Source organism: Diadema antillarum, unplaced genomic scaffold (genome assembly GCF_040938485.1).
Source record: "Diadema antillarum isolate AM-2024a unplaced genomic scaffold, OU_Dant_1.0 seq00000746_RagTag, whole genome shotgun sequence".
In the NCBI taxonomy this organism is placed as follows: domain Eukaryota; kingdom Metazoa; phylum Echinodermata; class Echinoidea; order Diadematoida; family Diadematidae; genus Diadema; species Diadema antillarum.
The window spans coordinates 714617-786705 of NW_027271643.1; the positions used below are offsets into that span (position 1 = coordinate 714617).

General features: G+C 39.3%; 4 protein-coding genes across 4 annotated transcripts in view; 2 read left to right on the forward strand and 2 right to left on the reverse strand.

Annotated features, from left to right (window-relative positions):
* Positions 1–17497: 17497 nt before the first annotated feature.
* LOC139738497 (uncharacterized) lies at positions 17498–24066 on the reverse strand. Its single transcript, XM_071649123.1, has 8 exons — positions 24008–24066; positions 22198–22272; positions 21575–21673; positions 20652–20843; positions 19511–19795; positions 19153–19203; positions 18403–18537; positions 17498–17701 (listed from the first exon to the last, which is right to left on the reverse strand). The coding sequence occupies exons 1-8, from the start codon at positions 24047–24049 to the stop codon at positions 17498–17500; spliced, it is 1083 nt and encodes a 360-aa protein (XP_071505224.1). The 5' UTR covers positions 24050–24066.
* A 934-nt stretch (positions 24067–25000) lies between these two features.
* On the forward strand, positions 25001–47247 carry LOC139738505 (stomatin-like protein 2, mitochondrial). Its single transcript, XM_071649130.1, has 9 exons — positions 25001–25122; positions 36358–36495; positions 37535–37634; positions 38326–38384; positions 38980–39112; positions 42467–42619; positions 43209–43387; positions 44515–44643; positions 46084–47247. The coding sequence occupies exons 1-9, from the start codon at positions 25066–25068 to the stop codon at positions 46285–46287; spliced, it is 1152 nt and encodes a 383-aa protein (XP_071505231.1). The 5' UTR covers positions 25001–25065; the 3' UTR covers positions 46288–47247.
* Positions 47248–54514: 7267 nt separating this feature from the next.
* LOC139738498 (FAST kinase domain-containing protein 5, mitochondrial-like) lies at positions 54515–62635 on the reverse strand. The gene is made up of 6 exons (XM_071649124.1): positions 61290–62635; positions 60275–60378; positions 56843–57008; positions 56293–56662; positions 55599–55713; positions 54515–54616 (listed from the first exon to the last, which is right to left on the reverse strand). The coding sequence occupies exons 1-6, from the start codon at positions 62566–62568 to the stop codon at positions 54515–54517; spliced, it is 2136 nt and encodes a 711-aa protein (XP_071505225.1). The 5' UTR covers positions 62569–62635.
* Positions 62636–65759: 3124 nt separating this feature from the next.
* Positions 65760–72089, forward strand: part of LOC139738506 (vesicle transport protein USE1-like) — a 9144-nt gene continuing 2814 nt past the window's right edge. The window contains exons 1-5 of the mRNA XM_071649132.1: positions 65760–65891; positions 67702–67751; positions 68764–68842; positions 69980–70141; positions 71908–71948. Of these exons, the coding sequence (XP_071505233.1) occupies positions 65793–65891; positions 67702–67751; positions 68764–68842; positions 69980–70141; positions 71908–71948 (431 nt within the window). The 5' untranslated portion in view covers positions 65760–65792. The remainder of the gene's footprint in view (positions 65892–67701; positions 67752–68763; positions 68843–69979; positions 70142–71907; positions 71949–72089) is intronic.

Genomic DNA, 72089 nt, shown 5'->3' on the forward strand with positions numbered 1-72089 from the left:
CTACACATTGATGTTAGCAATATGTATAAGCTTGTCATTATTATACGTTATAATATAATTCGTTGCACTAAAAAAAACATGCAAGCTATTCCTCGTCTCGTTTGTTCGTTTGTTTTCTTACTTCATGTCAAATACGGAACTTTACTCAAGAGTGGTAGTTGAAAGGCCAGAAGACTTGCTAAGCCATGATAGCACCAACGCTTCTCATAGTTGCATACTATATTTTGTATCAGATGTCCGATATTGACAACGGCTCTGTTGAGTGTTACACGCAACTCAAACATTAGAATTGCACTTAAGCAAAGAAGCATTTTTTTCCCTCCTGATCTCTTACTTTTTTATTACTGGACATAAGAAAAAGGGGAAAGATAACCTGGACGGGAGATATCATTCTTAAACCACTGTTAACACTGGTAAAGATGTTGTCGACCTATATACCCCTTTCGAGCTTGTATTTTGATATGAAAGAGGAGTGACGCAAGTATCGAAGAGGGATTGCCGACACACCATGACAGTCGTATATGGAGAGTTTCTTTTTACATACTTGTTCTACGAGCATTTAAAATTTGCTTTGGACCTATGAGTACGTTGTAACGACAGGTTACGACGCACAATATGCATTGGCGTCCGCTTTTTCCCACGATGCGTCAACCGTATAATGTGTGCATCTTTCATATTCGGCATCAGTGTGTATACTTTGAGGGTCGAACACCATCAGGCAGTACACGTTTCACAATACTAGTACGCAGAACAGAGTATAGCACACATTCAGCAGGGATACTGCGGCACGCTGTACTTTTACAGCAGAAAAGACAAAACGACCCCGACAGACTTCACTGTTCTCTCGGAGCCATTTTATTATTTGATTATAGACTATTTCATTCAATCTAGGAGACGCGTTAATTCAATTTATATCAAGTATTCCTTATAGGAGGTGTTTTGACTGACAGGTTTGTAGGCCTATAATATCATCAGTTTTAGTTCTACCATCCTGAAAACAAGTAGTCAAAAATCTCGATACGATAATGTCTCTTTCACTCCCGGAACACTTCTACGCCAGCCGTATACTCCACCATCCTTTTTGTCGCTTTCAGTGATTGTCGCATACGAAAAACAAAAAACAAAAAACAAAACAAAACAAAACAAAACAAAACAACCAAATAAAACAAAAACCGACGTATATAGCGAGGAGCCAGCTAAGGAACGGCGATGGTAAGATGTCGGGATTTCTTCCTTCTTCCTATATCCTTTCTCCCTTTCTTCCATCCCTTTCCTTTATTTCTGTCTTCCTTTAAACTACCAATTTGCGACGTGATCCAGACGGTTGTTTGATCGATCAATATCTCTCCGAAGGCACGCTGTCTTGGCTGGAATTGAAACTGCTATGTTTAAACGACAGTTCCTTCGCCAGTCGTTTGGAATGCAAATACACATATTCGGTCTTCGTTCATAGATTCCAACACGCCGATTGCTCCATCTTATCAGACATTTTACCACTGAAAACAAGAAAAAACATAAAAAACGGCTGCAACTCTTCCGAGACATGTTTACCACGACTTCGGAGGATGCGTACCCATTGATCGTCTTTGATATTCTCTTTCATGATGGGCAAACCACCACACATCGTAATTTTCCGTTGGTTTCGTGTAGCGTAGCGAAAAATACACCACGCATTAAAAAAAAATGTTTACCGTAAATATCAGCCCTGACAACTGTCAATCAACTATCAATATGTTTCGATGCTAAAAAGATAATCGATGAAGTGTACAAATGCAAAGGATATATAGAGTCAATGCTGTGGATAACAGGAAAACTACCGTGAGTGACACATTGGAGTTTGTTTAGAAAAGTTTATTTTCAAACTTCGATAAGTGTGAACATCACTTATCTTTCTACTTGTTTGACGCTGTCAAAATAATACATTTCGTTGAAATGGTCACGGCGACTGTTTTATGACTCGAAATCAAAGTATTTTATTTGTGTACATGTGTTTTGATCCTTAAATTAAAAAATAAGAGAGAATTATAAGGTACCATATCGCCGAGAGACCGTTACCTGCTTATCGCATAGGGACATTATCACTTTGTGTTATGCGCTATATAAGCACTGCCAATTATCATTATTATCATAATTATCGATAACGGTCTCCTCCACCTGTATACATACCTTGAAGGCATATTTTGCTATTTGCAGATGAAACGAAAACCCAATATTCGTGCTTTAGAATAGTTCTTGAATGTGAGTTAGGGTTAGAAACAACCACTGTAAAAATTTTAATCCCTATTATCGATGTTAAGTATTGTTAAATGCTCAAAACGTGAACAATATAGTTATAATAAAAAGTTTCCAGACTAAACTATCTACAGCTATGGTTTATTTAGAAAAATACTGATATCTCCTTATATTTTAGTCTTCATTGCAAAAAAAAAGAAAGATTAAATCAATAATGGTAGGATGTTTAGTGATACAACAGACCTACACATATGCCTCAAATGTGATATCTTGAAAATTTTCTAAATCACTGCTCCTGAAGGTAAACTGGACCTTTAAGGTATATACGTGTATCATACATGCAATTTCATCTCTTTTGAGTACTCTTGTTTACACTTTGATAAAAATTATTGATCTTTTCAAAATTATTTCATTTTTACAAGTGGAAATATACAACGAACTAAAACTAAAACTGTCTCTTTATAGGAGGACTGCAATACATACAATGCAACAATACATGCAACATGTAAGAATCTCCTACCTGGAACAAAGTGTGAACGAGAGCATTAAAAAAAAAAATCTGTCATGGAAGTATGGGTTAAAAACACCAACAATCTACTCTCCTAACATATAAATATATCTTCGTAACTATCAATAAATTTCAGAATTGTAATTATCATTGATTTCAGCATGATAATAAAATCATCACTTAATCTGATATTGTTGAAGCTATTTCTTGTTATTTTTTTAATGCTCCTGTGTGAAAGTGATTCTCTTCAATCTCTTTCAGCAATGGTAGTGGTACTATAAAGTAATAGTGGTAGTAGTAATAGTTAAGTGTAGTTGTATAGCACTATTGGCAGTTTTTGTTCAAGATGAATAAAAATATCAAAAAAATGATAGCAGAAATGACGAATCTAAATGCAAGAGGTAATGATGGAGGCCATAGCAGAGAAATAGTACAAGTAGTAGTAGTGCTAGAAATGAAATTAATAGTTTTGAAAAGACACATCAGTTAATAGTAGTGTAGTAGGGGATCGGTCTTGAGCAGTATAATAGAAGTATAGTTGAGTAGTATAGGTAAAGATGGCCTAGTTGGAAACAGTAGCAGAAGCCGTTGATCTTTATAGGTAGTAGTGGTGGTATATAATGAACTGTATATAGTGCAGTAGTCAAGAGTATAATCAGCAGTCATAATGGTCATGATATAATAATCGCAAAAATAGTGTAAGAACTAGTAGTCACTGTAGCAGGAGTAGTAATGTAGTAGTAGTAGTAGTAGTATTAGTAGTATAAGAAGTAGAGGTAGGTCAAGTAGTAGTAGTAGTAGCATTAGTAGTAGTACTAGTAGTAGTAGTAGCAGTAAAGTAGTGGGTTTATATAGTAGTAGTAGTAGTAGTATAGTAGTAGTAGTAGTAGTAGTAATAGTAGTAGTAGTAGTAATAGCAGTAAAGTAGTGGGTTTATATAGTAGTAGTAATAGTAGCAGTAGTGGTAGTATAGTATAGTATGCAGTAGCAGTAGAAGTGCTAGGTGACATTTGCTCTTGCGACTATCTGACAATTGTTCTAGTCTTATCTAATTTCTCCAAGAACCTATAGAGTTAGGGTTATATAGCGTTGTAATAGGGTTTTAGGTTCAGTTTGTTATGAGGATTAGGATTAGAGTTACGGCTACGTTTGAGGGTAGAACTTATGTTTGGCAGATATTTCATGGGAGCAGTAATTGTCGCAGGAACAAATGTCACGGAACCGCAGTGCTAAAATAGTGTTATTTAAAGTAATAATTAAAAGTTGGTGTGGAAGTGTTTGTAGATATCTTATGACCACTCTGTGCGGCAGTTTGTAAGTTACATCTTGTGCGAAACTCACTGCATATACATGTGCAAATAGCGAGTAAACCAACGGGGAATAAGAAACTGAAATGTCGATTAGACATGCATTATCACTTGCTGTGTTGGCTACATTATATAGTGAAAATGATTATCATCGATATAATACATAAGCGAAGCGATAAATAAAACTTCATTTTCTGTGATTCATAATCGAGGATCAGTAGAATTAGCTAAGATTATAGCATTACGCATGTTATGAGGGCAAGTTTGCTTAATCAGTTAGCCTTTCCACCCTATTCCACTCCAATGATCTGGCAACTTAGATTGGAAACAAATGAGCAAAATATTTTGAATCCATTGAAAATGACAAATTTGTATAAGATATCTGCTAATGTATACTTTCCTAAATTCACTGCGTTGTAAAGATGACAAATGAGATTGCCTCGCAACGAATCAATGCGTTCAGTCCAAGCGCACAGAAATAGACAAAAATTACCGCAAATGAAGAATCGAATATAATACAGTGATCGGCACTTTTCAATGGTGGCACTTCGTTCATATAGGAGGAAAATTGCATTGAATGTGCATGTACGTACATGAAATAGATTTTACAACTTGCTCAGAAATCTTGACATTATACAGATATGAAATCAAAGACAAGCAAACAAACAGATATTTTTTTCAACTTCTCCAATGATTCTTCTCTGCCATCATGGAGATATAACACTGCATTTAACAGTGGCGGATCCAGACGGGGAGCACCGGGCGCGCACCCCTTTAAGCTTTGTTAAAACAAAAGAAATGAAAAGAAAAAAAAAATGGAGGAGGGGGGAGGCGTGCGCCCCTTTAATTTTGTAAAGGTGCCCCCCCCCTTTATGGAATTCCTGGATCCGCTCCTGCTGAAACATGAATTCAATTTAATTTTTCGAAAGGATATTCATTTTCTCTTTCACCCATTGTCTGCGAATAAGGATTTACAATGCGTCCCTTAATCCAAATGCAGATAGAAATATTATTTGAATACAGAAGAGATATATTGCATGATTGCCAAACCAATCTACCTCAAGTTGAGGATAAATTTGATATTGCTGTACCTCAACTCTATTGTGACAGAGTTATGCAGAATTTGGAAGAGTCACATGCTTTTTCCTCCAATAGTCATTAAAATCGCACTCAATATTTCCGTCGCCATCTGATTGGTTTTCTTTGTACCAGTAATCTCTTTTTTTTTCTTCCCGTCTGAATAATTGTACCACTGAAAATGATCACTTCTCTAGTTATTGAAACTAGATATGATTTTTTTTTTCTTTTTTTCAGGTAGAGATAATTGACCACTTTTTTTCAGCTGACACTTTTGGGCCTCTTGCTGTGTGACTGCACTGTGTGACATGCAGAGACTTAAAGCAAAACAGAGATGCTCACAATTTGAAGTAGCTTGAAAGTTCTTGCGACGTTACGGATTGAAGATTAATTGTGCCTGAGCTGACGTCGACAAACCCCCACTTGCACTGTACACACCTCCCGGTCAACTGATGTCGGAATTCGATTATATTTTTCACCCCGGAGACACCTTGGTATTACGCACCCTTAAGGTTTTTGCCCCACTCCAGACAACAACTCTGACGTACAGATTGAACTTTGCAGTTCGTAAATATCAGTAGAAGGCCCACAGTATCGTACATTTTCACCTGAGTGAAGAGGTCTTTCTTAGGCCGGGGATAGCTGCTCATAGGTTTTCACAAGAAGCGCTTTTATCTTTAATTTCGTTGAAAATCCTGGTTTATAACTGACGATCAGCTGCGTATGTATAGAATTTAAAATGCTAATCTGTAATAGTGAGACTTACAATCATCGAAATAGCTACGTCTCAGTCTCCTGCAAGACAACTACAGCTGCTGATTGAGAAGAGCTATTTAGCTCTGTGAGAGGGAGAGGGTTAACACAACCATTGGTCGTCGTCTGCACGTTCCCTTCCGACGATCCGGATCGATACACCGATCCTCGTCCTAACAAAACAGTTTGGGAATCTTTCTTAAGAGAGCTACTGTTGCTCAGCGATCGGTCCTGGTCGGTCGTCTGCGCGCAACACAATAAATTTCTCGTTCTAAGAAAGCGCTTGAACTCATCGTGGAAACATGCAAAGAGCACAGGGTTGATCAGTGAGTTAACAGCGCCCATTATATTTGCGATGACCATAAACGAGAACCCGTTGTTCCTGAAGAATCCAAAATAGATGTAGTAGAGATTTATATAAAAGTAGATGGAGTAACAACAACAATACGAGACGACTGAGCAACCCATGATCCTTAGAACGTTGCGTGACGCCCGACGAGACGGTCTGCGGCGGATACCATGTGAAGGTTCCTTTTTCAGGTAAATGGAAAATATTCTGTCGTCAGTCGATTTGGTGAAGGGTATGGTACGTCGAAGTGAAACCACGATTTTTACGTAGAGACCCAGTGTGGTGAGAAGAATAGAGAGGTAGAAAATGACAAAGACTGTGGCCGTGTACACATGGGTGGTCACCGGATCCTCACTCGGCTTACTGCTCAGGCAGAAATGCATATCGAAGTATTTCGCGGCGTTGTCGGTCATCAGATACGACTCGCTCCGAACCTCGTGAAAGAGAAAGACGTTTCCGAACTGGGGGATGATGGCCACGGACCAAACGAGTATGAGAATGAAGCCGGCTCGGGTTTTGCTCGGCCTCGCCAGGGCCCTGGTCGTTAGGGGATGAATTATCATGCAGTATCTGTCGATGTTGAGGGCTAGCTGGGTCATGATGGACGCAGTCCCGAAGAAGCAGCTGAAGAAAAAGGTCGTGATACACACCCACGAGTTGCTCTTATTAAACAAGGCTTCTGACACTCTTCCAGGGAGGAGGAATTGAATGTAAACGGGAGGACATTCCAGGATGACTACCATTAGATCGGAGAAGGCAAGACTCGCAACGTAAACGTTGTGTGACGACCTCCGAACCAGGTTCGATTTGGCCATGACCACCAGCACCAGAATGTTCATGACGACCGCAGAGAGGATGACGAACCCGAATGCGATCATGAAGAAAGTGGCGACGTGGGGAATGAAGAGAGGATCGCGACAAACCTGCCTCTCCGCGGGGAAACCGGGCCGACAAGACCAATGTTCTGATGGCAGGGTTGTGCTGGCTTCAATTAACGTTCTGTCTGCTGTTACACATATTGACGAATTGTTGCTACAGTCACTCGAGTCGTCAGAATAATTGCCAGGGCGAGTTTTGATCTGCAACCAAGGGCTGGTGTTAATGTCTGTAACGTTAATAACGATATCTGTCACAATTTCAGTGATCACCGTAACAACATGTGCCCGCTCTTCAGTGCGAAACTGATCCATATTAGCTGTCAGTCACATATATTATGACAGCGTACAAAACATTCCGATCGACCGCGGAAAAATGGTCATGCGTCAGTTCCTGCATCTTTGCGAAATGAACATCGCGCGAGAGGAAAAAGTAAAGTATCATAGTAAGATGTTGAGCAAGGCTGAAAACTTGTGAAACGATCCGTTTGCTTTCAGTACCTGCTCATGCCTTTCAGATCGTTGTGGTGAATTAGAAGAAAGACGAAATCCTCCTCTCCGCCCTCATGTTCCTCTCTATCTAGCACCCAAGTCATCACTCACGCCACACGACCGCTCACGATGATTCCCATTCATCAGTACCACTTTGTTGATCTGGCAAACCGACGTCTAAAAGCAATAGGCGGGGAGGGAGGGAAAGAGGTAGGGAGGGAGGGCTAGGGAGGGGGAGGGGAGGGGGTTGTCTGGGCGCGCATGCGTAGACGCTGATAAGCGATGCTCCGCACTTTCCCAACAAAATTGCTATCGTCACACATAAATCCTAAAAGAAGTATCAAACTGATCTACACCCTTCGTGATAGTTCTTGAAATCGTGTAATAATAAATAGTCACCCGGTATCGCAGACAACTAGCGACTGTTTGCAGTCGCCTGTGATTGATTACGCGCCAATTTCGTTCGGTAGCAACGGAACACCGCGCTCGATGTTTGTATAATCGCCAGCTCTTATTGAGTACCCGCTTTGATGGACATAAATAAATGTGTGTTCTTGATTATTAATTATCCTCGCATCATCCGATGGTACATGTCAATGAATATACGCTTGACTACTATGCGTACGGAACTAAAATGCAACTTATGAAACTTTCGAACACATCAGAGCTATATAAACGTCGGAATCTTTTCTTTAAAAACAAAACAAACAATGAAAAACAACAGCAAACGAGTGAAAATTTTCAAAGTGGTTCAAATATTGTTATTCTGATTTGTAATTTTCAGACATGTTGCCAGTTAACCAACTGCGCAGTGGAACTTTGTTGGTCATATAGGTACCTACATGAGAATTTCATAATCTTGTCGGAACGTGGTAAATAATCTTATTAAAGTTGATCAATGCATGGTAAACATATTTTGTTTTAAATCTGAAAATAGTTCACTGTGTAGATGAGATGATGACTGCGATAATAATCATTCATGTCATGATACTCTTTGCTTGTTCGCTTTTGAATACTTCATTTTTTTTTTCGTAATTGTTATTCTCCGTTACATTCTTTTTTTCACCTGTCTATACCTTTCGTTATTTCTCAATTTCTGTTTCTTAGTAGAGTACCGAACTTTTCTTTCTTCACCATGATTATGCAAATTTCATCAATTTGATTTATACAAAATGTTTTTACTGTGCGAGAATAATGATGCTGCAAAATTTGTGTCCGCTACCATTTTTACGTTCATGATACAACTACTTTTAAAATGTAATATGCTGAATAAAACTGGATGAAACCATATCAGGAATTTATATCAAAACATGAACGTCAATTCATCCAAAAGGGTAGTTTAACAGTGATGTAATTAAAACTGTTTTCAAAATGATCATGACTATTACATTACTATACAAACATCAGCGGGTGTGTGAATAGAAAAGTTAATCGTTTGCTCTCGAAACGTACATGAGGCAATGATCTATCCCCCTTACTTTTCATATCTTGCGCCACAATGACAAATGTTTATGTACTATGCCACTCGCGACCTGACGACGACATTTGTAGGTATTTGACCCACGTTACCTACTTCCCATTCACAACTGTCACAGTTTTGTATTCAACGAATTGTTGGGTGGGGTAAAAGTTTAAGTATGTACACTGTATACTTACATGTCCCATGCCACTTGAGACACTACACCAGTGTACCCCCCTCTCCTATTCCCTTCTCTATCTCGGCTTCTCTTGCATAGATGATATTATTGGCAAAATGAATGAGTGAAATGCGTTTGAGAGCAGGTCTGTATTTCCCTTCTCCTTGCTGTTTCTTTATTTTTAAAAAAATGTGATAAGAGTATCCCATTTCTAGTCAAAAGTCTGAGTTTTTAAGACCCCTTTAGTTTCTTGTTCTTCGATGTCACAATTTGCAGTACTCGTACGAAAAAAAAAATGATGTGGTTAAATACATTTTCTCTTGGGCAGGAAAGGTATAAAGAGAAGTTGTAAAATTATGCAAAACATCGTTAGAGAATAAAGAAGGGAGAGGATTAGGGTGGGGTCACACACTCCGTCGGCACGGATATCGTACATTTACAGGCAGTAAGTGCGTTGTAAGTATCAATGCAAACACCGCATAATTCGAAAACTGCAATAAATGGGAGAGCCTGCCAGTGTTTACCTCGCAGCGAGATATCATGACGACCATAATTTGCCGCTAGCTCGCAGGCGATTCCACAGAGAGAGCGCATGAACGTGCATTTCTGGGCGAGTTTATCGGCTTTTATGAGATCAACTAACCCTCTTTCCGACAGCGAATTCTTTATTGTTATATGGCGAACCCGCACGTGTCACACACATCACGTGCAAAAGCTTTGGGATGAGGGCCCCCTGTGTTTACTAACGTAAACACGCAGTCTCATTATAAAATCAAGACAAGCTTACATTTTGCTCCGTTACATGCACGTCATTTAAAAAACCACCATACGACAGTACATGCATTTATAAGTCGACATCTCGATCTTTTGGCACGTGATTGGAAATGTTTTACACTACACCCAAATTATAACGATTACGGTTATAACAAAATTCTCTTTAAAACGAAAAAAAAAATCCGGTCCCAAAATATACCATCTTCATAATCATATCTATGTACTTTTCTGTTCTAAGGACTTCGTTATAACGGGAGTGCACTGTAGCTCTGTGATTCGGCCAAATTTGGCACTGATGAATTTCATCTGGAAATCCCCTCCCCCCCCCCCCCCCCCCCCTCCCCCTTCGAGCAGGAGCTACATATGTATGGCATTTTGAGTGTCGGCTCATGAATGTTCATCAGAACATCACACATGCTTGAAAATATACTAACCATCAAGGATGCCCATGACGGAGACGATATGCATAATCTACTGTTGCTATGAAGAAGTAGAAGAGGAAGTAGACAGAACTAGAAATGTCGCTATGGCGACTGATGCCTCCGCCATAATGCATGACTCTCCCAATAGGTGTATAGTACAATGTCTTCACAATGTGTGATGACAGTTTCACATAACTGGCAAAATAGTGAAATGACAGGTTTGTCAGAAATATCTTGAATGTTCACTTTCCTTGAACTAGGTTTTGCTATAATTGTCTAAGAGTGCAGGTACAAGTATTTGGGGAATTGAGGATTTTTACTTGACTCCTGACCGACCCTTGAGTAATTTTCAAGGTACGAAGAAAGAGTGTAATTACAGTATGAAATAGATTTTTTTTTGGTTGCATTTAAACCTGGCCTTTCACCCTTAACATATGACCTTTGACCTTCTGACTAAAAATTTCAAAGAGAATCTCCATTAGGTAATACATGTATATATTAAGTTTTAAAAATAATAATGCAAGCATTGCATCTATATACATTGTACTAGTATATGAGGGAAAAAGTAAAATTTTGAGGAGCTGACCTTGAACTTTGACCCCTGACTATTGACTCATGACCCCTAAATTCCCTAGATAATCCCTGCCAGTCAGTACATGCGTATCGTATGTAGCAAGTTCCATGAAGATACATTGAACCATATGCGAGAAAAGTGAAATTGTAACATTTTCACCTGACCTTTGACCTTTTGACCTTTGACCTTATGACATGGAACTCTCTCTGGAGAATCTCTAGGCGGTAGTACATGTCTACACTAAGTTTCAAGAAAATATCTTCTGGCATTGCATGAATATGAGGAAATAGCAACATTTTTAGCATTTGACCTTGACCTTTTGACCTTTGACCTCTGACCAATGTCACTAAAATCTACTCAACTAATTGTCCCATCATACATCATCCTTGGACCAAGTATGGTGAAAGCTACTTCATCCAGTTTTGAGTTATCACATAAACAGATAAATTTTAGGATTTGACCTTGAGCTTTGACCTTTGACCTCTGTCCGATTTTACTAAAAAATTAATCAAGTAATTGTCCCATCATACATCATCCTCGGACAAAGTTTGGTGAAATATGATTGATCCAGTCTTGACTTATCGCGTAAACGGATACAATTTCATGATTTGACCTTGACCTATGACCTTTGACCTTTGGCCGTTTCACCCAAAATCTAATCATACTTTAATCATACCCCATCATACTTTATACTTGGACCAAGTTTGGTAAAATTCCAATCAATATTACTCAAGTTATCGCGTAAACGAATGCGGACGGACGTACGGACGTACGGACGGACGGACAACATGAAAACATAATGCCTCCGGCACCACTTCGTGGCGGAGGCATAAAAATCAGTCTGTCCGGGGGAGTCTTTTATCATTTTTTTTTAAACTTTATCGGCTCTCCTCCGTAGAGGGGATCCGTGAAGCCAGACGCAGTCTCCGCGGAACATATCCCCAAACGACCCAGATACAGACCGATCTTTCGGTCAAAAGAGGAAGAATTAAAGAGGAAGAAGTAGAATAAGGAGAAAAGAAGACAAGCATGAAGAAAGAGAATAAAAGATAGGAAACAAAGAAAAGGAAATGATTAAAGCAAAATGAAGAACTTAGAACTTGACTGCAAAAGGATCTGGGTTAAAGAGTGTTAACCTTTTGAAATTTGCCTTGATGAAAGATCAATTATGCTTACACAGCATGATGAAAACCACTTCCAAAAGAAGGTAAAAAGGTAAAAGGTTTGAGAGAAAATCACGTTTAGAACTGGCCAATCTATTTGCTTATCATATGAAGTTGTTTTTTTTTTTTTACTGTTCGAGTAGGACTGTAAAGTCTAAAGATTTTGCATCACCTTTCATTATCACTTTTTATCTTTTATATTCAAATCACACGCACACACACACACACACACACACATACACACACACACACACACACACACACACACACACACACACACACACACACACACATACAAACAACCCATCACCATCACCACCACACCACCACCACCACCACCAACATGACTATCACCAGAAACAGAGCATAAAAGAACCGCCGGTATTCTTGAAGATTCGGCATTATTGGTAACTGCTTCTCTGCGTCTGAGTGTAACGTACATATTGTTTGTTTGTGTGTGTGTGTTAACATCGAATGAACACATTCTGCTTTTTGAGATATGACACTTTCTTATATAATTATTGTAAAGAATCAAAACCTGCGATTTGAAGTCACAAAAGCACAATTTTGTTTGATATCGGAAAGGACAATAACGGATTTGTATGTAACTACAGAGTTTTGAACCACAGAAAACATTCGGTACCAATGTCTGTCACGGCTGTCGAGCCCCGTTTACTCCAGTAGTCCGACTTTGTTTATAGTACCGTATATGTATCGCAATTTTCATATCACAACGAAATTCTAATCTTGAGAATAGCTTGCTTTCATCAATCTATTCTGATTCAGTGATTATGAATTCCATATAATTACGCCAAACAAAATCATGCTGTTTTAAAATAATCTGTAAGTCAATATTTTGAAAAGCGAGAAACGGACATCGCTTTGTTAAAAAAAATACAATATATTTCACAACATGAGGTTCCTGACAATGACCAGTTTTGGTCTCTGATCTTACACGGTACATCATACAATTCAAAGATACAGACACTGATCTGTCTCTGTCTTACGAAACAAGTTACCATGTAAACTTTAATCAATCTCACATTTTGCATTGAGATTTGAGCGAGTCGATGTCAAATGTAAGAGCACAATGAATCAAATACGCGGCCTCTGTACTTCAAAAAAACGAAAACGACATTGCATTGCATTAACAATTCAAAATGCTGCGATGAAAATCTATTTCGTCTCTCTATGATGTGGATACACATGCATCTCAATGTCAAAACAAAACAAAAACAAAACAAAACACGTTCGTTTTGAAACATTACGCTTCACAAGATGATCATAACAGTAAAACCATACTTTGATCGGCATTTTATCCAACTTTTGGCGGTTTCATATTTCAGTGTATCGCTATAAGCTAGCCAAAAACGGAGTGAAAGATAGACACACGGAAAGGCAAGAAGAAAAAGACAAAGAAACAACAGGGAAAATGCTGTCTGTGTGAACCTCGCTGATTGCAACATAATTTATTCACTCCTGCCTCTAATAATTTCTTGAAGTCACTGAAAAATACACATCCAGGAAGATATTATCCTAGGGAAATATTCGTAATTTATGTGTATTTTGCAATACCTCCATTTCTCCTCATAAAGAATGAATTACATAATTAAACATTGTCGCATAAATTCTTTGGCGATGAAATAAAACCTCTGTCCTCTTTTTACAAGACAGTAAAGACAGCATCCATCAGTGAAATATGACAGCAATTCGTTTTAACAGGGAAGAGAAATCTGCGACAACATAACAAATAGCACACTGGTAGATGACTTAAAATGTCATAATTGAAATGAGTTGACTTAAAGAGAGAAATTCTAGATATTTAAAGTAAATGCATTGTTAATGGAATTGTGAATCCATCACACTGGCAACCACGACAACAATTTGACTTGATGAACACTCTGTAATAATCTAGGCAGAGAGCTTATCTAATTAGACGTATTCTACCATTTACTCGGCCTGTATCACTCAAACTAAATGTTAATAGGCCTACTATAAAAGAGTTTGAGCTGAACATCTGAGCGAACTTCTTTGAGGCCCCCTTTCAAAAAGACATTTGCAAACGTCAAATTGTAGCATAGGTGAACATAATTGTGATCGTTGGCATAGCAACAACTTTCAGGGCTTTCAGCTGAATGAAACTCGCCTAGCTGCCGCCACAGTAATGGCTCTTTTTGTGCTTTTGTGCTTCACGAAATGGTTCAACACTCATGTTTTCAATCCATCAATCAAAAACCATTTTCATAATTTAAAGAACATATCCATGCACCAAAATACATTAATTTATCACGCGTGACGAACGGTAGCACAAGAGTCTTTCATGCAACAGAGCGCAAACACCGACGAGATCGCATTTTCGGAGGGGGTTGGAAAACGCGCCTCATCATCACCACCGAACAATGCTGAGTGACGCGTGACAACATTAATCATTAGAAATCCTGGGCACAGAGGCGCCAGGTGCTACACTTCCCACACACCTAGCTAGCTTTAATATGAATTCATAGGGCTGCAGCGTCACGTGTCTCTCTAGAGCAAGCTACAACATTTGGGAGCGCGTGACTGGTCGCTACATTCCCCGCATAAAATTTCTACAGCGGAATAGGAAATGTGAAGGTGATTTGGATGAAGAAGTGGTAAACTTTTATTTATATACAAATGTAGTTTCTTCGGAAATCGTGTTTTAATTGCTCAAATGTACAAAATTTCCAGGCTTCAACATTTGAAAATTTGATATCTCATTTTTTTTTTTTGGGGGGGGGGGGTACATTGTAGTATGTTGTAGTCATAAGTCTGAAGTTTTGCTCAAAAATTGAACCAACTGAGATTACAAGTTAACTGTTGAATGAAGTCTCTAAGCTACCCAAATGTTTCAATTTTTTAACTTTTTGTGAGATACATGTACCAAGAAAACACTTGAAATAGTACAGAGCATACCATTTGAAGTGGAATTCAAGGTTTATTTGATGAAAATCGGATTTGGAATGACTGAAACATCCAAAAACAAAGTAAAACAAAGCAATTGTAATAAAATGTGGGTCCCACAATTTATTAGAATCGCTGTTTTGGATATCTCAGCCATTTCAAAACCAATTTTCATCAAATAAACGTTGAATTCCTCATGGAATTACATGCTCTTTCATATTTCATAAAAGGTTTCTCATTATCTCACCAAAAATGTTAGAAACCTGAAATTAGGTCTCAACCAAAACTATACCATACCTTTAACAGGTACATTGTATTTACATAGATGTTAAGTTTAGAAGTGTAAAATTAGTACAGTTACCTATTTTACAATTGTTTCTTTTTTAAAACCCATATATACCTCCTTGTCTCAAGTTGGTTTTCTCCATTTTCCTGAAATGAACCATGCAGAAAGAACGATTGAAAACCCTTCAGAAATTCTAAACTCACTGAAAGAGTGATACTTTGGCATATTTGGTGACAGAGTGTTGTCACGTTACAAAGGTCAATCTGGTACATCCTAATCCATTCATGGTGGTTGCCTCTGTACGATTTCACCATGTTATTGTTCCAAACACAGTGAACGGTGAGTTATTGTATCTGTTTGTTTGTTTGTTTGGTTTGATTTATTTCTGCATTCAAGCAAATAAAGTTCAAACTCAATTTCCAAAAATATAAACACCGACAAATGCAATGATTGAAATTTGAACAAAAGTATTTCACAATTATCAATTTATTTGAATAAATCCTTATTCATTATCATCAATGTATTCATTTTGATACAGACAACCTTGCCTAAGTCGAATCTATTTGGACTAAAGAAATAGTCTCAACTCAGAGAAAATTCAACTTATAAGGAATTAAAAACAACAGAATATAAAGATGACTTGAAAAGATCTTTAACTTATGCGTTATTCAACTTTGGCAAATTTGATTGTATACCCATAACTTCATAGCCCTAGTTTTCAGAGGGATCGAGTCTTCTGCCTGGACTTTTTATAATTCAATTGAGCAAGTTTGGAACAATAACTTTTGATCATTCATGTATCATATCAAAGCTGAGAATCTCCTCATTTGGATTTTTTCTTATATCTAAAATTCCTGACGCTTTGGATGGTTTTGCAATACAAGGGCACACAAAGTTATACACAGCTTTTGATGTTGCCGGATCCAGATAGCCGTGAAACCGTCGTTGCAACATAAGGCAGGTAAAAATATAAACAATTTGTGACACATGCATAGACAGTGTTAAGGTGATATGAGAACATTCATGCAGCTAAAACACATTGATTTCCAACTCTCACGTGCCCTCCCAGTGCATGTGTGCCAGACATGTAGTATCTGTCACACACACTGAAGATGCTACGTACTGGGATGAAGGCCTAAAATGGAAATTCCACACCACTTTAAAGTTAGTCTGTAAAGAAAAGGTAAAATTTCATAAGCACACCAGTGAAAATTTGATCCAAATTGGATAAAAATTAGGGAAGTTACAAAACTGTGAAGTTCCACTAATTTTTGCACAACAGCTCTCAAACAGTTGATATGAATATGCATATGAGTAAGCTAAAGATGTCATCACCTCACAATTTGCCATTGAATACACACAAGAAATTGACTAAAACTATATTTTTCTGCTATTATACTCTAAAACATTACTTCTAGCTGAAATACTTCGGAATAATGATCAGTTAGATATATTAGGATAGGAGACTGAGACATAAATGCATTTGAACAAAAAAATAGGCATTTCCAGATTTTGTGCACAAACTATATGGCAAGTTGTGAGGGGATGACATCATCAGCTCACTCATTTTGTATATCTATGACTCTTCAAGAAGTGATTGCTGAAAATAAGGAAAACTTCTCAATTTCATCAAATTTGATCAAATTTTCACTATTATAAAGTTTTACTCTATCTTATCAGACAAACTTTTAACAGGTCTGAAATTCACTCTCAACAAGGTTCAAATGGTTGATGGCTAGATTTAAGTACAACTGTACAGGCCTTGTGTCACCTATTTAGTGTATGTATATATATACATGTACCCACAGTACAGTGATATCACTGACCCTGTTTAAACTTGATGCTATTCTTCTTTCTTCAGAAAATACAAAATAACAACTTTCCATGACACAGAAAATGGAGATGTTCATTCTTCAGACAGACTGTCTAGGCAAGCACAAAATGTCAACAGAAGAAAACATGTTAAGCAACAACAACAAATAAATAAATGAGACAGCATTCTCCCTGATGTATTTCAATATTTCATGGCTGCATGTATTTGCTATTTTTTGTTTCTCTTATTCCGAAAAACTTGTAGAAAAATAAAGATAAAAAAGATAAGTCCAGGACCATCAGGGTATTGTCCTTTAACTGTCTGTTTCCGTATCTTCCCCATCAGCCGGAGTACTTTCACAAGTTCTTGACTTGTTCTCTTCAGTGTCGGGAGGTTTGCCTCTCTCTTCCTCTGGTTTTGTCTGGCCCTTCTTCTCCCTGCTCTGGGCTGGTGTTGGCACGGTGCTGGCGTCCGGTCTTGGCGATGACTTGTTGCTGGACTTTGCACTCTTCAGACCCTGCACGGAGGTCAGTCAGAGGACAGCTTATTAGGACTTTTGAGCACTGGACAAAAACAAATATCTTAGTAACTTCCATTAGTCTGTGAAAGTTGCACGTCAAGTGCAGGGCCCTATTCAATCATTTTGTAACACTCTGTACTGTGTACAGAAACAGACTTGCTTACACACTACATACTTCCATGTTTTGAATCTCAAATCACGATCCTGATTTTGATCAAGTCCCTATAAAAGAAACCCTCAAAGTTTATACATGGTCTTATCACAGATGTGCGAGCACTCTCCATAAATTATACAGGCACCTTACTCCTCTCCTGCGGCGATAGTGCCATCGGCGGCCGAGATCTGAAGGGGGGGGGGGGGGGTCAATTTGACCCCCCCCCCCCCTTCAGATCTCAAATAGCCCAGTTAGAACAGGGTTAAGTTATGTAGGTGTACTCCCACATATCAGACATTTAGCTCAGTCTAATCTCTCTAGACATACATGTACTGCCTTTACCCTCAATCAACTACTGGGTTCGTCATAATGTTCTCCATGGTACCAAGATATCAGAAGATAGACAGAGAGCATAACCATGTACATACTCGTGTATAAAGCAGAGAAAACTGAAGGCAACTACAATTTTCCACCACAGACAGTGAGAAAAAAAATGGAAGAAAAAAAGAGGCATGATAATGGCCACAAACACTAGCAGACATACCTGGTAGAAGCCAGTGTGGTAGCCACTCATATACCAAGCCATCAGCATAGAATGGAGTGCCTCTTTGTCCATACTGTCCACATCTTCAGGTAGGGGTGGATGTGGGGGTTCATCAGGGGGGAGTGGAGGTACCCGCTACTCCAGCGCAAGCACAAAGATGAGATAATACAAGGCAGGGTTCGAAATTGGCGATGGTCCGCTGGCCATTGGCCACCCAAAATCATGTCGGACTCGCTAAAAATCATAAAATTCTGAAGTAACTGGTCCGTCTGGCTAGCCAAAATATTGCTTCAGTGTCAAAATTGATTCTAAGTAGTCCGTCTGGCTAGTTAAAAAAAAAGTTAAGTGCGACCCCTGCAAGGCACCATGCTTACTCCACAATAATAATGATCTCATGATGCTAATTTTACACTATCTCTCACAATATAAAGTGGCATATCTAGGTAATGATAAGAATGCATTTTGTGTCACCTCATTGCAAAATTGCCTTTATATTTTATTGGAAAAATAGAAAAAAAAAAGCTAAAACATCAGGAATACAAACTTGATGGAATGGACCAACAACAACAAGAAAAACACAAAAGCTTTTATTTGCTTTACACACTTCCAATTTTCATTAAACTTGCGTGCATGTCCACACTTGCATTCTGGTCAAAACAACTTTTTCTGTGGTTTCTCAGCTGTTGACCAAAGTGAGGTTAGCAAAAGATTTGTAAAGGTGAGAGTAAATATATAGAAGTTACTACTTACAGGTTGTGTCTGTCCTGGTGTTGTTGGTGTGCCTCCCCATGTTGGAATCATCTGAAAATGTGATGTTAATTGTGAATGAAAACTGCATAAACCCATCAAAACCCATCACGTTCAAAACTTGGCTATTGCAAGTCTCATTTTGTGGATAATCAAGAAATAGTGCTATGAGTTGGATCATACATGACTCCTGACTTTGAGAAGCTGGCTACTGGTCTTGCATACTAGATATCTCTGCATATTCTCATGTAAGACTGGCATACTAGCAGCAGGAGACAAATGATAACCGCACAACTTCACAATCAACACAATTTGGCAATGCCCCTTCTACAAGAAAGAACAATGAAAAATCAGAACTCACATGAGGATTTGGTGATCCCCAGGGAGCAAACGGCAGAGGTGTCATGACGGATGACATCAGTGGTGGTGGTGGTGGTGTTGGAGGGGGAGGATACCATGACCCATAAGGCATGGCTCCCGGTATGTGTGGGTGGGGAGGTGGTCCCGGAGGGGGCGGATGTGGGGCATAGGGGTGGGCGTGACGAGGAGGCAGGGGATGATGAGTGCGCTTCCGGGGGCCCACGCCACTGGCAGGGTGCATGGGGCTCTGACTGTGGTCGGTCCACTCCATGGAATCAAAACCATTCTGTCAGGAAGTAAGCCAACAAAACATTTATAAGATAAGAAATATAAAAGCTGACTTTTTGTACTGGAGTGACCTATGACCTGCAGAATGCTATTTTTACACAGTAGGTAGTAGGTGTATACAATTTTTTTTTCTTTCTTTTTTTACATGGGGGCCTACAGCAATTGATGTAAAATCAATGCTAGGTATTATATACACACACACACACACACACACACACACACACACACACACAAGTTTTCATTCTATTTTCTCACATGTACATGAATATGAATTATCTTCAAAACAGCATATCAAAATATGATTTGTTAATTCTTTCTTTGTGTGTAAAATAGGTAATTGTAAAGAGCATGTGGAACATTAATTGGTTATCTACATTCTAGGTTTGTATTGTCATTATTTTTAAGAGAGACAACTAAAACAACACTGATTCTTCATTTTTTCAATTCTCTTAGTACAATATCCTTTTTAAAGCAAGCATGCAATGATGGTTTTGAAAACGGAAAGTATTCAAAGTTTAAGTTTTTGCCTTGACAAACTGTCTCAAGGCTTTTTTTCTGATGGACTAAAACACACACAAACAAAAGACAACAGCTGAAAACTATGTTGACCTTTCATAAAAGAATTTGATTACCTTCCTACAATAAATATAAAAAAACAAAAAGCCAAAATCTAACAAATATTTTTTCCAATGTAAGGATGAGTGCTATTGTACATGCCAGTACATACTGATCTCTGTCTACGAATCTAGACTGGCAGCTGGTACCCACAACACATTTTCAGTACTCAGACAGTGCACAAGACCACTGATACTCTTTCCCTCCTCCCCAATCTGAAATAACCCCAGAAACTTCACCTCAAGGTCAGCACTGGCCTCCACCTCTGATTCACTGAAGATCTCTGACAGTCTCTTGTCCTCCTCATTGCCATAACCGACATACCGAATGCGGCATGAATGCCCCTTCGAGTTAATGTTCCGGATGACAGCGCTGTAGATCTGGTCATCCTCGGTGAAGACTGCCCGGCAGCGGTCGCCGACTCTCCATTTCTATCCCAGGACAGGGAAACATGAACGATTATTTACTGTATATGCCATACATTTCGCGAGTCTACATTTTCGCGAATCGGGAATTCCTGACGATTCCACAAGTGGTTAAATTCGCGATCGTGGAGTCCTATACTGAACAGAGAAATGTACACGCATACGTAACATTCACATCGGGGATCAGAGTCAATATTTTCACGTGTCTTTAATTTCATGAATAGCACCCGACTCGCAAAATTCACGAAAATAAAAACCTCACGAAATATTCGGCGTATACAGTATCTAGAATTGTCATTTTCTAGAAGTGAATACCCTATAAAAGCCATACTTTTGTCATACTTTAGACAAGGCCACTATTGCAACGAACAGAAATCATTACATGCCTATTATCTCTTATGAATTGTGACACTCATAAGAATGTTTTTGTTGTCCATAGCAAAGGTTGTAGTTCACACAACAAAGGTTTCATATACATGAGGTTCATATTTTTAAAATATCATACCGTGTAACATCAAGATGTCTTAAATTGAATAAATTTTCAATAACTGTGCTGGATTCCTATACTACCTTGTCCTAGGGCACTTTCAGATAATCTACTGCCAACTCCACTCAAGTTGATCTTAATGGGACTGAGGGAAATGCAATGAATTAGGCAATATTTGACTTCTGGGTTTACAGAGAAATAACACATCCATTTCATGACTAAGTCATCACAATTCACTACCCATACTTACGGACTGCGTTGGAGTCTTCTTGTTCTTTTTCTTTCCACCTCTCTTGGTCTTCTTAGGCTGTTTGTTCTGCTTTTCTCCATTGCTGTTTTTGGTCATATTCTGTAGTGTACAGTAGGTCAGAAATTTGTAGGAGTAAACTGCAATGTCCTGTAAGGTGCTTATGTGAAGTATACATGCCAAATCTCAAAAGCATATCAAAAATAATTTCAGTTCAATACAGAAGGTATCAAGCAAAGTATCAGCACCACAGTTATACTCTCATTTACAATCAATATTTGTAATAATGGTAAGTCCCATTATTTAGCTGCCATTATCACAACATGTACAACCTACAAATAATCATCATCATCATCATTGGAGACAGAAGATAAAAACTAAAGAGGATAAGAAGATAAAACAAAGCAAGTGGCATTATCTTATTGATAAAGTAGTATCATCACATTATTGATAAAGTAGTATCATCACATTATTGATTTAAAAGTAGTATCATCACATTATTGACAAAGTAGTATCATCACATTATTGATAAAGTACAAAATGTATGTCACTACAAATCTTATGATGAGACTGGTAAGCCTACACATAATAGTACATGTATCTATAGGGCAAAGGAAAAATCTCACCTTCACTGAGCTGATGGCTTTGTCATAAGCCTTGATGAGGGCTGAATCATCCCAGATGTCTGAGTCATTATCACTCTGTGTGAATGAACAATGCAATGCATTACTTATCTCACAGCACCCCCCATTTATTAGAGATACAAAATGTAGGGAATAATATGGCTATTGTTCACTATCATTGGTGTGAGTGAGCTTCTCTGCATTGTTGAATGCTACATGGTCTGATTTTTCAAAAGCTATTAATCGAAGCACAGTTGTATCACAAATGAGACTTGACTAGCAAATGTGACCTGCTACAACACAAGGATCCGAAAGTCGGGAGGATGATTTTCTGAAAATGACATGACATTATTCCCCTATTCTTCCGCTTTATTTTCATATTTAACATGACTCATAAAATTACTCAGTTGTGGAGATGTTGGTGATTTTATGAGACCATGTCGAGTGGTCTAAGAAATCAACGTTTCAAGAAAAACGCGTTCAAAGTTTTCTTTCCGACGCAATCATGATCAAGGAAAGGTAAGACAGTTTTCATCTCTTGACAACAGAAGGTCTGCTCATACATGTACAGTAGTACCCTCTGCGATGTTCATTCAAGCTTAGTGCCAGCGGTCTACGCACAACCAATCAGTAACCAGGATGCCACGCACTGACCAATAAAGATCACTCCCCGTTGCTAGGGGCGGAGTCAATCTGCGGCGCTAAATCCATATCTTAGGACATGTTTCTGTTCCACTGAAAGTCAGAAAATAGTGGCCCAGAAAATCGCTAATTTCTTGCCTTTCCTGTGATCATCTAGCTTCGAAATTTTGGTAGATGACAGATGATGTACATTAGACTACAACATTATGCCCCCCCCCCCAAAAAAAATGATTGTTTTGACCAATTTTGATGATTTGACTTCACGCTCAATTTTCTCAGCTCAGCCATCAGTGACGTAAGGATCCTTTTGTTGTGGTGGGTCACAAATAGTGGCCAAAGCAAGCAGCCCATAATTCAACCATAACGCCGTCCAAGATTCGATGACCGGCTACATGTAGAAACCATAGTCCATACGTTAACTGCAACCAGCCCCAATGCGAAGTGTTGATATTTAACTGTGTTAAGGAGCGCCCCGGGGTTATCCATACATATGCTTTTGCATGTGACAGGGCCGTGTACTATAGTTAAATTCTTCTGGTACCTAAAAATATTTAAAAACCTGCAGCAGCAGGGTCAACCTCCTATGCCAAAATTTACATGTACACCTGGCCTGGCACTAGCACTAGGAGCTACTCGAAATGTTACAGTTCACAATATAGCAGGCGGTCAAAGTTTGGACTATAACTATGGTAAAATTTAAATTTAACTAAGATTATCTATGGGCAGCTTGCTTATCTAATTACTAAATTAGAGACTAGAACCGTCTAACAAACATTAGAGAGTCATTTGAATTTGAACTTTGGATTTTTAAAGGTCAAAAATGTGTTGGCCCCCTACCGCTACCCAAATCCCTGCCTTGTATTTGGATAGCCTAAAGATCTCCACTAGTAACTGTTAGACCCAGTCTCGTAAAGGACCTGGCAGGAGGTGATTCACTGTAATAAAGAGCACGCAGTGCAGTGCAGTGTAGTGCATGCAGTGCTGGTAAACTGTGCATGCTTTATGGTATCACTAGACACCACACAATATCGGACGGGGGGGGGGGGGGAGGCCTCCTTTCACAGTATGAGTATTATATCATTCTTCATGACAAAGAGAAATTTGGCATCATCATCACCACCTACAGAATGTAGGTTAAATGTAGGGAATGTAAATCTACTATACAATTTACCTGATCGACTCGAAAGACAACATCTCCAACATGTTCACTCATCGTATTGTTGTTCTTCTCCTGTATACTGTACAGTGGTGGTCAGTGGCAGCGTTGCCAGGTCCCAACCGAGCAAAATCACCAAAAGGCTTGTAAAAAATCACCAAAAGCCATCAAAAATCACCAAATTTGGAAAAGCGTAGGTAAAGCTTCAATTTCAAGACAAAATTATATCAATAAACCTTTATCAAACACTGCGCCAGTCTCGGTGCAATTTTCGGCGCACCGTAGTCACACACACTAAGTGCAAAATGTGTACGATGTGTATGGATATTTGACTATGAGTGTTTGTGTGTGTCGCTGTGACCAAAAAAAAAAAAGGGGGGGGGGGGGGGGGGGGGCACATGTTATGTTTCTGCAGGAAATAAGGGGAAAACTTTGGGCAAAATGCATTTTCCTTTTCAATTAGTGTGATTATTTTTCATGGGTCTAAAAATCACCAAAAAGTTACCAAAAATCACCAAATTTTGATTTGGTTACCAGGCTAAAATTTTGTCACCAAACAACTTCAAAAATCACCAAATTTCACCCTTTTTGGTTCCCGAAATCACCATCTGGCAACACTGGTCAGTGGCACCAGTCCAAGGAAACTAGCCGATCTCCTGAACAAGGATTTCAGTGGTACACATGGTAGATAATAATGATTTCGAAATCATAACTTAATTCAAAACACAATTTCTACATTGTTTGAAATCAAGTTAGATAAATAATTTTTTACTGACAAATCAATATATATATATTTTTAATTTGACCTCTTAAAGATAGTTATTGTTTATTTTAAAATTGTGCAATCTTATCAGCAACTACAGTGCACACATTATTCTCGGCTAACTTCTACATAATCCGCCTACCGCACACATGGGGATACGCTGAAGAATCGTATTACGTCGCATATCGAGGGCATTTCATAAGCCGTGTATCATGTATGATATCCATAATCATCGGTACCGGTAACTTGCGACTCCCAGCACAGTCGGAACGTTAGAAAATTGTGTCTGTATAGTATTCGACAATCCAGTATGTTGCCTAGCATCATCCGAAGAACAAGATCTCTGCCTCTTCAGGGCTACACTCAGGTAATTATTGGCACCACTTTGCAGCCAAACCCATGCCCAGTGCGTGGAGTGAAAGACCTTGCGCGTGGATGGATGGTAGTCCAGGCTAGAAGGCACCTAACCTTGTTTTTTGATATATACAATGTTTTTTGATGGTTTCTTGTCAATTCGAGGGTGCTGATTCCAAATCCGATTGATGCCACTCGCGTAACCTTGAGCATTTTCGGCAAAATGCAAAAATCCAAAATGGCCGCCAAATATGCTAATTTGGCCGTGATAATCACAATCATGTGCATTCTGTGACCAATTATTCTACCAAACTTTGTACATTTCTGTTCCTAGAGTTACTCCATGTGCATTTGCAAGAAAATTTTCATTTCATATAGTTTCATTTGGTATTTAAAGATCATTTTCAATTCAAAATGGACGCCATTCCTACGCTCATGTACAATATGAATGGCAAAAAGTATGCATGGAAATATATACCAAAATTACTGTATTTTCAGTTCCGTACCTATGCTGTTATAAAATGTTGCATGTGCAATACTAATATGATGGGTGCCACTTACAATATAGGGGGCCGACATACATTTTTATTCTTCTACATGCAAAAATTCAAAATGGTCGCCACTCTTATTCTCCTGTACAATATGAATGGCAAAAATATACGTGGAAATAGAAAACTAATTTGCTGTTTTTTTCTGACATGCAGCTACATAGTTTGTTAAGATTTAGTGCTGATCATTATCTGAAGGATGTTCTTAACAGAAAGTTTTTCTTTTGTGATGCAAAAGTCTCAATTTACCACATAAATTAGGATTTTCACTAGGAATTACGGATGGAGTTTCGAGCATTTAACAATCATAAACCTTGCGATGTTTAACACAATTTCAAATCTTTTATTTTGTTTCAACAAAGAATAATATATACTAAGTGCACCAAACACCACGCAAAAAACCAATAATGTACCATCATATTCTACAAGCAGCTTGAATATAAAAGTGTAATACTAACAAAACATAATTATTAAGAAGCATATCATTTATCAAGTGTTGAAAAAGCAAAGCTTCTATGCTTTCCCCTAAAACCATTATCAATAAGGTACAGAAAAATCATATACAGTACTGTAGAAATACATGATTGCGGACAAAAACATTAATGACAAAACTAACAACCCTTTACAATGTAGCTTTTTTTTCAGTTAGAAGTTGGGGGAGGGGGAGTCCTGAGGCAAGTTTTAAATGGATCATAACCTCCATCGCTTTGTTATGATATGATTTAGGAGTAACGCCTTGATATTATCGAGCAAACTTGATTTTCTTCATATTTACTGTCTTTAAAGATCTCTTTAATTGGATATTTGGCAGCAGGTGACATCAGCCCCAAATTTGCAAGATTCTCATGCTAAAGATACATATCAGTCCTGCAATTGCCTTAATTGCAACCACATCTGATTATGTTCAGTACTTCCTCATAGGGGTCAGAGGGTGATTTTTTTTTTGCCATAGAAACAGGATGAAGACATCAAAGACTTGCTTCACACCCTGTGAAGCCCTTTGGCTTTGTCGCCAGGCAAGAGACAGTGTTGTAGGTACACGTAACTTGGGAGGTATCAGAGATGACATCAGCCCAGCACCCTGTTTTGTATGGGGTCAAAGCTTTGAAGCGAAGGAGAGAAATCTATAATTTGGCTTGTGGGATTTCAAACGCATTGATGGTACAGTACGCGCAATAAGAAACGCCTCCGTCAATTTCGTTTTCCAACGAAAGTTCGTTATCGATCGAGTAGCAACGAAATTTGGACGAAATTTGGACGAAATTTCGTTATCGATCCAGTAGCAACGATTCTGACGCTTTGTGGACGCATTTCACGCACGACCGCCCGCTCAATTTCGTTCGGCAAATGCGTTGCTCGTTCGGAAAATGCGTGTTCGGAGCTCGGCAGTTTCGTCCAAATTTCGTTAAAAGCGTCCGTGATCCAAGGCGCACATGGAATACAGTACACACGTGTGTGGGTAGTGGCCACATCCACAGCCGCTAGCCGGCAAGAATCACTGCAAGATTAGACTCAACAAGTATATACTAGTAGTAGCACAGCGGTCGGGAATGAGAACAGTAGACAGGCGTGGAATTCACCTGATTCACATAATACTATTAAGAATGGTAACATGTATACATACATCGATGCCGTTTTCATTGAAGCAATTTGTAAAAGTTTTAGTTTCCCGTACCCTAGCTGTAATTACGGCCAAGGAGGTACCAGGCAAGCACCGTTAGCAGATTATTCACTGCATTTGTAAGTCACCTGATACATCACATGTTGGTATGCGGGCTGCATGTAACCAGGGAATGTGCACGTGTGGGAAAGGCGAGTGCGCCGTATGTGCGTCGCAATTGCCATGGCATGGCTCGCTCGGCTGAACGAAACAGAGATGTACGATACATGACAAGACCCAGTATAAGGCCTACTAATTGTTCACGTGTTGTTGTTTTTTTTTACAAGCAGAAAATAAACAACTGTTGATCATGAAATAGACTAAATTACCAATCAGAGATCATTCGGGTTCATAGTATTTAAGAGAAATCACGCAATTTTGGCGAGGGTGAACCCACAGGAACCCACAGGAACCTTATCGTAGAATGCCGACCAAAAAGAAAATGGTTTCACTAAAATTGCGTGTACGTAAAATCCATTTGAGTATAGAAAGAAAATTAACCCCCAAAAAGAGGAAAAAAGAAATTAGAAGGATTTGTTCGCCGTTATTAGGTCATTAAATATATTTTCTTTCTTCAGCAATTGCGCGTTACATTGCCCGTTTTTTTATTGAATCAGGGCCCTGTTGCATAAAACCCTTACCGCTGGACTTACCGCTCCTTTCTATGCGGTAAGTCTTAAATCAGCGGTAAATTTTATAATCATTGATGCTGACGGTAGTTACTATTGAAATTCAATGGTAAGTTTTATGCAACGGGCCCCAGAAAAGTAAAAAAAAAAAAATAATATTCAAAACAAGACAATTAATTCTTAGTTTGATATCGTTTATTTCTTTATTGGACAGAGAGATAATTCAAACGGTACGTGGAATTTTCAAAGCGACTAATTCAGACTGATTCTTAGTTTGACTTGGCTCTTTCTTTCTTTCTTTTTTTATTTTATTTTTTTTTTTGGGGGGGGGGGGGGGGGTTTGAGGTTCATGTTCGTTGTACCCATGCACCCATAAGGTTCATTAGGACGAAAATGAAACATTCAGATACACGCGACTTCCCTACACGAAAAATAGATGTTCGTAAATGTGATAGTCAAATTATGATTCATAATTCGAAAATGCACGAATGTTTGTGATTGGATAGGTGCGTTATTGTCGGATTAGCAAACCTTCGGAGTACTGTAGTATCGAGCCTGTTGTATTCAAGGATAAACGAACTTTTGAAATAATGAATTTTATATTCAGAGTAAGACAATAAGTTTAATTCTTATATACCTGTAGTTTGACATCGTTTATTTCCTGGTTGTGAAGCGGGAAGCGAGAGATAATTCTGAAAAGAAGTATATATACAGTCATGCAGACGGAACGTGAAATATTCAAAGCAGCTATGAGATTAAATCTTAAGTTGTTTATTTGTTTGTTTGATTGCTTGTTTGTTGTTATGCTCAAGCGTTGGTGTAATTATATATACATTTTTTTTTGGGGGGAGAGGCATTTTTGTAGTACCCAATGCACGTAAAGTTCGCTGATGCGAAAGTGATAAAATGTTCCGTAACACGCAAATTCCCTACACCTTGTAGATGTTCGTACCTAGTGTGAAAATAAAATGTATTACTATTATTTTGTTTCCCCCATTGTTCGATGGGTATAGCAAACCTTCGGAGTGTCAATCCTTTCGTTTTCGGATAAACGAACTTCCTTAACTCACAACACCATGTTTCAGAGTAACAAACTAGTCATTATTTTATTCGGGCATTGGGAATAGTTCAGGAATAAAATATAGAAGGGAGGAAAATCTTTAAGGCAAGAATTACGATGGATTCTTAGTTTGAAATCATTTATTCATTTCCGTGGTGTTCATTATTCCGAAAAAAAGAAAACGGGTGCGCTATTCCGATGGTTACGGCGTTATTTCGAATCCGAAACACGCATATTCCTTGTGCCTATCCATGTTTGTTGATTCGAAAATGTAATCATGCTGCGGGTAACTGCTATAGGGGGCCATATATTGTTTTATTTCTGTCTATTGTTATATTATTATTATCATTATTATTATTATTATTATTATTATTATCATTATTTTTATTATTATTATTATTATCGTCTTTAACATTATTAACCAATGTTTTGATTAACGAGCATTTTGTGGGCTGTTTTTTTTTTTTTTTTTTTTGGGGGGGGGGGGGGGGGGCATTGCCCGATTAGCAAACCTTCGGAGTGTCAATCCTTTTGTTTTCGGACGAACGAACTTCCTTACCTCAGAAGAAGAAATCAGTGTAACAAACTAGTCATTATTTTATTCGGGCATTGGGAATAGTTCAGGAAAGAAATATAGAAGGGAGGAATCCGAAACACGCATATTCCGTGTGCTTATACGTCATGTTTATTGATATGCTGCGGCTAAGGGCCTATTGGAGGTCGTTATACCTTTCGTTTGGTGTACGATTTCTTTCGTTTCATATCACTTTATTTGTTCCTTTCATATTCTGAAATATTTAAAGGTAATCTTTCAATTGCCTCGCACTGTGTATATATACATGCATTTTCGTAACGGCGATTTCGCGCTTTGCTGCAGTATTTCGAAGGGTATTTGATGCCAGCCGCTTCGGTGTGCTCTGTGGTAATGTTTATGTGGTTGTCAGGGAGGTTGTTGATACTTTGTCTGTTGACATTTATTTTCGTACAGGCATGGGCGGATCCAGGAATTCTGTACAGGAGGGGGGAGGGGCGCAACTAATATTTCTGGTGCCACTTCCGGGTTTCACTTCTATTTTTTTTTTTTCCACGATAAATAAAGGGGGCGTGCGCCTCATGCGCCCCCTCTGGATCTGCCACTGTTACGTGTTTATCTCGAGTGATGGTGATCGTGTTTCTAAATGTTTATAAAAAAAAGGACAAAATTATCCGAGTGATGCCTGATGATAGTGCAAGTGATGATAATCAACGATGCTGATGTAAAAGACGGCTTGCTGTGGATGCTGAGCGTACGTGCCCTTCGTGTATTTAAATAAGTTTTCCCTCTTTTACTCTTCTTTCCCCTCCCAAGAATGATAAAAAAAGAAAATACCTACACCTCACAACAAAAGGAACCACGTGTGAACAACCATCGTTAAGTTCAATCGAAATGTTCATTATTAGCAAAGAATAAGGGGAAAACACGAGTGACGGAAAATGATAGAAGCGACGAGATTGTCTTCTTGTGTATAATGCGGTCTCTTGGGATTGGAAAAACCCCACCCTCTCCCTTTGTGGAAATTTCCACAAAACCAGGTGCGTGCCAGACCCCAGGTGCCAGACGAAAGAATGCGCGCATTTGGTGTAGTATATCGATCGAAGAACTCGCGGGTGAGTTGAGTTAAAGGAATCATTGCAAAGATGTTCTGATGTTCTGGTTCCCGAACTGTAAAAAGGAATTGATTAATCACTCAAAAATGCAATCACAGATTTATATGAAAAGTCTCATATGCCTAGACAAATTCACTGAGATGTCCTATGTGATGCAGCCACCACCCGATTAAACGGCAAAATCATGACAATAAAATTTCACGCTCATCAAAACTGCCTATTACTTTTCATATGAATTTTGGTTATCAACACTCGTTCGTGGATTTGTTTGTTTGCATGTTTTGTGTGTATTATTCCTCGATCCTGAAAGACGTAATAATTATTCGCATCGAACGTAAACTGTTTACCGTAACTAAGCCTATGGCGCATTCGATCCATTCAACTTGCAGTAACCTTTAAGGCAGTACAACTGTAAGTAGCACATGGTGCATTCTTTTGAACCACGTGTTTCGCATATCGGCACATCCAAACACATTAGCGATCGTCCTTATGGCAAACTTTCCGATTACAGTCAGGGGAGAAGAAATCGTAATACTGTACATGTACTTACGAAAGTGATTATGCTTAAGATCAAATAAAATGAAGAAGTTTGAAAACAACTTGGCAACACTCAATCAAGTTTTGCATTCTCTCACACAAAAGCTCTCTTGAGAAAATGAAAGCATTCCCTCTCCCCTGCTAGATAATGGAAGTTTTCATTACTAGCCCAGCAAGTTTTGGGAGTGTACATGAATGTTTTTAGGATAGAGTCAAAAGGGACCTAAGTTTTCGATCATAGCAGAATCTTCGTCAGAAGCAAAATGGCAAATAGGCAGAAAAAGCAACCACACACATGTAAAGCGACTTCACACAACAAGAACAGTCAGGAACAGGCAAGGGACAAGGAACAAAGAAAACAAAAGGAGAGGGTAGGATGTCATGGGCAAGGAGCCCAACAGGTAAAGGGAGGGGGATTAGAGCAGGAGGATGGACAGACAAAAGGCAGGGGAAGGTTAGTAATGGTCGTGAGGGCCAGGGGGCAACCATTGAAGGAAAAGGATGAATATGGAGGCAACATCAAACAAGATAAGGAACAACAGAGAGACAAAGAAAGGTAAAGAGTGAAATAGCAACAGCAAAGGGGGGGGGGGGGTGAGCAAACAGCAAGCCCTAGGTAGGATCTGTACAAGTACCAAGAGGAGGCAACAAAATGAAAGTTAGAGTCAATCAACAAATGCAATTAACCATATCAAAGTATGGTAATATTAATACAGCAATAATGATGATATTGACAAAACAAATTAGAATAATCATTAAAGCACATAAAAAAGGGGGGGGGGGGACACAAAGTCCATGGGAGAGAAAATGTATACTTGCAAAGCAAGTATCAATAGGCAAATTAAATACGTTTCAAAGAGCTGAAATCACCTTTGATTTCAGCTGAAATCACCTTTGATTTATGATTTTACAAACAAGAATTTTCATCGCTTACTTATTTCTTTTATTACTTTAGTAATGTCATGATATTTCATGATGGTATGTGTTCTGTCTTTACATGGCAAGATAGGGTTTTTTTTTCCATCCAGGGTCAAAAGAAGAAAGTGATAGAAAGATAACTGAAAGGATAGAATGGAACACCTACTCAGCAGGCAACACTAAAACAGCCCCCAGGGCCAGGCCATGTCGTCAGTGTCACTCTCGTCTTAGATCATTACAGGCCTACATTGTACATGTATAGGCTACTCGTTTCGTACTCGTCATCGCCAACGTCATGATGGTCGGTCACACGAAATAAATTGCATCATCATAAGAGCTCTTATATCAACACCACTAGATAGTGTAGATTCATTATCATTATCACTATCATTCCAGTCGATCTCATCCACCGTGAAACCCTCAAAATCCTCAAAATCATCGTGGTTAATACTCTCACAAAACACATCTGTAAACGATTCAGACATCGCAGACCTAGCTACACATCTTGCACACAAAAATGAAATGGAGGTGGAAAACTACGATGAATACACAAAAAATATCGACGATGGCATTTTACCGTAGCAGAAAATACACAGAGTATCTTGCACCGGAAAAAAAAAATGGATGTGGAAAACTACGATGAGGAAAACTAGGGTGAAAACCCGATGCGTGAAGACGAACGATGAAGACACTTTACCGTAAAAATACTTACACGGAAACAAACGAGTGGGTACGATATTCTCGCACACACGAAGATAATCGACACATCGTTCAATCGAAAAACTCAACAAACACTCGAACAAAAACTCACCCCAAATTGTGGCAAACACGGTAATCACTTAATAAAAATGAGAAAAAATACTCTCTAAAGTATGATTGTACTCTGAAAAGAAAGGGATACAATGATACGAAAGCAAAAGAGAGAAAATGAGAGAAATGGACGGGAAACCTAGAGAACTTCGACGAAAGAAGAGCTAGCAATTCGCGATTAGAGCTAACTTTCCTGTGTGTGTGTGATCGCGTGTAAAGGGTTGAAAGCGTTGAAAGCGCTGAAAGCGTTGAATGCGTCCACAGCTTCGGAAAAGCGTTCGGGGATTTCGTTGAATTCGTTGAATTCGTCCAAAATCCGTCCATGAAGTCTGGACGCAAAAAGCGTTGAAAACGTCCCCGACGAAATCAACAACGAAAAAAGCGTTGGGACGAAATTTGGACGCACTTTCGTCGGGCGTTTTCTATTGCGCGTACTGTAGGTTGTTCGGGGGGGGGGCATGCCATGAAGCGTTTTGTCAGTTTTTTTTTAAAGCTGTTATAAGCTACTAAAGTCCTTGTATCTGATTGGCTGAGAGCAAATTTGTCAGACAAACTTGTCAGACAAAAGTTTCCCCTTGTAAGGCAATTGCAGGATTGCAGGGGTCGCGGAACCGAGGGTTGGGCAGCAACAGAGGTGGGGGCAAGCATGTGTAAAACAAGCCCCTTGACTGAAATGGACCCATTACACGTATATTCATCATGAATCTTCTGCGTTATATTAACATTGGTGAATATTCCATGATTCCACAACTCATCATTGAAGGAAAGGTGTGAGCAAAGTACTCATCTCCAGACAGAAAATGAGTCCCTTTTACAGTGGCAGCATCATATGCATCAATTCCATTACAATCTTAAGTGATTGCATTCCTAGAGAAAATACAAAATCATTCTTGGATATTTCAAAATTGGACTACTGTGGTGTGATGGACTTTCTGTTTACTATAATAAAATATAACAAATATAGTGGTACCACTAGCAATACTTTACCAAACTCTTTGTAATCCTCCAAACACACTTGTCCGTGCTGTTACATTTTAACCAGCCTTGGGCAAGTTGGGAAAATCATGCAAGCACAGAACCAGTGGTAAATCTTATCTACGATATACAGATAAGACAGAAGGTCATTTGTCATTTGTGTTTTCAAGCAAATCATATTTTGGGTTAACTTGGCAAAATGTGAGGCTTTTTTTTATTTCAGAGATTTGACGAAAGGAAGTGAGGTGGTCCCTTTGTTCCACTTTCCCCTGCCTCATGTTCTTTCTCGGATGAGGGGGTTGAAAAGTTTGTGTAATATCGCTTTTAGATAATGTAGAACAGAACAGTTATTTCGAAATTTCATTTGTGTTATCATCTAAGATTTAGCCTTTTAATTCAATAAACACAGTGAATATAATGATGTTGAACATCTCAAGGCAAATAAGTATCAAATGTTCATATCTAATAATTTCTGATAAATGATCTTGATGTTGGCGTCAATTTAAGATTTGGTGGGTTTTTCCCCAATTCCTAGGGGAAAAACCAGATTGAGATACAATGTAGCAAATTTGGATGTTTGCATCACAACTAAAACAGCTTTTTGTTATGTTAGTAACAACCTTCTGATTTATAATCAGCACCCAAATTGATAACAAGTGTAGCTGCGTGACAGAAAGCTAAAAAAAGAAAAAGAAAAAGAAAATTTGTTTATTGCCATGTGCATTTTGCCGTTCATATTGTAAAGAGGAATATTAGTGGCATCCATTTTGAAGTTTTGTTTTAAGAAGAAATAAGCCTTAAAACAATATATTTTCTGTTTGTTTATTTGTTTGTTTGTTTGCTTGTTTTGCTAGTGGCACTCATCAGATTTGCATTGCACATGCAACACTTTATAACAGCATAGGTACGGAACTGGAAATACAGTTAATTTGGTATATGTTTCCATGCATCCTTTTTCCATTCATATTGTACATGAGCATAGGAATGGCGGCCATTTTGAATGGGAAATGAGCTTTAAATGCCAAATGAAACTATATGAAATGAAAATTCTCTTGTAAATGCACTTAAAGTTGCTCTCGGAACAGAAATGTACAAAGTTTGGTGGAATAATTGGTCACAGAATGCACATGACTGTGATTATCACGGCCAAATTAGCATATTTGGCGGCCATTTTGGATTTTTGCATTTTGCCGAAAATGCTCAAGGTTACGCGAGTGGCATCAATCGGATTTGGAATCAGCACCCTCGAATTGACAAGAAACCATCAAAAAACATTGTATATATAAAAAAACAAGGTTAGGTGCACTTTCTATGGAGCCTAGCCTGGACTATGGGCCTACTTCAGCGATGGCGACACTCTATACCGCACCGCGGCTCTCGGCTGTGGCTGAGTTGAGCCGCACCAGCTCCAGCGACCCTACTACAGCGACCCAGCCCAGACTACCAACTGGTGACAACGTCCCGGGCGGCGTTAGCTTGAGTTTAATAGGGCTTATGCATGTGATTATTGTAGGTGATGCCTGATGTGAGTGACATAAAAAGAGTTTTGACTCTGAGTGATACACTGCAAGTGAGCGTCTTGGCTAGTAACGGCTAGGGGCGAGGCGAGGGAGGGTGCATGGCTAGGGTCAGTAGGGAGGTTTTTCCCTCATCATCGTGATCATGTACGTTGACCGTTGCGTTGTCGTAGGGAGCCTGACAATAACATTTGATGATAAATAGGGCAGGTGTAATCTGAAAAATGTTTGGAATAAGGTAGGCCGATGCGGTGTCTGTCTCTTCTCGTTGGGCTTCTAATATGATATATAATTATAATCGGCTCTATAAATCTAACGTAAATAACTAACATTGTCATTCATCGGTAGGCCTATGAGTACGATTGACTGTATTGTATTGTGCAATTGTGTGGGCGTGAGTTCCTTTGTACTGTGTGCGGTATTGTCATGTTTTGTGGCGCCTCACACATTGTTCACCGACTTGCATATTTAATCCCTCTGAGCAACATAGCGCGGGAGCACGTGGGCATACGTGGGAATCACGGGAGCTTCACGCACCCCCACAGGTTACCCCGAGCAGGACCCCGAGCAGCGCCCCGGGCGGGGTTACCCTGAACATGCTGAATCAACTCTAGTGGAACATAATCTAAACCTAATCTATTCGCAATTGATGTTCGCTCACCAATTCTATGATTAGTATGAATTAATTCGAAAAATTCAGCATTTTTTCTTGCACAGGTCTCACAAAATAACAGCTGCCTTGCAAAACACAGCACCATTCAAATCAACTACTGTAGTTGTGCGCATGTGCAGTTGTTGGTTTGAACGGCATTGCGTTTTGAAGGGCAGCTGCATGTATTATCACGCTGAATGAATTAATTCACTTGTTTGACTGTCTCAGTGTGTAATGAAACTATCACTTCCAGCTCTGATTTCTACTCTTTTTTTCCCCTCTTGTTTTGTTTCAGAGACTCCATCAGTGCCTGATCTCCCAGCAAGTCCGATGTGCGTCGAGTGGGGCGGTGAACACGGTCGTCCTCTTCGTGCCCCAGCAGGAGGCGTGGGTGGTAGAGAGGATGGGCAGATTTCACAAAGTTCTCCAACCAGTACGTCATCAAAATCATTCCATTTGTCCAGCATTTTCAGGAGCTTTAAGGAGTTGGTTGTGGTACATGAAAACTGTAGTCATCAAGGTGTTCTACTGGAACATACTTATCCCCTTTTTGTAACAGTACGTGCCAAGGCTATAGTCTTATGAAATGGAGAAATGTTTTTCACTGAGTGTAGGGTTAAGTCTTGGGTGAACAGTAATATTTATGTCCCGATTAGGAAGGGTTTTTGTGAAGTCATACATTGTACATGTATGTCATGCTCTTCTCTTGTTTTCTGTTTGTTTTCTTAAGCATGACTTTGGGTACTTATCTCTTCTGTACAAGTACAAAAATGTTGTACCTTTACTTCAGACTTGTAAGATGCTGGTCCACTGCTTTTAAAGTCAGTTGAAGTTTGGTTCATATTCAATGCTTTGTGTGAAATACATACATGTATATATATATCAATGGCAAATTTTCCAAAAAAATGTACAGCACCTTCTTGATATGAAACATATGTAAACAAGGTGTTACGTAGTAGGGCAAGTTGGTTTAATAGTGGTATTCCAAAATTGAGAGTAACTTGCACCTCATTGCCAAAAGCAAAACAAAGCAAAAAAAAAGAAAGAAATTAAAGCATAACAGAAACTGAGTATGATATTAATGATATCTTCTCCTTCCTTGGTAGTTTATGAAATATGGATGGAAAGATTGATTCTTAAATTGATTTCTCAATCAGACATAATTTTCAGTTAAAGAGCAAAGTTCACCATAAAATAGAATTAAAGCTTCTCATCTGGACAAGAGTTTTGTTTGTTTGTTTGTTTGTTTGTTGCTGTTTTGTTGCTTTGTTGTTTTTGCCTGCCAGATAGCAAACTTTGGTAGCCCAGGCCCAGTGAGCATGTGGATTTGCAACAGGAGGGAAATATATCACCCCATGTACAGCACCAGCAGCCTCTCTGTTCAGCATTATGTCTGTCATATCAGTATTTCCATGGTTGCAAGATGTCTGTCATACCAAGCTCTGCTTTTAATATTCTCACTATCATGACAGGGTCTAAACTTGCTGATTCCAGTCCTGGACAGAATAAAGTACGTCCAGAGCCTGAAAGAGATTGCAATCGACATTCCAGAACAGAGTGCCGTGACAAATGGTAAGGAGATAATGGTTCTCATCATAAAATAGATAATCTTTGTTACATTCTTATCCCAGTAGTTTTATTCATTCACTATGCTGGTTATATACATGTATGTATATATGTATGTATGTATGTACATGTATGTATGTATGTATGTATATGTATGTATGTATGTATTATTATTATTTTTTTAGATCTAATTGGGCTACTCCTACTATCTATGTGATACACACTGTAATAGGGTGTTAATTCAAATAGGAGGTAATATTGCTTACCTGTGATGTTGCTGCTTTGGCTTTTTGAAATTTTTGCTTTGACATTGATTGCACATTATTTGCATTCAAAACAGATTTTCATTCAGTTAATGGGAGGGAAGTGGGAATCTCAAAATAAAGAAAGTGCACAAAGCACTGAGTTTCTTCCTTAAAAAATTATCAAATATTTATGTAACTACATGTATTCCACAATCAACATGACAGTGTATTAAAGTGGAAACAACTTTGTATCTGCAGTAATTCCATTGCATTGTCCAATATATGCACCTAGCTTTTTGCATTTTGTGTAATGATAATCCCCCCCCCCCATATCTGATGGGGGGGGGGGGGGAGATAACAAAAAACCAAAAACAAAACTATGCAGGATATTGTTTGAAGACTGGACTGCCTATGTGCTTTAATACTGATAAAAATGTCTTCTGTCCATATAGATAATGTGACATTGAGAATTGATGGAGTGCTTTATCTGAGGGTCATCGATGCATACAAGGTATGGCTCATAGATATGACAGAGAAATCTACGTGATTAGTTACTGATTATGTGCTTTCATTCCAAGAGCAGCTCTGCCTCCATCCTGTTCGAAGAGATAATTGTTTCTTTATTTTTCTGAGAATTTAACAAGAACATTATGTCATTTACTTGTTAGTTTATGTGAGCACTACTTCTGCTCTGTATATGAGATGAATTTGATTTTTCTGGATAGGTATTATCGTACATAGGGAAAGAATGAAATTTGGTGCGAAAGTGTTTGAATGTGCTGATGGTGTATTAAAACAATGTAATAATTAAACTGTGGGTGCCAAATTATTGGTTAACCCGTTAAGGACAGGCTGATTTTGCTACAATACGCATTTCCCATAGACTCCCGCCCAAGTATACTTGGGACTCGTCCTCAACGGGTTTTAACCAGTGATTAATGGTTCCAGCTTTGATGGTTGTTAATGTGTGGGTTGATAAGGATCCTACTCCTCCTGATGGGATCTAAGGGTGTTGTGAAGTATTCATGTACATACAAAAATTGTGTTTCTGGCAAGAGGAAAAGGAGTGACGTACTGTTTGCAAATCCTGCCATCTTGAAACGCAGGCAAGCTACGGAGTGGAGGATCCAGAGTATGCAGTGACACAGCTGGCCCAGACCACCATGAGGTCAGAGATCGGAAAGATCTCACTGGATCACGTCTTCAAGGAACGCGAGTCACTGAACATTAACATTGTCGGTGAGTGTTAAACATGATAATGTAAGAGAGAATATGGCCATTCATTTTGTTTGTTTGTTTCTTCACCACCTTTTTTCTTCCCATTGGCTCACTGCAATATCTTCTCACTGTCAACATATCACTTTTTGTCCCCGCCGAACGAGTTCGAGCAGGGGACTATGAAACGGGCTCCGTACGTGTGTGTATCCGTCCGTCCGTGTGTCCGTCCGTGTGTCCGTCCGTGTGTCCGTGTGTGCGTCCGTGTGTGATCAAAATCTTCAATTTGCTACTTCTCTGTCATTTATGAGCCAATTTTGATTCTGTTTGCTTTATATGATAGCACTACATGGGAGCTTTGAAACTTCTACACAGAATTTCAGTCGTGACCTTTGACCTTGACCTTTGACCTATATTGTACATTTTGCTACAAAATGCTACTCCTTCGCCATTTCTAACCCGATTTCGATTCCGTTTGCTTTATATGATGACACTAGGTGAGGGCTTCAAAACTTCTACACAGAATTTTGACCTTTGACTTCTTTGACCTTTGACCTTGATTTTTGACCTATATTGTACATTTTGCTACAAAATGCTACTCCTTCGCCATTTCTAACCCGATTTCGATTCCGTTTGCTTTATGTGATGGCACTAGGTGAGGGCTTCAAAACTTTTACACAGAATTTTGACCTTTGCCTTCTTTGACCTTTGACCTTGATTTTTGACCTATATTGTACATTTTGCTACAAAATGCTACTCCTTCGCCATTTCTAACCCGATTTCGATTCCGTTTGCTTTTTGTGATGGCACTAGGTGAGGGCTTCAAAACTTCTACACAGAATTTTGACCTTTGCCTTCTTTGACCTTTGACCTTGATTTTTGACCTATATTGTACATTTTGCTACAAAATGCTACTCCTTCGCCATTTCTAACCCGATTTCGATTCCGTTTGCTTTATGTGATGGCACTAGGTGAGGGCTTCAAAACTTCTACACAGAATTTGACCTTTGCCTTCTTTGACCTTTGACCTTGATTTTTGACCTGTATTGTACATTGGCTACAAAATGCTACTCCTTCGCCATTTCTAACCCGATTTCGATTCCGTTTGCTTTATGTGATGGCACTAGGTGAGGGCTTCAAAACTTCTACACAGAATTTTGACCTTTGCCTTCTTTGACCTTTGACCTTGATTTTTGACCTATATTGTACATTTTGCTACAAAATGCTACTCCTTCGCCATTTCTAACCCGATTTCGATTCCGTTTGCTTTATGTGATGGCACTAGGTAAGGGCTTCAAAACTTCTACGCAGAATTTTGACCTTTGCCTTCTTTGACCTTTGACCTTGATTTTTGACCTATATTGTACATTTTGCTACAAAATGCTACTCCTTCGCCATTTCTAACCCGATTTCGATTCCGTTTGCTTTATGTGATGGCACTAGGTGAGGGCTTCAAAACTTCTACACAGAATTTTGACCTTTGCCTTCTTTGACCTTTGACCTTGATTTTTGACCTATATTGTACATTTTGCTACAAAATGCTACTCCTTCGCCATTTCTAACCCGATTTCGATTCCGTTTGCTTTATGTGATGGCACTAGGTGAGGGCTTCAAAACTTCTACACAGAATTTTGACCTTTGCCTTCTTTGACCTTTGACCTTGATTTTTGACCTATATTGTACATTTTGCTACAAAATGCTACTCCTTCGCCATTTCTAACCCGATTTCGATTCCGTTTGCTTTATGTGATGGCACTAGGTGAGGGCTTCAAAACTTCTACACAGAATTTTGACCTTTGCCTTCTTTGACCTTTGACCTTGATTTTTGACCTATATTGTACATTTTGCTACAAAATGCTACTCCTTCGCCATTTCTAACCCGATTTCGATTCCGTTTGCTTTATGTGATGGCACTAGGTGAGGGCTTCAAAACTTTTACACAGAATTTTGACCTTTGCCTTCTTTGACCTTTGACCTTGATTTTTGACCTATATTGTACATTTTGCTACAAAATGCTACTCCTTCGCCATTTCTAACCCGATTTCGATTCCGTTTGCTTTATGTGATGGCACTAGGTGAGGGCTTCAAAACTTCTACACAGAATTTTGACCTTTGCCTTCTTTGACCTTTGACCTTGATTTTTGACCTGTATTGTACATTGGCTACAAAATGCTACTCCTTCGCCATTTCTAACCCGATTTCGATTCCGTTTGCTGTATGTGATGGCACTAGGTGAGGGCTTCAAAACTTTTACACAGAATTTTGACCTTTGACTTCTTTGACCTTTGACCTTGATTTTTTACCTATATTGCACATTTTGCTACAAAATGCTACTTCCGGCGGGGACATGTATTACGCACCGCGTAATTTCTACTTTTCCTTGTTCTCACCTTGTTATTTCATGAATAGTAAGAGGCTTTGAGGGTGAATATAATGATAACTAAAAAAGTGAGGTCTTTGATATAGCCACTCACTGCTAAAGGACTCTGTCTTTTAGAGATCTGAAGTCTGCGGAGATGTAATGAGGACCAGGGGTGGTATTCTGAAAATCTTCCTAAGTTTCTTCATAAGTTTCTTCCTAAGTCAGAAACTTAGGAAGTGCTTAGGAGAGACAGAATTGGTATTCTGAAATTTCTTCCTAGGCACTTCTTATTGCAAATTAGGCCATCCTTATTCCCTACCACGTACTTTCTTAAGCCAATACGAAATGCCGTATCATAAGGAACCAGCCAATGACAATTGCATATTACTTTGACGTAGGGTCAAATACACATGTGTGCGGCATGTCCCCTTTCTCAAGCTCATTTCGCGCATCAAAGTACATGTGTGCGCAGTGAATGACAAGCGCGCCTATCACGATGTTTGCAGCTTGCTAAATATTCTTAAACGTACTTAGGACAGGGGTGGAGCTTTCCTAAATATCTTCCTAAATTTCTTTCGTAAGTGCATTCTAGAATACCAACTTCTTCCTAAATCAGAAATTTGCATATTACCGCCCCCTTCCTAAGTTTCTTCCTAAGTCTAGGAAAAAAACCTAGGAACAGACTTATGAAGAAACTTAGGAAGATTTTCAGAATACCACTTAGGAAAGAATCCTGACTTAGGAAGAAATTTCTTCCAAGGAAGGATTGGAGAATACCACCCCAGAAGTACAATATTTGCAGAAAAGTAACTCAGCATTATTTATTCCACGAAACACTCAATGGCCCAGATATGAATAAAAACCTTAGAATAACAAGCCAGAAATCATATATTGAGAGTAACCACATTGTTTTGTTGGCCACTTACATCCGTGTCTCAAACATTCATGATGAATATTCATAGTGGTAATGCACATTCATGACAGATGTATTTTCCCCTCATTGTGTTCTGCAACAGAGGCCATTAACAATGCAGCTATGGACCAGTGGGGCATCAAATGTCTCCGGTATGAGATAAAGGACATTGAACTTCCATCAAAGGTCAAAGAGGCCATGCAGATGCAGGTCGAGGCGGAGAGACGGAAGAGGGCAGTAGTCCTTGAATCAGAAGGTAAATCAAACACTAGAAAATATCTTATTTATCAATTATGCAAACCCAAAAGCTGTAGATAAATATAAGGAAACAGCCATCGTTGCTGAAGTCCACTTAAGTTTTCACAATATTCTTAGTTGGTAGGACCTAATACCATGCCATTCAAAGTACACACTCTGTTTCAAACTTCTTGTGGTGATAAGCTCTGTCCACAATCGCAGAAGCCATTCAAAGTACACACTTCGATTTTAAAATGGTACCATTCATCAGTGTCCCGCGTGACTCAAACCTTGCAGAGACAGACCATAGAAGGAGCATGTACTGTTACTTTTGTTATGGCTGTTTGAATTTAATGGTTGCAGCTGAATCACAGAAATGCACCGTTTTATTTTTCTTGTTTCTTCGCATGCGTAGCTGTCTTTTTTTAGGTGTATTTTAAATGTGCTATGACAATGAGAGTCGGCAGTTGGACTGATCTTGTCACAAATACACAAAGCAGGGACTTCAGACTGCAACGACAATTTTGTTTCAAACTTCTTGTGGTGATAATGTCACATTGATTACTCAGTAGTGATAGTGTTATTGTGACTGCTTCCTCCCTACCCAGGTATACGTGAGTATGAAATCAACGTGGCGGAGGGTAAGAAGAGTGCCACTATTCTGGCGTCGGAAGCCATCAAGCGGGAGCAAATCAACCGGGCAGAGGGAGAGGCAACGGCCATCGTGGCCAAGGCAAATGCTCGTGCCAAAGCACTGTCCACAATCGCAGAATCCATGGGTGCCCAGGTACGCAAAGCCACTTTTAATCTTAATAATAAATAATAATAATGTACATTTATATAGCGCTTATTACAGTAGTTTCTTAGCGCTTAACATTTAAATCTTAAATTAATACATGTATAAGGATTATGAAAAACAAAATAAATTATATAACATTACGTTACATAATATTACATTAAATTACGTTATATTACATTACATTGCATGACATTATAATAAGTAATCTTGAAGTGTAAAAGACCCTGTTCGCACTTGAAAAATAAGTGTAGTTGAAACATGATCATCCCTTATATGAAAATTTTAAGAAGAACAAGTGCTAGACTGTAAAGCAACTTTCTGCTGATCAGCGGCACTTCTGTAGATTTTTAGGGATCGGTATTCTTGTATAAAGGCTGTTATGTCCAGTGCACCTGCACCCACCAACAGTCCGGCTTCATTTGCATTGAATTATACAGCATGAGAAAAAAACAATTGTCAGGATTGAAGTAACATGATGCAAATATCAGAGTAAGTGGAAATTGTGAGCAAAATCAGGCAATGAAAGTTTGTATTCATTGGTAGTCACAAAACGCCAAACATTATAAGACTTTCTGTGATTTCGTGAAAAAAAAGAGAACTCCTGGGGGGGTGTTTCATCAACGTTTGTCAGTGCTGACAACTTGAATCACCATAGTAACAGTCAGTGACCAGAGCATCTCAGCCAATCAAAACCAAGGATTTTGCTGAAATTGTCAGCGCTGACAAACATTGATGAAACACCCCCCTGGTTTGAATGTGCTAGTCCCTTTGATGTGTCATAAATAAGCAGACTGAGAAATTTCTTTCTCTCGAGAAAGGAAAAGAACAAATACCGGAACAGTGTATCATTCATGGAGAAAAGAAAACATTACACAGAGCACAACCCTAACAATAGAATTAAAATCCTCATTGTATTTTGTATGATATTTTTTTTTTCAAGTATTTGTGCCAGTTTTGCTGCTCTCTTCTTTCCAGGTGGACCCCTTCTCTTCGGTCAAGTTAAAACAAACCAGCAAATGGTTGTTACAAACACGTCAAATGTTGATTGTTCAACGTACAAAAATACAATGATGATAAAGAGATAACCTTTTGGTATGTTTATCTTGTGCCCACAGGATGGCAAAAATGCAGCTAATCTGGTAGTCGCAGAGCAGTACGTGGCAGCCTTCAGTAACCTAGCAAAGACAACAAATACGATACTACTTCCATCCAACGCTGGTGACATCAGCAGCATGGTTGGGCAGGTATGTCATTTGACACAGTGTACATTGTATTAAACACAGTATATGTTATGCCACTGTGTACATCACTGTAACACTGTGTGTGTAATAGGACACAGTGTGTATGACAGATACAATGGCCATCGTTGTAACACAGTGTATGTCATGTGACACAGTGAAAGTTGTGATGTATTGTCCATTATTTGACTCAGGGTGTGTCATGTCACACTGTGTTACTTGTATGTATAAAATCATCTTAAAACTAGAAATGTCGCTACGGCGACTGGTGTATGCCTCCGCCATAATGCATGGTTCTCCTAATAGGTCTATAGTACAATGTCTTGACAATGTGTGATGACAGTTTCACACAATTGGCAAAATATTAAAATGACAGGTTTGCCACAAATGTGCTGAATGTTCACTTTCCTAGAACTAGGTTCAATTGGATGAATGATTAAAACGTCAGAGTGCAGGTATTTGGGGGAACTGATGATTTTTACTTGACTTTTGACCCTTTTATAAGTTTATTCATTGAGTAATTTTCAAGGTATTGAGAAAAAGTATAATTTCAGTATCAAATGGTAAAATAGTATTATCTTAACCTGGCCTTTGACCTTTGACCACACAGTTCCAAAGAGAATCACTGTTAGGTAGAACATGCATAAATATGTAAGTTTCATGATAATACCTTGAGTTACTTTTGAGATATGGAGGAAGAAGTGCAATTTAGCACTTTCACTTGACCTTTGACCTTTTGACCTTTGACCTTTGGCAAGAAACTTCCCACAGAATATATATTGGGTTATACATACATAAATCAAGTTTTAAAAAAATCCTTCAGGCATTGCATAAATATAAGGAAAGTAGTGATATTTTGAGGAGTTGACCTTGACCTTTGACCCCCTGACCTTTGACCCATGACCCCCAACTTCCCTAGATAATCACTGCCCATCGGTACATGCATATATACTAAGTTCCATGAAGATACCTCGAACCATTTGCGAGATATGGAGAAAAACATGAAATTTCAACCTTTTTTTCACAAAATAACCTGTGACCTTTGACCTTTGACCCCGTGACCCTAAAATCCAAATAGAGTATTATCCCCCCAGGATATACCCTCATACCAAGTTTGATGCAAAACCACTGCACGGTTCTTGAGATATCGGCAAAAACAAAACGGGACGGACGTACGGACGGATGGACGGACGATCCGAAAACATAATGCCTCCGGCCACTTCGTTGGCGGAGGCATAAAAAAACCACACTAAGCTTTATGACTGAAAACGTGAAAAGATGAGGACATAAAAAATCACTTTCACAAAATTACACCTCATTACTATGCTTGTGCTAAAAAAAAAATATGATAAGTAATAAAAAATGCTATCAAGAATTATTCAAATGGAGAATACATAGTAATCTTGTCAGTGTTAACTCTTTCTTATTCTCTTTGTGACTTTTTAGGCAATGGCAATATATGGCAATCTGTCCAAACAACAAACACTGCAGCAGGAGCCGATGGAGGAGGAAGACCCCGCCTCTCTGGAGGAGGTCCACCCCACCCAGGAGATTGACAGGTTTGCCGTCACACGAGGGGCAAGCAGCATCGCGGGAGACGACAAATTGAAATCAAGATCAGAACACACAGATGTTGACAAGAAGTCATAGCAGCGGCATGCTGTTCCCATGTTTACTCGTTATCTGCGTATATTTATGTGAGAAATACAGTGATTCTTGCACGGAAGTGAAAGTTTGAAATGACCGATCGACTTCATGATGATGAGGCTCTTATGTGACAAGAATGAGGGGCCCAAGAAAAGTCAAACTCAAAGATAACTGTTTTGTTATAGAAATACATGTAGAACCAAATCCAAAGTTTTGTATTAATCATGTTAATGAGTCAATGAAAGGCTTTTTAATATGTATTGTTTTGCTAGCTTTATTAGGCCAGTTCCCATGGTGCTTTTGCACTTCCACTTGTAGAAACAAGTCCAAGAGATCATAATTTCTCTGTTGTACAATCTCACCGTTTCTCAAAATTTCAGATTCAAGGAAATGATCAAGTATATTTAGCGTCACATTCACTCTGCCAAGCAATCCAATGAGTCAACAATACCTCAAACACCATTTGGAATGTTATAGGAATTATGAGAATGTACTTGAGATCAGTCAACTTGACATATTCTTTAAACATGATGTGTATGTCTAGGACAAGCAGCCACTGAAATGCTGTGTATACCACAACCACCATATTTATATGAGAGACTGTCATTGCCTTGATGTCATGTTTTGTTTTGTTTTGCTTTGTTCTGTTCTGTTTTAGGGCGAGGGGGAGGAAATGGAAGAGCATAACACTTTGGAGCAGAGCTTTGTTTAAAAATCAAATATGTTGTCTTAATATCTGGCTCGTGTCATAAACATGCTAAAAATTATTCATGGTTGTGATTGATTTAAAATCAACGTCATTGTGTTGATGCCTTAAAATTGGCTCATGTCATTAACATCTGCTGAAGACCCTTCATGGTTGTGGTATGATGTTCTTCGCACTAAAAAGACCTCTAGCTCATTGCTCCTACATAAGTATGGTTTAGTGACATTTGGGGTGCTCTTTTCAAACAAAGGCAAATTTTCATCATGAAAGATATTAAGCCATTCGAAAGATCTACAGTGAATATCACAAATAAATGTTACATAACATGAACTGTCTGCAAAATATTACTGCATATATTTTTTTCGGGGTGGGGAGTGGTGGGGGTTCATATGTGCTATTCAAATTATCTTCTACATTACAAACTGTAATCAGTGTGCTTTATCAATTTTCTTGGCAAAGCATAGATGCATTATCACACACTCTCAGTGAAGTGAGTGCACAAAGCTTTTGAAACAATACTACTTTACTTTGCAGGCTGTACAGTAGACTTCCACAATGATTTGTCTCTATTTCCATGAACGGTAAAATGTCATTGTCGCATGCATTTGCCACTCAAAGGTTCAGAATTGTGTTTATTTTAATTTGTGAAATTATGCATGCACACATCTCAACTGGTACACACCATGGGCGTACTCAGCTGAAATTTCAAACATGTAACATGCATGGGCTCGTTGTAGGAAGCTCCAGTGTCAACATTAAAATGACCTGTTCATTTGAAAGAAGAAATAAAAGATAAACACAGACTTCACTGTAAGAAATCAATCAGAGTGTTTCAGCATTGCACTGTCAGATGTGAATTGAGATATGAAATAAACCAGGAATTATGTTGTGATATCTGTATGCTAAAAACAATTTGTAATCAACCATTTTTTAATAAAAGTCTGAAAACACTGAAATGTGTGAACTAAGTCATGTTAATCAGCAGACCTCGGCATATAGAAATACAGTGTACTGTATTCAGTGTTGGTCTATGCCACTATCAGCGATGCAGACAAATCTTTCACTGTGCCTAAACTGCAAAACTTATACTAGCATTTGAAAGCGTCCATTTTACAGGGACTGTACAGTACTGGTTGAGGTGGGTATTCATGTTTTGAACATTCCTAAGTGAGATAATGAGAAACCTTTTATGAAATATGAAAGAGCATGTAATTTCAACGTTTTATTTGATGAAAATTGGTTTTCAAATGGCTGAGATATCCCAAAAAGTGATAATAATAAAAGGCGACAGGCCACGCCTTTTATTAAGATCTCTTTATTTCACCTTGTTTTTGGATATCTCAGCCATTTCAAAACCGATTTTCATCAAATAGACTTTTGATACCCCTTAGAATTGCATGCTCTTTGACATCTCATAGAGTGGTTTCTGAATACAGTGCACTCCCGTTACAACGAACACGGTTATAACGAAATTTCGTTACAGCGAAGTAAATCTTCTGGTCCCAAAATTATCACCATTAAAGTCTGTGGCACAAACTTCGCTTATAACGAACACGGTTATAGCGAAATTTCCGTTATAACGAAGTCTTTTCCGAGCGCCACAGACAAAGAAAAACAAAAGAAATGTGCTCCGTTATAACGAAATGCGAATTGCTTTCGAAAATACGTAGCAGAACAAGCATTTATAGCATCTCTGCATGGGTGAACGTTTCACACCACTGTGTGTTCGCTCCTTGTGCCACACACAGTTTCTTAGTGGAACTTGCGTTTATTATTGTAATACAGTTATCCCATCACATTTCACATAGCTTTCCAGTGTATGATGAGTATTCAGCAAACATAATATGATATATATGTGTGGTTTCCTTGTTTTCGTTATATATTGTATTTGTTTGGCTATAACGAAATTTCGTTATAACGAAAGAAAACCGCCGGTCCCGAGCATTTCGTTATAATGGGAGTGCACTGTATCTCGCAAAATGTTAAAAGCTAAATCCTCACCTCAACCAGAACTGTACACACCCTTTAAGCATTATGTACTACATTGTAGTGCATTTGTAAAATACCTGCTACATAGTGTGTGTTTGTTTAGGGTTTTTTTTCTTATAGAAAAAAAAAACACAACATGAACTTTGTATTGAATTGTACAGTGGCTTTGTTGTAAGCCATAATTTTTTTTTATTACATTTCTTGTTTTTAAAGGGATCGTATAGTTTTGGTTGAGACCTAATTTCAGGTTTCTAACATTTTTTTTGTGAGATAATGAGAAACCTCTTATGAAATATGAAAGAGCATGTAATTCTATGAGGAATTCAACGTTTATTTGATGAAAATTGGTTTTGAAATGGTTGAGATATCCAAAAAAGAGCGATTCTAATAAAGTGTGGGACCCACACTTTATTACGATCGCTTTGTTTTACTTTGTTTTTGGATGTTTCAGTCATTCTAAACCCGATTTTCATCAAATAAACTTTAAATTCTCTTAAAATGGTATGCTCTGTACTATATCATAGGTGTTTTCTTGGTATCTCGCAAAAAGTTAAAAGCCAAATTCTCATCTCCACCAATACTGTACCATCCCTTTAAGATAGTCTGTGTATCTTGTAAGTGATGGGAAATATTCTTGCAATTGCCATTGTGCAGCCAGAATAGGATGGCATGCCATTGTTTCCTCCCTTGTTTGTTGATCACAAGGCTGAAAGAATTTTTATTTTCCAAGAAAGCCATTTTTTTTTCCAAGTAGGGAAATTAAAGGAAACCAAAACCCATATGTAAATGTGGATTGAGTAAAAGCAGCAATAATTAGTAGAACGCATCAATGAAAGTTGAGGAAAATCGGACAATTGATTCAAAAGTAATAAATTTTTAAAGTTTCGGTGCCATCATCGCTGGCTAAGGAGACTACTTCTGTTCATGATGACGTTATGGAAAACAGTACATGTATAAAGACAGCACCATTCGTAACTTTTGAATCATTAATCCAATTTTCCTTGATGTGTTCTACTTATATTGCTGCTTTCACTCAATCCACATCTATGTTTGGGTTTCAGTTTCCTTTAAAGCAACAAATGAGTTAGACAACTGCTCAACACATCTGCACAAACAAAAGGACAGTCTTTCTGAGGTAATCCATTATTTTAATAACATATTTCAGAGAAGGGTTTACCAAAAAGAATATTCAGTATTGCTTGCATTCCAAACTGCATTTGTTTTGGCATAAACTATGAAAAATATTGTACACACAAATTTTCTCCCCACTGTAAAATTTTGAAATATATGCAGGGTGCTACATAACATTTTTTTACCACTTGCCCGGTCGGGCAAGTAGGTTTTCAAATTGTTGCAGAACACTTGCCCGAACATGAATTTTACTTGCCCGAAAAGAAAGTCCAAAGACATAAGACAAGGCAATCGCCAAATTGTGTCTCGCCCATTCGCATACAAGGAATTAATATTTTTTATAACTCCCGGAAGTTAATTGACCTGCTTATGACCTTTGACCTTGTGGTGACCTTCAACACCCTAAGGGATATTTACCATCCAAGTTTGGTCACAAACGGACAAAGGGATCAAAAGTAATGAGCCATAATCGAAACGCGCCACAAAAACTTAACATTGGGCCCTAATATTTGTTGACCCCTTTCCGTGACCTTTGACCTTGTGATGACCTTTAACTCCCCAAGGGACATCTACCGTCCAAGTTTGGTCACAAACGGACATAGGGATCAAAAGTTATGAGCCACAATCAAAACGCGCCCTAAAAACATAACATTGGGCCCTAAAAGTTTGTTGACCCCTGTCTGTGACCTTTGACCTTGTGACGACCTTCACCTCCCCAAGGGACATCTTCCATCCAAGTCTGGTCACAGACAAAGGGATCAAAAGTTATGAGCCATAAACGAAATGCGCCCTAAAAACTTAACATTGGGCCCTAAAAGTTCGTTGACCCCTGTCTGTAACCTTTGACCTTGTGGTTACCTTCAACTTCCCAAGAGACATCTACCATAACCCAAGTTTGATTGCCATTGTAGCAACATGTGCTGAGTTACGTGTGATAAGAGTCTTGCAAGTAAACTTTAACGTATGACCTCAAATGACCTTTGACCTTATCATGTGACCTCTTACGCCACTATAACATGAAGGTACCCCAATGCATCCATCACCCAAGTTTGATTGCCATTGTAGCAACATGTGTCGAGTTACATGTGATAAGAGAGTCTTGCAAGTAAACTTTAACGTATGACCTCAAATGACCTTTGACCTTATCCTGTGACCTCCAACGGCACCATAACATGAAGGTACCCCCAGTGCATCTATGACCCAAGTTAGGTTGTAATCCAAGCAACTTATGTGAAGTTATTTGTCAAAAGAGAGTCTCGCAGGTAAACTTTAACATAGAAAAGAGTCTTGCACATACATGTACTCTTTAATATATGACCTCAAATGACCTTTGACATCATCGCATGACCTCTGACAACACCATAACATGAAGATACCCCTAGTGCTTCTATTATCCAAGTGTGGCTGCCATTGCTGTAACAGTTGCCAAGTTATGCATCATAAGAGAGTCTTGCAGGTAAACTTTAACATTTGTGACGGACGACGGACGGACGACGGATGGACGACGGACGGACGACGGACGGACGCCATTTGGATCCCTTAGTCTCGCCTTCACCTCCGGTGGGCGAGACAAAAATGATAGAGAAAATCACATGTAAAGTTAAGGGCTTGATAGAACACAATCACTTGAATAAACAGCACATGTGCGGAGTTACAAACTTAGTTCAATAGAGTGTTGGTGTTGGATTGCATTGGGACTTCTTCACGTAGGTGTTGCAAAATAAAGGTGACTTAAAAACGTTTTGCTTGCCCAATTCGGGCAAGCATTTTTTTCTCATTGCTCCAAAACACTTGCCCGACTTTGATTTTTACTTGCCCCGGGCAATCGGGCAAGTGCTTATGTAGCACCCTGCTATGTATGCATACATGTACAGTATCGTCATAGCAAATGGTATTGATTCTGCTAGCCTCTCTTTGGATCACGAATACGCATACTGTACTTACCAGGTATATTTTGATATACACGTATGTATTACAGTGTATCCATATACTCCTATGTGCATCACTGCACATCCCAGCTAGGTGGGGTGGTATTTCCACATACAAACATGGCCCATATTCTATGCATTCAGTGAATGCTGCTCAATTTAAGAGCCCCGTCTCCTACATGTATGTGATTGGAAGAACAAAACCAATAAATCATACAATCCAGGAACACTAACATTCTTCCTTGTCGGTCCATGTGGATATACTTGTACACGTCATTACCTCCGCCAAGGGAGGAGGTTTTGTTCTCGTTACCGTTGGTTTCTTCGTTAGTTAGTTTGTCTGTGTGCAAAATAACTCAAAAAGTAGTTAATAGATTGGGATGAAACTTGCAGGAAAGGTTGAGAATGACACAAGTAACAAACGATTAACTTTTGGTAGTGATCTGAGAATTTTTGGTGAATTTCTGAAGGATTCTTGATATTTTGGTAGGTAGGGTCATTGAACTCGGGAGTTCAGGCGTGCTCTAGTTTTTGCTAGTGCGAGGCGCGCCGTGCAGCTGAGGGTTTATGACGTAACAGAGGCTTCTATATTGGAAAATGGGGCGACTTTCAGCACACAATGCTATAAGTACTTGGGTGGAAATCACTGATATCTCTATGGAAGAACAAAATCAGTGGTGGAAATGAGCTGCATGCTTGGCGGAGGTCTGCGCTCTCAGAGTGCTTTTCTAGTTTTAAAATTGACCAGTTTGATGATCTTTGAAATGAATCATTTTGGTCTCTATGACAATAAAGCAACATGTCTGCTTACATTCTAAAATATCTGAACATTTATCATTAGTACAATTTGACTAGAGCCACTCATCCTTCAAGCACTGTATGATATTCTGTATTACCCTTATCCCAAATTTTTAAACTACATGTAGAGCATTTTAAAAAGGTCTCACCACAGCTGAGTATTAAATGTGGATCCTCTTCACTCAATGCCGCTGGGTTTCATTTTGTTGGTCCCGAAAGGTAAATTCAGCACATTCAAATTGTAATGGAAAAGATACTGAAGTTGCAAATTTGGTGGTTTTGAGCAATAGAGCAGATACTGCACACCCTTGGAGGACAAAGTTACCGGTACAAAGGGAACAGCCTTGTATCTAAAGTTCTACTTTTGTGTACCTCACCTTGTGTATAGAGTTAAATTCCAACAGAAATATGAGCACCAATGTTGAAAATTGCCGCTTAAATTACCTTGACTTACAATTGTATATGTCATGTTTTGAACAAAGAGGGAAAATCTGGACATTATTACACTTTATAAACATAAACATGTGTCACGTCTGTGTACAGCATAGGTACGTGTATGTACCTTGGTAGAGGGCTGTAACCCTAATAGTTGGCTATTATAAAGAATGATCATTCACTACTCATATCTCTTCTTTGCACATTGGCCCCCACATTGACTACAGGCATGTCTCATGATGACAAATGACAGGCATATGTTTTTGAGAGCAACTTCACTGTGTGTTCAACATTTCTGTTATGAGAAGAGTCAAGAAAAATACATCAGCAGATGTTTCATGAAAACTGAATGAAAAACACAGTTAAGATTTCTTAATATTGAAGTTCAACATAATTTTGCAAAAATTAGTGTTAACCCGTTGAGGACAGACTGGTTTTGCTACAACATGCATTTTCCGTAGACACCTGCCTCAGTACTTGGGACTCGTGGTATACAAGGCAAATTAGACTCCGTTCCTATGTGATCACCCTGACTGGTTTGGATATAAATAGAATGTATCTAATGATCACTCTTATGCCAATAATTCAGCAAGTATACCCTCCTCTTTTGCCTTCACATATTCATCACTGCAAAATCCTTACACTTCTATCTACTGTTGTCGCCTGCCCGGCAGAAGGGCCCTGAGACTTGCAGGCTAAAAAAAATCACAAAAAAAAATTGTGATCACACCATATGAAAGAGCTTTAAAACTCTTGTCAGACTTGATACAAGTATGTCACTGTCAAAAAATTTGATTTTGAGGTAAAATTTCATGCAAGGGCCCTTCTGCAAGGCAGGCGATGATAACAGATGAGAAGTATATAATTTAGCATTCTTGAATTCACTTAAAAAGAACAACAAGAAGAAACAAACAAAAAATGATAGTAAAGACTGGTGAGGCAAAGACTAATGCCTGTGCCATCCTTGTGGTATGTGGTCTCGACCAATATCTCTGTTTCTCAAAAAATTGTGAAACTTTTGAAAGTCATGTTTATCTCTTATATTTTTACTTCACTCTTTTCTCCAGTCAGCTTCAAGATTGGAGTGGATTTTTCACTTCAAATAAACAAAGAGCCAAAGGAGGATACTCATCTACTAAATTTGTCATTTATGACCTCAAGTCACACTTAAACAATAGCTGGCTTTTTGCATGACACACTATTGCACACAGTACAGACACTACCAAGAATGAAGAATATGATATCATAATTTGGAAGAGTTGTTGAAAATCTTGTTCCTCATGAACTTCACATTGGACGGCTGATCCCTGCTCTTGAAGAGCGTCGACCACTCTCGAAATGATACCTGAAATGAGAAAATACACAGTAGTAGTGTGCATATTCAACACAAAGAACATCTTCAGTTCATTGCAATTAAGACAGAATGTAGAGCAACTATCAAGTTGCCTGTCCACCCCTCCCCCCCCCCCCCCAAAAAAAAAAAAAAAAAAAATCACATCTGGTGCTTTATTGCAGTACTTGAGTCCCATAAATCTTTCGAAAGTCATATTAGATGAAGAATATTTGCTTGAGAGCTGTGAAAGATGTACAGTGTATTACTAAATGGTAAAACTACCTATTTCACCACCACCCCCCCCCCCAAAAAAAAAAAAAATGTATGGAGAAATGCTGTAAGCCATGTAAAACAAAGATAGGCTCTGTCTTTACTGCAACTGATTAAACAATTATGTACCGAGTATGTATGCCCATGACTTCCTTTGCCATGGCCACTACTCAAACACTAATAAATTCAGTGCTTATATATTTACGTAAGTAGGGCAATTTGTTAATCATTTGCAATAAAAACAACTCGACGGAAAAATTTCATGAATTTGAATAGGCTTTGTCTTCTTTATACAATTTACAATAGTTTTGCATTTTACAATGTTTTTAAATTCTACTACAGCTGAAAATTCAAATAACAAGTGCATATGTCGGGGCTGCTGCCGAAGTCTCATTCATGATATGCAGGACGTTTACCGGTACCTATCCAACACTGAGACGATGACATCTGTACTGCTATATTCCACTAAGCACTCTTGCAGATACACATCAACTGGCAAAACAATGGCAATAAAGCATTCATATTGTTTCTCCCCCCTCCCCCCTCCCCCTCCCCCCTCCCCCTCCCCCCTCCCCCTCCCCCCTCCCCCCTCCCCCCATCAGCAGTCACACTAATAAACTCCTCTTATGGGAGATTTTCTGAACTGTTTAATGACTTTCAATAGTACCCATGAATAATCACTGACTACACACATACACATAATATTATTTTTCATGACACTCACATCAATGACATGGTAACCAAGCAATTCAAGCTGTCGTCTCTTCATGGCGTGCTGCCCGAGTAGCTTGGAGCCCCCGTAATGGCTGTGATTTCTGGCCCACACCACGATTGCTAGCCTGAGAGGAGGACGAATTGTGGGTCAGTAATCATCGTAATTGTTATCAAAGCCTTCTATCTTCGACGGACAAACTTCTTTTATGTAGTCTCAATGATGAGGGACAGTCAAAATCATATACACTGTATAATATATACAGATAGTTGAATTAATAAATGTGTACATACACTGTACTCATTTAGAGGGCTTCGATCTTCTTCAACACCCATTGCCTATTGCTGAGTTTATGTCGTAGTTTTGATCATTTATCTGGGATAATATCATCACCCCAATTTTTCCATCTTAAATATGAAATTTCATTGTTACATTTTATCTTGCAATATCTTTATTATGGTCACATTTAAAGTGAGTACCTTGGAAATGCGTCTTGTGTTTCAGAACTACTTCTTTTCATAAATTTAGCTCATTATGCACTAGATTGTTCATTATGCCTATACTCAAAGAATGAGAAGTAAACATGATTTAAGTAACAGAATTTTGCATACAACGGTGACTGAAAATGTATACCTCCTTCTACCAATTTATGACATTTCATGATGAGAGAATGAATTAAGAGCCACGGTAGTCCCCAAGTGCCTACCATTTTTCTCCACTCGATGTTGGTGCAGCCACTGGTTTCTGAAGGATTCTCTCGATATTCGTCAGGTAGCCCTTCCTCAGTCCGTCACGCTGTCCATTCTTTGCTCCGCCCTTCCCGAGCTCCTTTGGGTTTGTTCCCTGCGCAATGTTCAGAGAACGAGGAGCAGCAGCGCAGTGCACTGTACCCTGTTGAGTGAGATCTGCTATGAGATTGGATGAAAGTGACACAGCGTTCTTGCCCTTCTGACCGTTGGCTTTGGTCCTGGTGTTCGGAAACTGGGAAAGATCCTCCCTAGAGTTGCCACCAAACCGCAGAGATGGCGTGTTGAACAAGATGGGTCTGTTTTTCTCGTCAAGACGGACTTCAATATCTGGGGGTAGGAAAAAGGTTAAAAAAGAAAGCAGCTAAATCATTCTAATGCCAGTATTTTATTTGGCATGAATATCAAATATTGCACTGATCTTGAAAAAATCCCTTGAAACACATTCTTTTGTGATATTGTCCAACACTGAAATATGCATTTGTTTGATTACCATACCGATATTCTTACCTAGGGTATTGAAATGAGGTAGAATGGAGTGAATCCGGTAGTGCTCCTTTGTGCCGACAGCAGCCCTGACCAGTCCTGCTATGAAGCGCACCTCTGACCTGTTGGTCAGCTGCTGACCAATACTGGGAACGATTTCAGATGAGATGTCCGATCTAAGCAAGAGGGACTAATACAGGCAACAAAAGGAAAAGAAAACTGCATTCACATAGCACAAAAATGCCTTGAACCATATGAAATTACTGTAAAACTATTTTGCAAGTATATCTTAATGATTAAGACGTGTAAGACAAAATTCCGAGTAGTTTGATTCGTGATCAAGATTAACAGTGACAGAATGAGATGACATGCAATGTATTTGTGTTACATTTGGCAATATATTCACAAGATGATGATTTCACGAACATCAATCCACTTGCAAAATTTGTGAGAATAGAAACATCACAAAATTTACTGTATAAAAACATTAACACCATTATGTTGTGTACTGAAAGCAATAATTCCTCTCTTGACTGGAGAACTGAGTTAGAAAGAAGAGGAGGTAAGACTCCAGAGAGAGGGGGAAGAAAAAGGAAGAAAAGAGGGTAAGAGAAGTGGTAGAAGGAGAAAAGAAGAATTTTAACTTTAAAACACAAGTCAAACCAAAGTCTCTGTTTCATGAATGTGGCTGTTTATGTGGGCTTTGGGAGCAAGAAATTCAGAAAAACCAACCGCTCATAAGACTAAAATGTTGCAATGTTCTACTAAACTTGATCAAATTTGAGACATTGACATGAGACATCAATGCTTTCATACAATATACAGATTGAAGATGCACCCATTCTGACAAACTTGAAACGGAGCAAAAAAATCACACATTGCATATTCTCTGCTACAAATCTGAATCTTCCTGTTAAGGCGCAATGTGTGAAACTAGGGAAAGACAAAATACAACAGCAACGAAACTTCAACATGTATACTGCATTTAGAAGCTAGTTTGAAATCCGAGAACACGACTTGGGCTATCAAGCTTAAGTCGGGTTCAGAAAGGAAGGGTGGGGGTAGGTAGATGGGGAAAGAATCGGACATAGAATTCCGAAGTATATTCTTCACAAGCGTATCCGGGCAATTACCCCCCAGCTAAATACACTGGTTAGTGGTAAGATTAGAGTAAAGATTAGGTTTAGGGTTAGGTTTAGGGTTAGGAGTTTGGGTTAGGGTTAGGATTAGGTTCAGGATTAGGATTAGGATTAGGGCCAGGGGAAGGGTCCGGGGTAATTGCCCAGGGGGTAGTTGCCCTACACCCTTCACAAGTTCAATAAAGTTTGTGTGTCCCTTTGGCAACCCTGAAATTAGATTCCTTTCATAAGCTGGTACAGTATATTGTAGAGGTAGGTATTTCTGACCATTCCTCTGAATAACAAGGAAAAGTAGAAATTACGCGGTGCGTAATATATGTCCCCGCCGGAAGTAGCATTTTGTAGCAAAATGTGCAATATAGGTAAAAAATCAAGGTCAAAGGTCAAAGAAGTCAAAGGTCAAAATTCTGTGTAAAAGTTTTGAAGCCCTCACCTAGTGCCATCACATAAAGCAAACGGAATTGAAATCGAGTTAGAAATGGCGAAGGAGTAGCATTTTATAGCCAATGTACAATACAGGTCAAAAATCAAGGTCAAAGGTCAAAGAAGGCAAAGGTCAAAATTCTGTGTAGAAGTTTTGAAGCCCTCACCTAGTGCCATCACATAAAGTAAACGGAATCGAAATCGGGTTAGAAATGGCGAAGGAGTAGCATTTTGTAGCCAATGTACAATACAGGTCAAAAATCAAGGTCAAAGGTCAAAGAAGGCAAAGGTCAAAATTCTGTGTAGAAGTTTTGAAGCCCTCACCTAGTGCCATCACATAAAGCAAACGGAATTGAAATCGGGTTAGAAATGGCGAAGGAGTAGCATTTTGTAGCAAAATGTACAATATAGGTAAAAAATCAAGGTCAAAGGTCAAAGAAGGCAAAGGTCAAAATTCTGTGTAGAAGTTTTGAAGCCCTCACCTAGTGCCATCACATAAAGCAAACGGAATCGAAATCGGGTTAGAAATGGCGAAGGAGTAGCATTTTGTAGCAAAATGTACAATATAGGTCAAAAATCAAGGTCAAAGGTCAAAGAAGGCAAAGGTCAAAATTCTGTGTAGAAGTTTTGAAGCCCTCACCTAGTGCCATCACATAAAGCAAACAGAATCGAAATCAGGTTAGAAATGGCGAAGGAGTAGCATTTTGTAGCAAAATGTACAATATAGGTCAAAAATCAAGGTCAAAGGTCAAAGAAGGCAAAGGTCAAAATTCTGTGTAGAAGTTTTGAAGCCCTCACCTAGTGCCATCACATAAAGCAAACGGAATCGAAATCGGGTTAGAAATGGCGAAGGAGTAGCATTTTGTAGCAAAATGTACAATATAGGTCAAAAATCAAGGTCAAAGGTCAAAGAAGGCAAAGGTCAAAATTCTGTGTAGGAGTTTTGAAGCCCTCACCTAGTGCCATCACATAAAGCAAACGGAATCGAAATCGGGTTAGAAATGGCGAAGGAGTAGCATTTTGTAGCAAAATGTACAATATAGGTCAAAAATCAAGGTCAAAGGTCAAAGAAGTCAAAGGTCAAAATTCTGTGTAGAAGTTTTGAAGCCCTCACCTAGTGCCATCATATAAAGCAAACGGAATCGAAATCGGGTTAGAAATGGCGAAGGAGTAGCATTTTGTAGCAAAATGTACAATATAGGTCAAAGGTCAAGGTCAAAGGTCACGACTGAAATTCTGTGTAGAAGTTTCAAAGCTCCCATGTAGTGCTATCATATAAAGCAAACAGAATCAAAATTGGCTCATAAATGACAGAGAAGTAGCAAATTGAAGATTTTGATCACACACGGACGCACACACGGACACACGGACGGACACACGGACGGACGACCCCACGGTGATATACTTGTGTGTCTACCCCTTTGTTCTCCCTTTTGTTAAAATAGACACACAAGCAAAAATTTTAGCCACACAAGCCTGACGGAATAAAGGCCATCTATTGTGCACTATTGTTCTCCTAGCCACACAAGCATACTCTCGTTAGCACGGACACACGGACGGACGGACGGACACACACACGTACGGAGCCCGTTTCATAGTCCCCTGCTCGAACTCGTTCGGCGGGGACAATAAAGCTGAAAACTTCTTTTATGATTGAAAGGGAAATACCTAAAATTTCCAGTGAATTTATTTGGACCCCAAAAACATTCCAACAGTTATTCTTGAAAGACATGGGGTTAGTCTTTCATTCCTTTTTTTTTTAAAACTCTGAAGTTTATAACTGTAAGATTTCATACACGATGTTGGGGGTTCTATTCTCCAAGCAAAATTTTGTGATGTTTGCAAAAGGGATGTAGAACATTTATAAGGTTTTTTCGAGTATAGGCCGTTGTACCTCATCCAGGCGGTTCCCATCATACTCTGGGCACTCAATCTCAAGTGATCTGTCCAGCAGCAGCATGTCCCTCCGAAGGTCCACCCTAGATTTGTCCATGTATTCTACAGACAAGACAGAGTAGCAAATGACCACAATAAGATGCACGCTGAAGTCAATATGCACATATCCACATGATTCCACCATGTGCATCTGTAATACCCACAGTGGGTTGTACACAGTACCGTAGGATATTTTTAGTACATTATGGCAAATATGACTGGATAATTTCGAACACAGTTTCACACAGGTGGCGTGTATATTATATTGAGCTGATATTCTGCTAGCCAGTAATACAGAAATATTTGAAGTGATGGACTAGAATGGAGTTGTACCCAAGAGGATGTTTTCACAGGAAATAAGAATGGTTCACTACATAATCATGTCACAAACTGATAAAAAAGCAGTTTTTCTTTGTTTACATTTGCTACATATTCAAAAGCTGCATCACTTCGGTGATCCCTCGCATTTATCCCCAAGTTAAATTATCCTGCGGGTTTTTGCCAGGTTTAAGTGCGTGCGTGTGTGTCACACACAAAGCGCACTGCTATAGCTTCTGACCATCCGAGCATTGAGAATTTAGGGTTTCTGGGACGAACACTGAACTAGGGCTTTCTATAGCTCAGTCGGTAGAGCACTGGGCTACCAATCCGGAGGTCTCGCGTTCGTATCCCGATGAAATCCCATTTTCTTTGCTCAATTTTCCAATAATAAACTGATAAAAACTCAAAATTGTTAATCTTGAGATGACTGACAGGAACTCTACAAATCATTGAAAAGGATGTATTTTCATCCATATACCGGAAGGGAAAGTAGTTTGAGCTTGTCTTTGCAATCTCCTAATGGCCATATGCATATGAAAACATGTTGCTTACAAATGAGGAATGGTACTATGCACCTTTAAAAAGTGCAAAAAGCTGATGCCACAGACTCTTCGATGGTGCTAAAGGCACAGAAGACTTATTTCAATACAAACCTATGACAGTGTCCATGAACTCCTTGCTGTAGAGTCTGTCAATCAGTTCCCAGGGGTAAAGCTGGAGGTAGGCTAGGGAGAGCAGACTGGACACCAAATTCATCGGGTACTCCTGCATGTCGTCGTGCTGTCTGAGGTGCTGACCGAGCACAGTTGGCAAGAACTGCGGCGACTCCGGGAGGAACTGGAGCGTGCCGTACGACCAGAGGACCTTGGTGGTGTCCTTGGAGCGCCACTGGTCAGCCTTCTGGATGATCTGCTCGGCGATCTCATTGCACAGCTGGGCGTGACAGATGTGCATGGTGGCATAGGTCAAAAGGATCTGCATGCACGACATAACAGGGTACCACTTGAGGAGAGGCGTCACCGCGTTGGCCACATATTGGAAGAAGTGCTGGTAGCCGTAGTACTGGCGCCGGAAGTGCTTGAGGATCCCAACGACAAAGAAGCTGTGGACATTCTGGATGTCGCTGCTGCACACCAGGTCTGATATCTGCATCATCATGTCTTCAGTTGAAGGTGAGGTGTTGGACTTGAATAGTCCCGTGCACACTGCTCCCACTTCAGTCAGGGTCATGGAGCTGAGGTGATCTGAAAGCATGTGCACCGACTTCTTTTCAACATTCTTGGGTGCCCCTCTGTTCTCTCCTATTAAGTATATCAACTGCACCAGCTCCGGTGTGTTCATATCAGGAACATGTCTCTCACACCTGGCAAAGACCTCTGAGCTGAACCTGGGTACTGGGAGTCCTATCATTCTCCAGGCATCCACAAGCAGCAATTGTTGCCTGAGAGTCAAGCTCTCTGTTCTCTTGCGGCACTCTTCATAGAGCGCTGGCAGAGCTTCCACCCTCGTTCGCACTTGCACGCGCGCAAGAAACATCAGCACTAAAACAAGCTCCTCATGTGACATCTTGGGGCAGACCACTCGGATAATGGTGCAGAGCCTGAGAAATCGGGCATCGTTGTTAAGACTGATTAAGGCTTCGTCAGATCTCTGCGCCAGGGATTGAATACCATCGATGAAATAAGGCACGGGAAAATAACTGTTTTTGTCGGTCCCAATCCTGTCCAAGAATTCCTCTCCAGATAAGCTATCACAAGTTGTGACTACTTCAGTCTCATTCCTTGGCAAGCATGACGCCATGTGCTGATATTCCTCTCTCTCCAGATAGAATAATCTTGGTGTGTGCTTTGAATGAAATGACTCCAATTCTGTCCTCGGCTCCGCGATCAGCTTTGCTCGTTCTCTGAGAAGATAAGCACTGGCAGTCAACATTATCTTATTGTAATTGTATGACACCTCCTTGCTCCCCGGAATCTTGGGCTGTCGTAATTGCTGAGCCTCTCTGCCACTGGGTTGTCCATTTGAGGGCTGTAATGGTATATCAATATGGAATAAACCATTCTTGGCTGGAATATCGGCTAAAGAGTGTGCGCTAGATGTTTGACCTCTGACTGCAGACCCCTGGATTATGGTGCGCGGAGTGCGTGTCCAGTGATTTCTCAGTGGTGTATATCCTGGTGTAAGGCCTTCAAGCTTTGATTCTTTGGGGGCACACTGATTTACGCAACCTGCAATTCTTCTGATATGACGGTGCCCAAAACCTGCATTCAGAAATGATTTCCACCTGCTGACGTGACATTTCGTCATGAAAATCCTCATTTGATGTGAAGCCATGGGTCTTCATGAGATGAAAAACCGTTAGGTTGAACCTCCGGATTCTGGTGGAATGACTCAAATTTATTTCATCCGACAGGTTGTGAGTGGAACAGCATTTACCACAGCAACTGCAGAAAGAAACACATGAAGTTGATTTAATCATTACCTGCATATGGCATGGAGAAGGAACAAAAATTGAATTTAGTAGAAAATCACAAGCAATTTTCACACTAACTGTATCGAATTACAAATGTATGTGAGATCAGGACAGTGGCAAAGATGCAGAAGTGGTTGGGATGCATCATTTTGGCTCTAATGCCTGCCTCACACTGTGATTTCTTGCGATACAACAGGCTGCAATTTTTGAACATCTTGCAATTGAGAGCAACGGTGATATCGCTCAAACGCACTGCAAGCTGCAAATTATCACTAGTCGAAATTGCAGCGTGAGGTGGGCTTTAGCGACTTTACTTGTAAAATGGTGTTCCATACATCAATAACAGCTCACCAGCTGCTCAGTGTGAGGAAATTCAATTCATGGGATACCACTTTGGTATACACTGATTGAGGTACAAATTCCATTAAATATCTATAGCCCTCTAAGTGCACGATTGCCAGGATTTTCTCTAATTTCCAATTCACTTCAGAATTAATAGTTAGAAAAATAGAGAGTTAATACCAACAGTTAGAAAAAGTCTACTCAGTGCTAGTGGAACCTCTATTAAAATGGTTAGACGTCATAGTCATCATGGTCATAGACCCAATCCGTCTGTGTTAATAGACCCTGCTACATTATAGTATACAAACTGACTGTTTCTGTTACGGTTCTGTCAGTATATTTTTCTACTCAGAATTAACTGTTGGCTGTACTCGACCAATGTTGTTCGACTACAGACATCTATAGGTAGTATGTGGTAGTAGATCTATGGTCGTGTATGTGCAGGGCAGGAGAGATGTTTTACATTTTGATTGAAGACTGCACTAGAGTAGAGGTGCATACTGTGTCTGTCGATCCTACCCGTACTTTAACTAAGTAGTAGTACTAGTATGGTTGGGTGTCCATAATACCGGACACCTAACGTTTTTCTATCAATAGAAACGTGAAAAATCTCACAATTGGCCTGAAATTTTACTCACGTGTGGAGAAAATACTCCGGACTCACAAGCGCGTACTGAAAATGCGATCTGAGGTACGCGCTCTTAGATGGCGGCTTCGAACGCGTGGGGTGTCATTTTTTCCGCACTCAGTTGCCCTGCTCATTTCCACCGACCACCCTGAGAATACGTATAAAGGGCACTTAAATGCGTTTTTTCGACAGGCCGCTGTTTTTTTCTAGCCGTCATTTTTTTCCCAATAATATTTGAATATATTTTGAATCCTTCGATATTACTTTTGAAGGACCGTTTGATGAATTTGAATTGATTTTCATAAGGAAACTTTTCATCGTAATTGAAATAAATTAGATGAGTCGGTTTGTTTTTTCACATTCATTTCTCGTTTCTGCATCAACTCGTACGGTCGTAGCGGGCGACAAAATGTTTATGTCATGTGTATGTGTAACGTGTGTGCTCGATCGTACAAGCGGCGGTGACAATTTTGCGGTCAAAATCGTCAAATTTATTACGGAAGGATACTCTACATCTAACAACGAGTCAGCAAAGGTAGGCCTAGTTATAAAATATGTAACGTTAGTTACACGATAAACCTTATTCGATTTTGCTAAATTTCGGTAATTTAGAGGGAATACTTAGTTGTTTTCGCCACATTTTACTCGGTAGCGTAGCCAAGTGAATAATCGAACACCGTTGCGCGTAGTCCCATGTGTACATTTTCTTTCTGTACGCGCAATGCCATTATAATGCGCGGCCGGTCGTTATGGACCCGGTCGGTAGGTTGGACACCTACCATACTAGTAGTATTAGTACTACCGGTACTAGGCTAGGCCCCTAGTACAAGTCCCTACACTCACTTTCCACCAGAGACTCTCTTCTTTCAAACAAATTTATTTGACCTAGAGCTGTAGAATGCACGTCTAACGTTAGACTGTAAATTTATCTAAATTTTAAATCTAACGTTAGAAAAACTCAACCCGCACCCGGTTCAACAAAATCTTGCCAATTGTCTTGCAACTGTTTTAGCCGACCCTGTGATATGCACAGAAAATTAACACAATATCATCCAGCTAACATGGGCTAATGAACACAAACAATGCAATTGCAAAGAGACTCTTGCCAGGTGAATAATTTACTAGATTGTCTAACTATAACTCTAGCTAGGCCGGCCGGGTCTAAGCTAGATAGTCTAGAGGTCTATATAATCAATAAACAGTAACACATTTACATCGTAAAATCATACGTTTGGGACTGTACGGGAGAAGTGCAGCAGCAGCAGAGGTCTAAACTGCCTGATCACTGCTTATAAACGTCTTCACCCTTGCAAGACCCAGAAGTACACCTACAATGGCCCAAAAATAACATAATAACATAATTATTACATACCGAAGACCCAAACTGACTGTGTCAACAGATCTACGCTCCCATTTCCTTTCACGTTTTACACACCATTTCACCATACCACCATTGGCCACCGGTGAACACTGACTGCATGCAGTTGCGGTGCACGTGCGTATGTACATATGTACGTACGGTACGTGTGTACAGCACCGAACTTTCGGTGGTGTACAGGTATGAAGGGGCTCCTGCCAACGTAGAGGGAGGTAGATCCGAGAAGTCGAGTTCCTTGGAAGCTAGCTAGCTAGCTAGCTAGCTATAAAGCTACGTGTACAATACTCGCCAAGCACGGGCTCCTTCGTTGCATCAGAGTCGAGTCCTCCTGGAACATGCCAACGTCACGAGAAGAAGTGAATTTTCAGCGTCTCCTTGCAAGATGCGAGGAGATGGCTGCTCAAAACAGGCCTGGAGACTGGCGACTAGAGAAGGTAAGATCCCCCAGTGGGAATCTTCATTCATTCTTTCCAAACGGCCTGCTTGCACAACTGACTTTTAGAAGGGTAGTGCGTAGGTCTACACATCACTGCAAGGGGCCTACACAGGCGGCGATCGACCATCTCTGCGGCAGTTGCCCCACTGTATCCCCTGCAGTGTCGCGTAGGAGCCCGTGTTGTTGCAGACTGCAGATCTCTCTTTTCTCGAAATCCCCGGATCCACCCCCACTCTGCTCTGCAAGGTATTGATAAAACGTACGCCAGTCTGCTCGAGAACTGCTGCTACATCGCCGCTAGAATCAAGCCCTTATAAGAAATTTTAAGTTCAGAAGCTGATTCTGTATTTTGGAATGATAATTGACATGTACCATGTACCTAGGACAACTTGTCTGCTCAAAAAGGAGAGCTAACAAGTTAGAGCCCCCGGCCAAGAGCCCCCCCCCCCCCCCCAACCCACTGCACTCCTGCACTCGGTCAGGCAGGCAACCATATTGACCAAAAGATCGGTCTGTATCTGGTCGTCAGGGATATGTTCCGTGGAGACTGCGTCTGGCTTCACGGATCCCCTGGACTCTGGAGGAGAGCGATAACGTCAAAAAAATAAAAGAAGACTCTGGACAGATGGATCTTTCTTCTGTCTAACGTTAGCAACCATAGGTGTTCTACACATGGATAGGGCCTACCAGTACATGTAATCATTAATCAAAATGAGGCCTGCTTGTTCCAGATTCTTAGAGATACCCCCTTAATATGTAAAGGATGGGAAGGGGTTAGGATTTTGACCTCCTGTCATGGGCATTTAGAAGGGAAGCTAGCAAAGCGCAGCATGACATATGTGCCGTGGATGTGGTGAAATATCCTGTGAAGAGGGCAGCCCGCCATGCTTTGCTGCAAAACATGTAGACAGAAAGATCCGTCTGTCCAGAGGAGTCTTGGTTATTGATATTATCACTCTCCTAGGCCAGACGCAGTCTCCGCGGAACATATCCCTGATGACCAGATACAGACCGATCTTTTGCCTTGGTCAACAAAACATGCACATATCTTATCCAACACATTCAGGAGACCGCACAAAGGCCAACATCCAAGAAACCCCACTAGGAACCTACCCCTCTTTCAGAATTTTTCGGGGGTTTGAAATTAAACCTATCAGGCTTATTTGGGAAGGATTTGAAAATTACCCCAATTAAAGATATTTGGGGGGAAAATACTCATAAGACCCCCTATTTCAACTATTTTTGGCAATTTATTCCCCAACTTGAGCCCCTAAAATATGCCCCTTTCCTGAAAAATTGGGAACCTGCATGCATGCAGTACAGATGACCACCTGATTTGGGGGGGGGGGGGGGGGGGGGGGGCTCTACTTGTAGGTCACCTACTTTCTTTTGTCATCTACTACATTCCTCCCTTCCTGTCGACTGTCTTCATTTCTTTCCACCAGAGGATGTTTGAGAGTTTGGCCTTCATTTATCGCATTTGGCTTGAGTAACGCTCTTTCTCTATAGTGTAGTTTTATTTGTAGATTTATGCTGACACATTCAGTCACCCTGTGCTCCTAAATCTTTCTTCCTTTTTGTCTGTAAAGCTTCTTTCAAATCTATGTGAGAGTATGTTTATCGACCCTTTATCCACAATATTCTGTAAACTTTACAGACTTTGCACAGGGCCCATATGAGGCTCCCACAGGCAATGGGGTAGTTATCATAATTTTGCCACTGCTACACAGTTGTCATATTTAAAGACAAGTCCTTAGTGTGCCACATTATTCTTTTAAGCAACAATTTCAATTCCCCTCCAACTGCAGTATGTCTGTGCTCTTCAGGACAAGTTGGCGGACCTGAAGAAGACCAACACGTGAGTTTGAAATACCTTACTACACTGTATACGTTGTACACCATATACAAGTAACGTATTTAGCGAGTCTAATTTTTCATGAATTGTGACTTGCAGACAATTTCGCTAGTGGCTAAATTACTGAATCTTGTGAATTACAGGACTGAATGCAGAAATCTATGCGTGCACGTCACATTCATGTCGGGATCAGAGTTAATATTTTCGCATGTTTTTAAAATTTGCGAATAGCACCCGACCCACGAAATTCGTGAAAATAAAAGCCTCACAAAATATTCGGCATATGCAGTACAGTGTACTTGATGCACACTAACTGGCTGTTCAATAGCTTTCCTTTTCATTCTTCCTGGATGGAAAATAATGACATGCATAAGTACACCTTTTTTCCCCTTGCTTAATTTTGACCGTTATGGTAGAAACTACATTTGTTTGTCTGTTTTTCATTTCTGTGGAGATTCATCTGACTAATTTTGCTGACATTGTGTCAGGTATGACAGGTTCTATACAGTAGAAATGATGATAAAATGGAACAGAACATATATTTATGTAAAGTATTTGTTAAACAAATAGGTTTGTAGATAGACACATTTTGTGAAATCCAGATTGCTTACTCACAAATGATTTGTTAGATAATGAACAAGCTGAAAAAAAAAATTCTTGTGAGAGTGATGATAGAATAGTGATGCACAGTATTTGTTCTTTACTATTTGAGCTTTTTAATCAATGCATTTAATTACATGCATTGCATGGATATTTTTTGATTAGTTGTTTATTTTTAAGTGTGAAGCTATTGCGAAAGCTTTTTTTCTTGCAGTCTGCTTTTTTTTATGGTCATACATTGATCATTCCAAAGAATAACATTATTCATACACACACTAGTGCACAGAGATACAGTGTACACGTACAAATTTCCTCACAACATATTCATGACTGCTTGATGAAACTACTACAGAATATTTTGCTTGTAGCACACTGATTATTTCATATTGTTTGTTTATATTATATTTCAACATAGGAAATCAGCTGCAGAAATCATGCAAGACTACAGCAAGAAGGTTGATTACTTGAAGGAAGTTATTCAAATGGAAAAGCTGGTAAGAAATGGCTTGATGTTATGCAGGTCAGAAATTAGCAATAAAAGTGAACAATGATTTGTGTCCACCATTCGATACTGAGTGTGTCTCAATCACAATACAAATAGAAATGATTTAATTTGCCACAGAAATGAAGCAAAAGTAAGGTCATTCATGTTTTATTAAATCTTGCTACATTTTATGTATGCATATGTGTATATATTTATATCTCTTGTTTGCTTTAATACTGTTTAGGGAATGTGGAGTTATTTGATTAAATATTTGATTCCTTAAATACAGCAAGCTTTGCATTTAGGACAAGAAAACAATCCTCGCCTCAAATGTTTATTCTTTTATCAAAGCCCAAATTTCTAGGAACTTACTTTTTTGCATGGTACGAAAATGTAATGCTACAATCACGAAAGACCCAAAAGGCATGCCCTTCCTCAGAGTCATGATTTTTCAGGTTGTACATGCTTCCCTTACAAAGGATAGGAAAACTCATATGTTCGCACTATGTCATTGAGATGCTGCCACAGTGATGTGGGAGAGCCAGTTGTAAGTTATTATTAAAATCTAATATCAGTTCAAGACATTCATTCAGATGTACAACCTTTTCTGTCATAGAAGAATACCAGTTTATGTAATACATGGTAGCAACAATGGAAAGTGGGTGTAATGCAGCATTTGGTTAACAATTTAAAAAGAAGAAAACTCGTAATATTGTACTCTTTTTATCAAACTAATTCATTTTTGGACTGGATTTCCCCTTTAAGGAGGATTTAAACATTAATGTAGAGCGATATTAACTAATCGGCTGAGGGCGAGGTTAATGCTTTTCTGTAATGCACGTTATTACCAAGATAAGACAGATCATACCAATTAATTATGTGTGAATGTAAAAAGTTTTAGGTTTCACAGAGAAATGAAGGCAATCTTCACACCATGTGTTGAATAACAAAGTTATTTAACCCTTCCAAAACACAATAAAAACAATACACACTGCACACACACACACACACACACACACTCTTTACACACATACACAGAACAAAACAAAGATGAAAAAAGAAGAAAGCTGTAATAACAAATTTCCTTTATTACTAGTATCATATACTGGTTTAAAAATAAAGTGTTTTTGTGCCCTCTATTTCCAAGCCAACAGCCAGCGAGAAGGCAATGAAGACCCAGCTACTGGCCCCAGCCAGGACCTCAGGCATCCAACACCCCAACTCACCATCCATGGCGAGGTCCAAGGATCTACACCAACAGCTCTCCTCCAGATACGCCAATGAGATGAGGAAAGAGTTGCTTGGCGACGTAAGTAGATGTGGAATGCTACTTCATTGCTGCTCATTGCATGTGTCCTCTTCAAATGATTAAATAGGCATTTCATATTTCTTCCTACTATCTCTTTCTTCTCTTCTTTTATTTAGATGTGGTAAACATATCATTTACTTTAACCCGTTGAGGACGAGTCCCGAGTATACTAGGGCAGGTGTCTATGGGAAATGCATGTTGTAGCAAAATCAGTCCATCCTCAATGGGCTGATACTAAGTACTGTGTATACTATGTAAATATTTCACAGTGGTTTTCCGTCTTTCAAATTTATTTATGTTCAAGTCCATTTGTATTCATGAAATTCTCTTCACTGCACATCCCCAAGGATGTGCCTCAGATATGGCAATGCAATATCCATGTCAGTATTACCAACACAACCATGATGCACAATAATCAGCAGCTCCTTTGCATTCATGCCCGTCACTGTGGATCTTAAAGGTGCATGGTCCCGGCGTTTTAGTCAAATGCGTACGCGGGCGCACGGCGCAAGTTTCCTATAGAGACCTACGCTATCAACTCCTCTTTAGCGCTTACGCTTTGGCCTACTTCCTCGAGTCCGAAGAAGTCCGATTCACTGTAGTCAGTGGTCCGATCACAGTTCGGCTCATGATTCGGCTGAGGGCGATGACAGCTTTAGCAAACCTCTTTTGTGATGTCATGATAACAAGCACATAAGCATGCACCCTGGCATTACTACAGACTGCGTGATGCGCAGAGAAGACAACGAAGGCAACGTTACTTAGCAACACCTACGCACTTTAATCTTGATGACAGCTCAACTTCGGTAATCTTTGTATCAATGCTGACGGTGATCGGCAGTATCATCAGCAGCGCCCTCTACACTACCGGGACTATGCACCTTTAAATCTAGGGACTGGCAAGAGCATTTTGCAAGTCCCTAGGTGCTGAAAATTACAATGTATGCCTGCAAAATGTATGGTGTATGTGCCATTGATAAGGACAAAGATATCCAATCAAGTTTTCCAAACCATTGCTTGAGTGGATGGCACCATGTAGATAGTGACGCTGACATTCTGTAGTCCACCTCAACTCCAGGATATTACTCAAAAGTTGATAACTTGTGACTAACAAGGCAATGGATTGGAAGAGCCTATTTGCATTCTTCCTGAAGCTGTCGTCCTGTTTGCAGAATCAAACTAGTTTACTCTAGTTTTTGGAGAAGAAGCTTATAATTCTGTGATAGTTGTGCCATGTTCATTCCCACCCATTACTTGTCAGATTCTGCCAAAAGAAATCTAGTTGTATCCTCTGTTCAGAACTTGAATCTTATTCTTTCCAGGACGGGAATGTTTTGATTATATTCACCTCATTTCTCCGCCTATGCATTTGCCATTGTGCTTTCTTCTTTGAAGAGTCAATATAAGCAGTGAGAAGCTTTTGAATACTAAAGTGTATGTGTGTGTTTCTTTGTTTCTTTGTTTTGGTCTTTGCTTACATTGATATCTCATAGTCATTTGTCCTTTCTACCAACAAACACTATGGAATTTATACTGTCACCCATTGCAGTTTGCCAGGGTTCTGAATTTTGAATGATCATCTTTGCTTTTATTTCATCAGAAAACAGTAGTCATTTCAAACATTAGAATTTTCCTTTTTGTAAGCATATTTTATGATTTCACTATTTCTCTCTAGTTCCTGGGACACTTTGTTTAATAATATTCTGATACTGTATGCATGGAAAGAGTTTTCACCTAAGCTTTTATTTGGTTATTGACTCTTACAGGGTGACAGCATTCCTCATTCAAATGGAGTGAGAAAGAGAAGGTTTGTATATTTTCACTTCTTACCTCTTACCTTTTATTCCAATGATATCTAGTCACCTTTATGTGAAATGCAGTGAAAATCATCTGTACACCAGACTTGGTGAATATTCAAGAATGAAGCTTAATTTTCAATCAGTGTTAA

Bases quoted from the DNA above. Each gene is read 5' to 3' on its own strand.
- LOC139738498 (XM_071649124.1), bottom strand. From the start codon at position 62,568: ATGTTGACTGCCAGTGCTTATCTTCTCAGAGAACGAGCAAAGCTGATC. The intron at 57,009-60,274 runs GTACAACGGCCT...TGCCTGTATTAG, and splicing joins ATGGGAACCGCCTGGATGAG to TCCCTCTTGCTTAGATCGGA. The intron at 55,714-56,292 runs GTAGGCACTTGG...TCCTCCTCTCAG, and splicing joins ACATCGAGTGGAGAAAAATG to GCTAGCAATCGTGGTGTGGG.
- LOC139738497 (XM_071649123.1), bottom strand. From the start codon at position 24,049: ATGAGTGAACATGTTGGAGATGTTGTCTTTCGAGTCGATCAG. The intron at 21,674-22,197 runs GTGAGATTTTTC...TGTACACTACAG, and splicing joins AAGCCATCAGCTCAGTGAAG to AATATGACCAAAAACAGCAA. The intron at 19,204-19,510 runs GTGAGTTCTGAT...TCACATTTTCAG, and splicing joins GGGGATCACCAAATCCTCAT to ATGATTCCAACATGGGGAGG.
- LOC139738505 (XM_071649130.1), top strand. From the start codon at position 25,066: ATGTTGCCTAGCATCATCCGAAGAACAAGATCTCTGCCTCTTCAGGGC. The intron at 25,123-36,357 runs GTAATTATTGGC...GTTTTGTTTCAG, and splicing joins CTCTTCAGGGCTACACTCAG to AGACTCCATCAGTGCCTGAT. The intron at 36,496-37,534 runs GTACGTCATCAA...CTATCATGACAG, and splicing joins TTCACAAAGTTCTCCAACCA to GGTCTAAACTTGCTGATTCC.